General features: G+C 37.9%; 1 protein-coding gene across 1 annotated transcript; it reads right to left on the bottom strand.

Annotated features, from left to right (window-relative positions):
- Positions 1–15,105: 15,105 nt before the first annotated feature.
- On the bottom strand, positions 15,106–44,429 carry LOC150075330 (transcription termination factor, mitochondrial-like). The gene is made up of 3 exons (XM_090388449.1): positions 43,531–44,429; positions 30,078–30,310; positions 15,106–15,178 (listed from the first exon to the last, which is right to left on the bottom strand). The coding sequence occupies exons 1-2, from the start codon at positions 44,233–44,235 to the stop codon at positions 30,098–30,100; spliced, it is 918 nt and encodes a 305-aa protein (XP_090244575.1). The 5' UTR covers positions 44,236–44,429; the 3' UTR covers positions 15,106–15,178; positions 30,078–30,097.
- Positions 44,430–59,514: the final 15,085 nt, after the last annotated feature.

The raw sequence follows: 59,514 nt of genomic DNA, 5'->3' as shown, positions 1-59,514 counted from the left end.
AAGATGAAAAGTTGGTTCTGTGGGTTTGAAGTTGGACAGTAAATGGATGTTGCCTGGTGGCGCAACGTGTTCGGACTGTTTTAAAAGAGAGGGCGGGAATTATAGAAGCCAATTCAGAAGAACAGTGCCAATGGAAGTATCTGTAGAAGAGGCATGAAGCAGAAACAGTACGTCTACGAGAAAGCGAGTGGAGAGACTCCGTTAGAGATGAATCATTAATTAACCTAACTGCCCTCTTCTGAATGGAATCAAGAAGCCTGAGAGAGGTTTTGGGGGCACCACCCCAGATGTGGGAACAATATTCCATGGCAGGGCGGATTTGCGATTTATACAGAGTGAGCAGTTGTTTGGAAGAAAAGTAACGCCGAGAGCGAAAGAGAAAACCAAGTTTTTTAGATGCAGAGGAAGCAATATTTGTAATGTGCTTGTGCCAAGAGAGATTAGAAGTCAGGGTGATCCCCAAAAGAGATATATCATTTTGCCTAGAAATCGGAGTGTCACTAAATATAAGCATAAGAGCAGAAAAATCCTTTTTGCAAGATATAAGACAAGACTGAGTTTTAGAAGGGGTGAAATCAACTAAATTGTCTTTGCCCCACTGGAGAATTACCTGAAGATCGGCATTTAAGGAATTGGTAGCAGATTTTCCAGAAGTTGAAGCTGATTGAGCAGGACAAGGTTTCTCAAAATGGAAAGTGGAATGCAATGTGCTATCATCGGCAAAACTATGGATTGGATTTCCAGTCAATGGAAGGTCATTAATATACAAAAGGAAAAGACTGGGGGAAAGAATTGAACCTTGGGGGACACTGGCATTATTGGAGAAGTCAGAAGGCAGAGAGCCATCTACCATCACCCTCAGTGAGCGATCAGAGAGAAAACTGGATATCCAGTTACTAAAAACAGTTGGCAAACCATGAGATGGAAGCTTGTTTAGAAGACCTTTATGCAAAACACGATCGAAAGCCTTTGAGATGTCAAGAGCAACTACTTGCGTTTCACTAAACTTTTCCATTGAATTAGTCCATAAATGAGTAACATAAGCCAGAATATCACCAGTAGATCGACACTGACGGAATCCATACTGGCAATCGTTGATCAGACAGAAGGTTTCTAGGTAATTTAAGAATTGGCGGTTAATTGATTTCTCCATTACTTTAGAAAGAGTTGAAGTAATTGCAATGGGACGATAATTGGATGGGAGGGATTTGTCACCCTTTTTAGGAACTGGCTGGATATGAGCAAATTTCCAAGAAGGAAAAACACCTTTGGAATAAGAAAGGGAAAAAAGGCGGCAAAGAATAGGAGTAAGTTCAGGAGCACAGGTTTTGAGAAATACCATCCTCCAAGTGGAGAAATACCATCAGAACCTGGAGCTTTCTTAACATCAAGATTCATCAAAATCCTTCTGATATTCCTTTGACGGAAGACCACAGGAGGCATTGAATGGAGCGTGTTGGGAATAGTGGGAGGTGTTTTACCAAGATCATTAATACATGAGCTGGTAGAAAAATGGGATGCTAGCAGGTCAGCTTTATCCTTGGCTGAAGTGACAACAGAACCATCTGGTTTGGACAGAGGTGGGAACAGAGATGGGCAAAAGTTGCGGCCAATAGCTTTGGCAAGAGACCAGAATGATTGGCTACCATTAGGGCAAGAAGCAAGTTTTCTACTCTTAGCCTGTTCAAACTCTAGTTTGAACTGATTAATAACTGTTTTACAATTGTTGCAAGCTTTGGTGTAGGCAGAAAATGAAACTGAAGAATTAGAAACAAGCCAATTACGATATGCAACATTCTTCTCTTGAACAGCCTTAGCACATTTATTGGAAAACCACGGTTTAGATAAAGGACGAGATTTTAAAGTGGAGTGTGGGATAAAGGATTCCATTCCTGCAAGAATAATTTCACTGACACGATCTGAGCAAACGTTGATATCAGAAGTTTTGAAACAGTAATCCGACCAAGGAAAAGAAGAAAAGAAGTCTCGCAGGTCATCCCATTTTGCATTCTTGTAATGCCAAACAACACGCGGTTGGGAATAGCCATGAGATAAAGGTTCCATTGGAGAAGAGACAATAACTAAGTTGTGATCTGAAGTGCTAAAAGGACCTCTAACTTCGACCGTGTACTTAGAAGGGTTGTTTGTGAGAAAACGATCAAGCGTATTGGCTATATGATTAGGATTGTCTGGTATTCTTGTAGGTAAATGAACAATCTGTGCTAGGTCATTAGTAATTGCAAAAGCCTCAGCCAACTGGGTCGGTGTAACTAGAAAACGGAAGCCAGCTGGAGTTATGAATATTAAAATCACCAAGGAAAATTTCCTCACTGTTAAGAAAGTTGGACTAGAGAAAGTCTAGTTGCAAAGAGAGGAAGTCAAAGAGCTCCAAATGATTATTGGAGTTGGGAGAACGGTAGAGACAACAGATGAATTTGACACAATGAGGTAGAGAGATTTTAAGCCGGGAAGATCAAAGAGAGGAGATTCCAAATTGCCAAGTCAGAGAATAGGGAATATCAGAACGGACATATGCACAAGTACCACCTTTGAGGCGAAAAGAATCATACAGGGAATAATTTGGGCATTTGAGATGAGCAGTAGTTCAATCAACTGATAACTGAGATTCTGTCAGAAAAAGTACATGGGGTATGGTAGACTGCAAGTGGAAATGGACATCGTTGAGATTAGAATTGAGACCACGTATATTTGTGAAATGAATTAGGAAGTGCTTGGGAGGTTTAGATCTATTCCCAGATATGCTTTATTAGTTTGACAATTCATGGTGTATTCAATAGTAAGAAAAAGCGGGTGGGACATGCTGTATGAAGTAATGAAATTTTTGGATACGGCGTACACATAGTAAGAATATACCCAGATCCTTGACATAACGTGGCCTCGACAATGCTCCCCGCAAACACACTACTCGGACTCCCTCCAGTCACTATCTGGCAGAGTAGAGGTAGCAAGATTATACACTAGCTGATCTGGAAGCCTCCTAGAGAGTTACCAATAGGTTCAGTCCGGTGTACTAACTAGCGGCCGGCCTGCGAACACCGTTTTAGAGCTGTACCTTCGATATGTAAGGAATATTGGATCTCGCCACGACGTTCATCATAACCTCAAAAGTCATCAATCACTCTGCATGATGGAAGAGATAGGGAAGGGTTGACCGGAACTTAGCTCTAGATACTAAACATGGGTTCCACCACTTCAAGCCTCCAATAAGCAAAGTGGTGGTATTTCACCGGTTGATGAGAATCATCTACCACCTAGTACTGCCTGGTAACATAGAGGGGCGGCATTCCTCCATGTGGTGTGGGCACCAACACCTCGACCCCTGCTTATGTTGGTTCACACCTGTGTGGTCACCCACCATGTACTTGTGCATGGAGGTTATACCCAGGATTACTAACAGTCCCACCAACGTGAAGGTGCAGGCAGAGGATTTGGCTGTCACAGACCGTCCGGACTTCGCCGAAATTGGGTCCGCATGACTTGAGTGTCACCCGAATATCAGTTTCATCAGCGTTTTAGACTCCTAGGTAGCATTAGCATTAGTAGAGGCATTTGATGCAAGAAAGCAAGCTTATGCAGCATCAGCCAAAAAAAAAAAAAAAAAACCCACTTCCACTTCACCCCTCTGTTCGTTCAAAATACCTGTCCAGCTGAGCCTTAAACTTATTTAGGCTATCAACTTCCACCAACCAACCACCCCCTGGCTGAAGGCAAATTTCCGCACGTCTATCCTACATCTGTCTTTCCTCAATTTGAATTTATGCCCTCTCAGGTGATTTTTCTGAGCTAGAGGAAGAATCCCATCAGCATTGAGCATGCTTAAACCATTCAATGGACCCAGGGTCCATTTCCCTTAGCAAGTACAGCTTGTCTGGCATATCTGAGAGAATGTCTGTGACAACTTCAAAGACCAATTAAGGAGTATTTAAACGAATTATATTAACCATATTAAATTAGCCAAAATACGTACACTGAAAAAAAAAGGCAGAATTCATCGGGGTACCTCGGCAACACGACACTGTCACCCCTCTCGCTAGTGTGCGAACCCATCACTTGGCACAGAGCCGTGCCGAGAGTAAGGTGAACAACTTAACCCCGGGGGCTCACATCTGGTGAGTATGGGCTTGGCACACCCAGGGTCCTGAGCTGGATATCATCATTCTTCTCTTTCTTGGTGATTCCCTTCTACTTTTGACTGAGTCTCTCTCTCTCTCTCTCTCTCTCTCAGGAACTTTTTTTTTCCTGGTGCAGCATAAACCTCAGGCTTCCTTGCATCATATGGATATTATTAATAATAATGACTCAGGTTAAATAGCTTAAAGGGGTGCCAAAAGAAAGATTAAATAATTGCCAATGTCGCCATCATTAACAGTATTAATATTTTTCATTCTTGCCTCAGGTACTAAAATGGTTCAGCACGGCCCTGTCTTGACAGGTATATAGGTACACTGCATTCACGTAGACGGTAATTCGATGTCAGTATGGATAAGTGAATTAACCGATAATAAAAGAGGGATGATAATGGGTGCCCAGGGCCTCTGTAGCCAAGTGGTCAGGAGCGGGAGTGCAGCAGCACACGCTCTTTGAGTAGACCGGGGTTCAAACCCCTGACTGCTGAATACAGTCAATCTGCCAACCCGCACTGGACCAGCGTGGCAGATTATGGTCCATTTCCCTCAGCATGAATTGTTGAGGAGGCTTCCATCCTGCAGTGGGTTGACTTTACCTTTTTTAATGGGTGCCCTACGCATGGGTCACTCTATCGTGGACGAATTTCCTTTTATTTTGTTAATCTAACACACACAATAACAAAATAAAAGGAAAATCATAATGTTAAAAAATTATACAAATTTATGTTTCCTTGCTTTAAGAAATGCGAATTTATTAATTATTACATTTATGTTTTTTTTTTTCCAAAAGGTTATTTTCTATTAAAATTATTGCCAAATTAGAAAGTTCTTGTTGACACATTGTCGATCGTAATTAATTTTTGATTAATTTTAAAAAACTCCGTTAATCTGAGGCAGTTGAAACTGGTAAAGTTAGAAAAATTCTTAGTGCGACTGCTACACTTGGAAAAGTATCTGTAAAATTGTTTTTAAAAATATATTGTAACGATTCAAATAGAGTAATATTATCTAGCGAAGAAGAATTTCTTCATACAGCTTAAGGGTAGTGAAGAATTTAAGATGCATTAAATAGGATATATCTGCCCTGCACAGACCTGTAGGTCTGTGTAGGGCAGATATCCGTCGCTCAAATTTACCTGCACAGACCGGGCAAGGCAGCCATTCAGGTGGCCTGCACTATATACACGCTCCAGATTGACTGCACAAACTTGGCCTGTGCAAACAAGCAGGAGCGTTTGTAGGTACCCTAATGCATACGGCTTTAGTAGTATTACCGCCAAATTTGAATCCAATAAAACTGTAAATAACTAATTATTCAGCCACAGAATTCAGTCAACATTCGCATTCACATATTTATAACACTCAAACAGATTCTACAGTAATATTAACAAAACTGAATACCAGTTTCTAGCAGGGATAAGGTGATTATTCCCTTGTAAAAGGCAATCGTCAGGACACACCTTGAGTACTGTATACAGGTCTGGAGGTCTCAGCGCCTCCGTAGCCAGGTGGGAAGGAGCAGCAGTGCATAGCACATGCTTCTTGATTAGACCGGGGTTCGAGCCCGTCACCACCAAATACGGAGGATGTGGAAAGGTCAGAGAATGACCACCGCATATCCCGGAGCAATATGGCCTTAGTTGCTAATACTCCTAAAAACCAAAAATAACTAACTAACTAACTAACTGGAGGTCTCATTTCAAGAAGGATGTAGAACTGCTGGAACGGGTACAGAGAAGGGCAACATGATTAGTGAATGGAACAAAGGGTTGCTCTTACGAAGAAAGGTTTAAGTTTTGCAAATTACAGTATTTGGAGACTAGGCACTGGCGAGGTGATCTGATAGAGGTGTATAAAGCCTTGAATGGTTTGAGCATGCTCAATGCCGATGGGATTCTTCCTCTTGCTCAGAATAATCACCTGAGAGAGCATAAATTCAAATTGAGGAAAGACAGATGTAGAATAGATGTGTGGAAATTTGCCTTTAGCCAGCGGGTAGTTGGTTGATGGAACAGACTTCCATCCCTTATTGTGGAAGTTGATAGCCTAAATAAATTAAGGCTCAGCTGGACAGGTATTTGGAACGAACAGAGGGGTGAAGTGGGAGCGTTTTTTTTTTTTTTTTTTTGGCTGATGCTGCGGAAGCTTGCTTTTTTGCATCATATGCCTCTACTTATGCTAATGTTAATTTGATGTTCCATTGCAATGTCAGCTAATGAATAGACCCAATATAGTTTGTATATTTGTAAACAGTTTAGTATTCTGTAAATATTAGTATAGTTTGTAAATATTTTAATCTTGCTCTTTTGGATGCAGGGGCTCACATCTGATGAATATGGGCTTGGCACCTCCAGGGTCCTGAGATGGATATCATCATTGTTCTCTTTTTGGTGACTTCCTCCTACTTCTCTCTCTCTCCCTCTCAGGGTACTCAAATTTTTTTTGGTTGGTGCAGCATAAGCCTCAGGCTTCCTTACACCATGTTGCTAATAATAATGATTATGGAACCCAAACGAAAAGGCCTTTTCCTAAGTGACCTATGTAAATGAAGGTTTTGCCAATTACACAGGAATATTTAGTCTAATTTCATTTTCTATATTCAACTTGAGAATGCCATGTGGTGGGATAACCAATGGGAGAAGAGAGATACGTAAATATTGATCAGTGCATTTCGACAGGTGTCTTTTACATAGAAAAGATTTGATTTACTCTGCCATACCTCTACATTTTACGTAGAAAAGTGTGCATGGGAATTGGTAAACAAAATGAACAGGGAGTGAGACCCCCTGGTTAAACATTATTTTATGTTTTTATTTTAATATACCATTAAAGTTTAGTTAAATGGTATATTAAAATGTGTTTAAAATGTGTTGCATTTGACAGGCAGCAGACAAGCGATAATATCCATTTCTGTGATATCTGTCTAATCTTGTAATTTAGTTTTTATGGGCTTTGCAGAAACTAAATGGAAACAGGCAACTAAAACAAAAGGCATTCATGTGGAATGGGCACGTGTTTCAACTCACCCAGGGGCTCACATCTGGAGTATGGGCTTGGCACACCCAGGGTCCTGAGCTGGATATCATCATTCTTCTCTTTCTTAGTGATTCCCTTCGACTTTTGACTCTCTCTCTCTCAGGGTAACTCGAGAATTTTTTTTTTGGCTGGTGCAGCATAAGCCTCAGGCTTCCTTGCGCCATGTAGCCAATAATAATAATAATAATAATTTGGAGGTTGAATGATCTTCAAAATTCTAATAATTAAAATGTGTTCGTTATTTTTGTTCGATATTTTGTAATGAGTTCAGCAAATCATAAATAATACTGGACAGGTAAAATATTACAAAAAAGAAATTACCCAATCTGGACTAATTTTATGCTGCTGAACACGAAAATAACATTAAAATTTGTTGATTAGATCTTGTTTTAAAATTACCTTTGGGGTCTCATATTAGCAAGTTACTCTACATTATCAACTATGGCTCTCAGAAAAATGGTTAACGGTTGTTCTCTGTGATTCCTTTTTTGCACAGTATTTGTTGTGTAAGATTAATATGCCCCATAATTGTGTGAATAGTCTGGATGACTTCTGTTACGTGTGTGGAGAAGCCACGTTAGCTTCAAGAAAGTGTCCCTTAATTCGAGCCATAGAAAAGGCCTACTTCTTGTACTTTGGGTGTAAAGTAAGTGACCAGGACAAGAACTGGATTCCACACATATGGTGCACTTCCTGTTCATCAAAACTCAGCATGTGGATGAATTGAAAGGGTCATTTTATGCCTTTTGCAGTGCCAATGATATGGAGGGGGCCAACAAATCATGTCACAGACTGTTACTTCTGTATGGTGCCTCCTATTAGAAAAGGGTTGACAATGAAGAAAAAGCGGACAGTGATATACCCAAATATACCATCTACAATTTGTCTTGTGCCTTATGGTGAAGTACTACCTATTCCTGAACCACCTGACCATTTTCTGTGCACTCTCATGAATATGAAGATACTAATGAACATAAACTTGATATACACAAAGAAGTACAGCAGCCATCTATGTCAAGCGATCTGCCATTTTGTCCAAACCTTTACCTTCCAAACCACATGAGATCATAGAAAGAGAGCTTAATGACCTCATCAGTGATCTCAAACTGCCAAAGAAAAGGCAGAACTTTTGGCCTTGAGGCTAGAACAGTGGAATCTTTTAGATCATTCTGTGAAAGTGAAAACATTTCGTACTTGAAATAAAGACATGATAAATTCTATCAAACAGAAGGTGAACTCACCATTTGGAAGGATGTTGATGTGACGGTCTAATGACAGCAATGAACATGAAGCATGTTCCTGAACAATGTTGACTATTTATAGACACTTCTAAGGTTAGCCTTATGGCTGTTATTACACAATGGAAATATGTTGCCTTCAATACCTCTTGTATATGCCACCCTCAAAGAAGAAACATACGCAAACACGGAAAAAATCGTCTTAGGTGTACACTATCAGAAGTATGAATGGCAGATATGTGGTGACTTAAAGGTAATCGTCATTTTATTAGGACTACAAAAGAGTTACACTAAGTATTGTTGCTTTCTCTGCTGGTGGGATAGTTTTGCCATAGATATGCACTACGAGAAGAGGAGTTGGCCTCGACGAAAATCATTAACACCTGGGATGAAGAACACAGCATTTGAACTGTTGGTATATCCAAATAAAATTTTGCTTTCACCACTCCATTGTCTTTGAACCACACTCTATGAAATCAAAGCTAATAAAGCCAGGAAATAACACAGAAGTGGAAAATTGATCTCGATAAAATTGAAGAAAGAACAAATATGTTTACCTCCATGGGATAGAGATGATACAGACATCGATCTATACTTCACTCAGTGGTCAAAAAACACCATTCCATCATTTAACATCCAACAGCTACATGCCAACCATATACTTTGGAACACACTGGAAAACACAATCTATACAGATGGCTCTAAATGATTCACATGTAGGTGCTGCAGCTGTATTCCCTTTGCATGTAGTTTCAAAGTCTCTGCCACTGGGTACTTTCTACAGAATTATATGCCATCCAGCTTGCATTAAGTGAAATATGTCAGCAATCATCACTTTCTGTCCTAATATATTCTGATTTGCTCAGTACTATCTCAGTCATACAGGGTAAATATCATTCTTGTCATCCCATCCTACAAGAAATTGGCTTTCTAATCAAACTCAGTCAAAAAAAAAAAAAAACACACCCTGAAATAACTCTTTGCTGGATTCCAGGACACTCTGGAACAGAAGGCAATGAAAAAGCAGATAATAAATAGTGCTACTGCAACAGGATCTAGAAAATTTGGGTAGATGGGCTGAGAAGTCGCAACTGAATTTAACATTGACAAATGCAAAGTACTGCATATGGGTAGAAATAACCCCAGAGGAACCTACCAACCATGTAGTACTACACTTAAGGTGGTAGAAAATAAAAATGATTGTGCAGTCAGATATGAAGTTTTCTGAGCAATGCAGACAGGCTGCCAGAGCAGGTCATGGGGTATTGTCAATGATATACAGGAATTTTGCTAGAAGGGAAAAGGAGGTAATTATCTCTTTGTATAAGGCATTGGTCAGGCCACCCTTTGAGACTGTGTACAAGTCTGGAGGCCTCATTTTAGGAAGGATGCAAAGTTGCTTTAGCATGTACAGAGAAGGGAAACAAGATTGGTGAGAGGAATGAAGGGTCCTCTTATCAAGAAAGGCTTAAGTTCTGCAAATTGCAGCATCTGGAGACTAGGCACCTGTGAGGTTATCTGATTGAGGTGTATAAGGCCTCGAATGGGTTGAGCAGGCTCAATGCTGATGGGATTCTTCCTCTTGCTCGGATTACAAACCTGAGGAGTCATAAATTCAAATTGAGGAGAGACAGTTGTAGAATAGATGTACGGAAATTTGTCTTTAGTCAGTGGGTGGTTAATTGCAGGAAAAAACTTCCATCTGTCATTGTAGAAGTTGATAGCTTCAATAAATTCAAGGAGGAACTGGACAAACTTTGAGAGGGAATGCTTGTGTGAAATTTTTATTTCTTTATTTTTTTTTGGGCTGATGCTACATACACTTGCTTTCTTGCATCACATGCCTCTATTACTACTACTATAATGCAGCAAAGTCAGCTACAGAAAAAGGCCCAACAAAACAATGATAGTACCATACACTGATTTCAGACCAATTATTATTAGAACTAGTGAGGACGAATGGGCCCAGATATGGAGAAGTCAAACCAATAATAAACTGCAGGAAATAAAACCGAATCCTCAAATATGGAAATCAAGCATCAGAAAAAGTCACAGAGAAGTAGTCATGCTTGCCAGACTACGAATTGGCCATACTAACCTCACGCATTATCATCTATTGGCTAATGAAAATCCCCCTCTCTGTTTTCAATCTCAAGTTCAGCTTAGAGTAAAACACATACTTTTGGTATGCCCACGCTTCAGAATTCCAGATTCCTTTGCTTCCAGAGTTTATGCAATAATCAGAATCCACTTACCCTTCAACAGATATTAGACAACTCTGCAAATCTTGATGAACTGTTTAATTTTATTTGGCAAATCCAATTTGACAAACAAATCTGAAAAAAAACTTGATTTACATTAAAAAAAACCTGGAAAGACACATCTTGGCCTTTGATGCCCTTGTGTCTTAAAACCCTTAAACAACAACCACCACCACTCCACATCAAACTGGGGCTCATTAAAAATTTCATGAAGGCTTTAAAGGTGAACAGTCTTGCAGTCACATATTTGCAAGAAGAAATTCCCAAGACTTAGTACAGAGAAGATTAAGGCAGGTATTTTCATTGGTCCACAAATAAGGCAACTTTTCAAAGACGAACAGTTCAAATGTGTCATTAGTGATAGCGATAAATCAGTGAGGAAAGCCTTTTGAAATGTTTCAACTGGTTTTCTAGGAAATGTTAAAGCCAGCAACTACAGGCAGCTTGTGGAAGTTCTCATTACTTCTTACAAAAAACTGGGGTACAACGTGTCATTGAAGAAGCATTTCTTGCACTCACATCTGAATTTCTTCCCGCCAAATTGTGATGCCATCAGCAATGAACATGGTGAGTGCTTCCATCAAGACATGGCAGCGATGGAACAGAGATATAAAAGCCAATGGAGTGCCACTATTTTAGCAGATTATTGTTGGATGGTGATAAGGGATGCTCCCAAAGCTGAATAACAACCAAAAGGCGAAAAGGTCCCATGTTTAATACAGGTATGTTCGTAGCTACATCTTACTGCTATATAAATAAAAAATACCTTGTATAAATATAAAAAAACCTTTTTCAAAAACAAGAGCCAATCTGCCATTTTAAAAACTATTTAGTGTTTAGTTTCCCAAAATCTATATAGTAAACTTACTTTCATGCCCATAACAAGATATGACCCAAAATTTGTTGTTCAGTGTAATAGGACACCATTTTCAATTTAGTAAAAAAGATGAAATTTAATGTTCTTTTTATGAAAATCCCAAGCACAGAGGGCATCAGAACCTAGTATGTAGTACCGTCATCGGTTGAAGGTTGAGGAGTTGAAAGAAGAACCTTGTTTACACTGGACTTTAAAAGGATGCTGATTGGTTGTGCCACATGTGTAAACTGGTTTGGAAGAGAGAGCAGTGATTACAGAAGCCAATTCAAAAGAACAGTGTCCTTGGAAGTATCTACAGAAAAGGCATACAGCCACACCTCAACCCCTGCACAGGTTTGCACTTGGATGGTCACCTCCAGTATACTAGTGCCAGATTTGAGGATTTCCACACGGAAGTTATACCCAGGGTTACTAACAGTCCCAGCATCGTGATGCTGCAAGCAGAGGATTAGGTTGTCATAGAATGACCGGACTTTGGCAAAATTTGGACGGACCACTCGGCTGAAGTGCCACCCGAATATCAGTTCCATCAGCATTTTAGACTTCCAGGTAGCTACCCCAGCTTGTCATACCTGAGAGAATGTCTGTGACAACCTCAAGTATCAAATAATCAATTTTAATAATAAAAACAAAAAAAAATATACCTCAGATGCCACACGAGCATATTTTTTCATTTAGGGATTGAGAAACAGAGGATTAAATCACCCTTGTACAATCTGTTCTGAGTGAAATGACTCGGTCATCTCGGAAGATGACCGAGTCATTATTGCCGAGGTACAAAAAAAAATCATATTAGGGACACCTAATATGATTTTTTTTGATGAGAGCACCTCATCTACTTGTGTACTATACTAGCATTAGTAAAGGCATATTATGCAAGAAAGCAAGCTTAAATAGCATCAGCCAAAAAGAAAAAAAAAAAAAAAACCTCATTTCACCCATCCACTTCACCAAATGTTTGTCTAGTTCTGCCTTGAATCTATTTAAGCTATCAACTTCTACAACAACAGATGGAAGTTTGTTCCAGCAATCAACCACCTGCTGGCAACATATACCTAGTATGGATAAACAATTAAGGTATGTGTCTGTTTATTGTTTTTTACCATTTTCAAGACACCACAGCTATTTTTTTTAAAATGACTGCCATTGAGAACTGGACATATGTTTATACACCGATAAGCCAAAACATTACGACCAGCAAGTTGTTATGCAAATCAAAGCAACTGCTGGTGAACTATAGCGCGTGCGTGGGTCGAGACACGACATAAAAAACACCTGATACTGAGCTCCGTTAATCAGTGTTACTCTTGCTCTTCAGATGGGAAAGGCAGCGGACTTAAGCTAGTTTGACAAAGGCCAAATTGTAATGGCCAGATAACTGGGTCTGAAACGGCACGGCTGGTGGGATGCTCACGGTCAGCAGTGGTTAGTACCTACTGAAATTGGTCCGAGAAGGGAAACCCACGAACTGCCGGCAGGGTGTTGGATGACCACTGCTCATCGATGCTCGAGGTGAGAAAGGCTCTCCTGGATGATATGTGGCAACAGAAGGGTGACTGTGGCACAACTTACTGGTAATTGGAATGCTGGTGATGGAAGTAATGTGTCACAACACAGTACATCGAACCCTGTGAAAATGGGGCTGTGTAGCCGCAGGCCACTCCGAGTGCCTATGCTAATCGCGGTTCAACAGCAACAGCGTCTTGCCTACAATGGGCACACAAGCATCGAAACTGGACCTTGAGTGATTGGAAGGTTGTCTGGTCCGATGAATCACGTTTCATGTTGCACCATGTGGACGGCCAGGTATGTGTGCTTCATTTACCTGGGGAAGTGATGGTGCCTGGATGCACTGTGGGACGAAAACAAGCCGGTGGCAGCAGTGTCATGCTTTGGGCAATGTTCCGCTGGGATACCCTGGGTCCAGTCATCCATGTGCCGGGCACTCTGACGTCTACCACATACCTAAACATCATTGCTGACCAGGTACATCCTTTCATGGCAACGATCTTCCCCTCTGACGGTGCAGTCTTTCAGCAGAATAATGCACCATGCCACACCGCCCAGATTGTTCGAGACTGGTTTGCAAAACATGAGGAAGACTTCCAAGTATTGCCCTGGCCTCCAAATTCTTCAGACATCAATCCTATCGAGCATCTGTGGTTTGTTTTGGAACAGCAACTCCGATCTGCTGTGTCTCAACCACGGACCTTACAGGAGTTAAAGGATCTTCTGGTTATGTGTTGGTACCAGATACCACAATGCACATTTAGAAATATTGTAACATCCATGCCTCGCCGGGTACAAGATGTTTTGGCTGCACGTGGACGACCAACATCATATTAGGTAGGTGATCATAATGTTTTGGCTCATTGGTGTATAAACTTTTTTTGCTATTTTTTCAGGTCCTGAATCGATCATGAAAATATGGATTGCATGTTATGGAACACCTTTTATGTATATCTGACACGAGCTAGGACTTACTAGTTGTTAAACAAAAATTTTAGTTGAAGCAGGGAAGATATATAGATTCTTAAGAGATAAATACATAATAAATTATGCATATATAGCTTAAGAATTTTATTTTCACTTAAAATATATACATGTACATTCATGTACATGTAACTGAATGTACACGTTTTGCAACAAATCAATGATAATTTGTTGGAAAACGTTGTTGAATCATTTATTGCATGTCTTCTTGCGGTAAATCTTCAGATCATTCATTTTGCCTCATAGTTTATTAACTCATTTCATTTCATTTTGAAATGAAATTATGCATATATATTATGCATATATAGCTTAAGAATTTTATTTTCACTTAAAATATATACATGTACATTCATGTACATGTAACTGAATGTACACGTTTTGCAACAAATCAATGATAATTTGTTGGAAAACGTTGTTGAATCATTTATTGCATGTCTTCTTGCGGTAAATCTTCAGATCATTCATTTTGCCTCATAGTTTATTAACTCATTTCATTTCATTTTGAAATAAGTTAATAAACTGCTCTTTGTCTGATAAAACCAGTGCTTTTTTTGGGACGGTATGCAAGGGTATAGCATAAAAAAAAAAAAAAAAAAAAAACATACTGGCACCTTTATTAACAGTGACGTGTGACATTTGGATGCAATGCACTTCAAAATTTGTAATATTCCATAAATTTTTTTCACATGTTTACCTAATATTCAAATAAGTTTAAAATTATTTAACTAAATTTGCATTTTTCACTGCCTATTATTAAGATATTTTCTATATAAAACTGTATAACCATTTTTATAATTGTAAATTACTCAGTCAGAGCTTTGTTTAATTATTTTGAATTCCCCTTGGAAGTTACATTTAAAATAGTTTACATTGAGTGAAGAAAATTTTCATATAGCGAACGGATTAGGAGAAAATTAACTTGGTACGCCCTGTTCGCATTTCTGGCCTTCAGGCAATTAGTGCTGCTGCACAAATTAAGAGAGCTAAAGGGATTACATTCTACAACTCAGTGGTACCTGGTAAAACCTATCCCACATATGGAGAAGTCGCGCTGGTCAACAGTGAGCAGATCAAGAGGTATTCCCAATGGGCTCTGGTCCACCTTCTACTGTAGTGGTGTCCAAACTTTTCCCGTACAGGGGCCATATTCAAAAAAAAAAATTCAAAGTTAGATTTCTTTATTGTGTTACATTTTCCCTATCTTGTTGCTTCTAAAAGTAAAATTAAAAATATTCGAAAATTTTACTAAGTACAATACACAATCACATTTACTAAACAAAACATTTAATGAAAAATTTTTTGATAATTAACAAAATTTAAAATGCTGATTTAGTTCACTTTCTGGGCAGGCCGTAGGTTGGACACCACTGTGAATCAACTGTAAGCACCCCGTTCGAGAATTAGAAGGGAGTGATTTTCTTTTACCCCGACGAATAATAATCATCTGTTGTTTTGCGGAAGTGCATTATCCACATTTTTCTGTATGGTCACAGTACCTGAATATCCCAATGACACTGACATTTTGGACAGTTTCAAAAAAAAAAAAAAAAAGAAAGAAAAATATCAAATTTAAGAACAAGCAACAATACCAATTACGAGAGAAGGAAAACGAGGACAACGAAGGTATTAAACCTTCTAAACACGAAATGTTGGCATTTGGTGAGAATAAAGTTAGAAAATTGTCAATCAGGTTACATGAAAGAGATACAATTCGTGGATTTCAGGAATACCTAATTGAAAAGATGGTTTCGGAAGAATTGAAGCATTTGAGTACGATACCAATTTCATCGAGTGAATGTGAATGAGGATTTTCGTAAATGAATCTGATCGCCAGCTCAACCAGAGCTTCATTAATGACAAAAACAGTTTCTTCATACTGTTTCTTAAAATTGTAGGCCCACCGCTGACCTGCTTCGATTCAGCAAAATGTCGATTCGTATCTGCTTCGGAAACGTCATTCAGCAAGAGATACACAAAGAGGAAGAAAAGAAGACGGCATAGGGTGTCAGATGAAAACTTAATAAAAATTTGGAATATTCTACAAAAACTTTATTATAAAATTATTTTTACTTATTATTTTTAGGGTCCATAGTCTAACAAAGGGCCCTTATAATTTGTCTGAGAAATGGGGGGGGAGTAAATGTGGGGGAACATAAAATGTTGACAACCTATAGCTTATTATACACTTGAATAATAAATTATATACTTGAATAATAAATTTATGCTCAATAAACCGTGTTAATATATTAAATCTGTTGTTCTTATTCCAAAAACATTATTACTAAAGTAACAATATCAGGAAAACAAAATTTTAGAGTACTTTTCATATCCTTTTGATTTTAAACTTTTCCTGATAGCAAAGAATGAGTACTGGCACCTATTTTTTCACAAAAAAAAAGCACTGGATATAAAACTTTGGCCCTTAGTTGATGATAACCAATGTCGAGCCATAGTTTTATAATAGTGCTGTATTGTAAACACATCTTTGATGTCAATAACTTTTAACGATTCTATAAGACCTATATTCATGTCTTCTCTTTTTTCCAAAATTGGACTCGTAAACTTTCCCTCTATTCATTTCTTTAGACATTCTAGACTGCCTTGATCCATAGGCTGGATCAAAGGTGTTGTGTTTGTTAGTAAAAATCTGGCCTTTGTTTCCTTCTTTAAGTTAACAAAAGATATAAATTTGTGGGGGGGGAACATTCTTTGAATAATGCAGAGTCCATCCATGCTGATTTTTGAAAGTGGTAGTAAACAGGGTAAAGATGGGCAATTTATATTTTTAAAAGTTTTAGAATTAGTTGATTCACCAACAAAAAAAGCAGATTTAGGAGTTCCAGTTGCATTGCTTGCTTTAGGCAGCTACTGGGATTCTCTCTCTCTCTCTCTCTCTCTCTCTCTCTCTCTCTCTCTCTCTCTCTCTCTCTCTCTCTCTCTCTCTCTCTCTCGACTTCTTGCATTTTTTGATGGCAAAATGTTGCTACAGGCTCTGCTATTTTGCAAATCAATTTTGTTGATGGCAAAATCGCAGATATATACAACTCTATAATACAGACAAAACAGATCTAATATATAATTGTATCTGTTTTGTCTGCATTACAGAGTTGTTCTGTTGATGATGGCTAAATCATCTGCAAATTTTTGAGCAGCTGGGTGAATAATCTATCCCTTCCAGTACATATCATGGGATTTTTTTCTAATGTCCAAGCCATATGTCACTTGTTGTGAACTTTTCTGCACCATAAATCTCTTGATATAAATCCAAGGTCTTCCTTTTAATGCAGCTTTTAGGGTTTGATGACTGAAGTTCTATGTTATCTTTCTGATGTATTACCCTTTGACATGACTGTGCAATCTTTGTGTAACAGTATTATTACATACAATATTAAATATTGTATGTAATGCAGTAATGCAACTGTTATCTTTTATAATGTTACATTTTTTGTATTTTTTTTTTTTTTGGAATTGTAAATAGAATGATCAGTTGACATGTGTAAATACTGTCATTGTGGTTTATGGAACACAATAATAAGAATGTACCTTTTCATAATTAAATAAATATGCAAAATAAAAAAATAAGTTGAGGTAACTTAAACTTAAATTACGTGGCACCCCTGGAATGTTGTTGCGCCACCTCGTTGAAAACCCCTGGGTTACCCTAACCACACAAAATGATATGTGAACTCAGACCTACTTTTTGTAAGGTCTTGTTTTCAGGTGGATTTTGCAGCTTGTTTCTGCACAGTTTGTTTGGCATAGAAGGAATATAAACTTTTATTATTGATCTTTGACCAAGTCCAGAGGTGTCAGATTTGGCAATCTGGGAGGCCATGCATGTTGACTCCATAACCAATCCATCATTCAGCAGTTTCTTGTTCAGGAATCCTGCTGCTGCAGTCTAGCTGTCTCATCCATATCCATAAATTGTGAGTATTCCTGTCTTCTCAATTTTTCTGTTTTCTGTTCTCATAAAAGTTCCCTGTTTTGCTGGACAAAAAAAACCTAAATTTCTCGGAGAGAGAACCTTGCTGTCCTCACCTGAGACTGACTAACTCAACCATGGATTAAAAAAAGCTCATAAAAGTTCCCTGCATCACTGACAAGACTCATAATGTGGAAGGCACAGATTATAACTACAATGCTACCTGTGAAGACATTGTCTGGGTAAATAATGTTGTGCGCACATGGTTTACAGTAATATCCAGTCATTCTCTATGAGAGGACTTATGGGTGGTTAATGACAGTAATCAGGGTAAGCTACTGCAACAAGATCTAGAAAAATTAGGCAGATAGGCTGAGAAATGGCATATGAAGTTTAACAGTGACAAGTGCAAAGTACTGTATATGGGTGGCAGTTATCCCAAATTAATGTACCAGCTGTGTGGTATTACATGCAGGGTAGAGGAAAATGAAAAAGACCTTGGGATATTTGTGCAGTCAGATAAGAAGTTCTCACAGCAGTGTAGACAGGCTGCCAGGACAGCTCACGGGGTTGTCAAAGATATACAGGAACTTTGCTATAGGGATAAGGAAATGATTATCCCATTGTACAAAATAATGGTTAGGCCACATCTTGAGTACTGCATATAGGAGGCTTAATTTTAGGAATGATGTAGATCTGCTGGAATGGGTGCAGAGAAGGGCAAAAGGGATTAATGAAGGGAAAAAAAGGGGTGGTCTTACCAAGAAAGACTTCAGCACTTCTGCAAATTGCAGTGTCTGGAGACTAGGCACCTAAGAGCAAAGTGTTTAAGGCTTTGGATTGAGCAAGCTTAATGCCTGCCGATGACATTGTTGCTCAGACTACACATTTGAAAGGTCATAAATCCAAATTGAGGAAGGACAGATGCACAGAAGTTTGTCTTCAGTGGTGGGTGGGTGGTGAATTGTTGGAACAAACTTCCATCTCAGAAAACTGCCACTATAACCTAGATGAAGGGTACAATACATGACTTTACCAACCTTGATTATATTCCAGGATGACCACATAAGATTAGACAAGGTAGACAACAACAGCAGTACTCCATTTCCTGGGTTACACTCAGTGACCATCTGGGTAGAGATTCATTTCATTTAGGTAATGAATGTGTACAGTCAAAAAGAGGGAGGAAAACTTTTTGCACAATGTTTGCTAAATGTTTTATCAATAATAATAAATAATTAATATTATCATATTATCATGATCTCATAAATGTGAATACTGACATTAATATCTAATGAGGATATAGTTTGTCTATATCCCCATTAGATCTATTTTGGTGCATAAGTGCTAAATACCAAAGCAACAAAAAATACCAAGGCATCAACCAGTATAGTGTTTAAATTTCATGTATTCTGTGGTCAATTTGCGTGTTTTCTGAAAGAAAAACTAGAGAAAATTCCTTATTCACGGAATTTAAACATAAGGGTTTTGTATAGGGAAACATAAAATTTTGAAGATATTAGGAGTCTTATTGACTCTGTCAAAAGTTGGTTGTTGTTGTTGTTATTTTGGTTTTAGGAGCATTAGCAACTAAGGCCATATTTCTCCGGGGATATGCGGTGGTCATTCCCTGACCTTTCTGCATCCTCCGTATTTGATGGTGACGGGCTCGAACCTTAAATCTAATCAAGAAGCGGTCTAATCAAGAAGCATGCGCTATGCACTGCTCCTTCCCACCTGGCTACGGAGGCGCCTCAAAAGTTGGGAGACAATACCTACTATGTCATCATTAAAGAATAATTAAGGAAACAATACACTAATACTGATTTCTGGATTAAGGTATACAATTAGGTAAAGACAACATATACTGGTTTTTTTCCAAGATATTGAAAAATCTTTTGCCATATTTCAACCTTCAGCCAATAGTGGAAACCAAAACATCTATTAAACCTGTAACTTGAGCATTCATTATGTCATTATGCAATGTTATCTAAATGATTTTCTCATAATGTTCAGAATATATATTCCAAAATTGGAATATAACCTTGACAGAAATGCATAAGCAGGCCACTTATGCACTCCTGCCAAGAAAATATGTGAACTCCTTGCAAATAAATACACTTACACTTGTAATTTAGAAGCATTATTTGCAAATTTCTCTACACTATCTCTCTGGAATACAAAAATTTTTATTTAAAAGACTGCCAGTTAAAATTGGTCAACTGACAAGCAGTAGTAATGTTGTCAGTAATGCTTCACATGACCGTGAAAATTCATAAAAAATATGATTAACTTTTATTATTATTAATTTCTCTCATTTATTTTCATTCGATTTTTTTAAGTTTGGCAGATAATTAACGAATCATTTTTAATTCAGTAAAAAAGCTAAAAAAAATTTTATAAAAATTAAAAAAGTGCCTCACAGATGTCATGTGAGAATATTTTTAAAATTGAAGTCATGAGTGATGCAAGTTAATTTAAGGCAAATTAATTTATTAAAGTATAAATGACTGTCTTTCATGATATCTTGTAATACTAGTAGTGTCCATAATGGTCATTTCAGTCAGCTACCTTGTCAACCAATTGTTGTATAGACCAGTTGTCCTGTCAACCACCATTGTGTGGACAGGGAAATTGGTCTGTCATAAATCATTAAGGATTATACTCTAAATACATTAAGAAATTATATTTCACCGCTACCATTAATATCTGGACACCCTTCCATCAATAGCTGATCACATCGTACCCAAACACCATGTGTCAGACACTACTATAAATATGCTCATAGGCCTTCACAAAAACAGTAGCACAACTGTGAATGCATGATGACATGACCAACAGGTATGACTTCCAGAAGAGAATGATACTAGGGTGCTACATAAGAAATCAGCCTGTACATTTCAGTGGCACTGAAGAGCTCTAGGTCAACAACTGGCATGTGATCTACAAGTGGAAGCAGACTGGTGCTGAAACCATCATGAAATGACCCAGAAAACCTCTGAAGCTGAGCATATGATAGGAAAGCCCTGCCAAGAATCATCCACTTGAAATGCAGGTTGAAGCTGTCGCAGCACACACACACACACACACACACACACACACACACACACACACACACACACACACACACACACACACACACACACACACACACACACACAGGCCCTCAGTGAGACAATTGGAACACATGTCAGCACTAATGCAGTGTGCTGCTTAATATGAGGTTATGCAGCTACTATTCACTCTGACGATGCCAGACAATCTAGCTTGGTGTAAGACCAGTCATTTTTGGACTGTAAAACAATGGAAAGCTCTGCTTTGGAGTGATGAGTCACAGTACATGGTTAATCAGTTCAACTGTTGTGCCTGGGTATTGCAGGTGCCCAGAAAACTGCCAGACTGCATCATCCCAACAATGAAGTTTAGCAGAGGCAGAATGATGGTCTGGGGCCATTTTTCATGGTTTGGCCTGTGACCATTGGTTGTTATTGGACTACATTGTGGCAGCATGTCAGGGAAGGTCCAAAACTATATCAGCAGGACAACCCTCCATGTCATACTGCTTGCATTGTGATGGACTGGTCAGTCAGCCTTGATCCAATCCTATAGAGAACATCTGGGATGGACTGGATCATCAGGTGTGTGAGGAGAGACTGCCCAAAAAACAAAGCTAAAGCAGTCACTATTTTGCAGGCCGAATAGTGGAAGATACTGGACATTTACAAAAAAAAAAACTGATGAAGTGTTCCATGAAGTTTAAGGCTACTGTTTCCTGTAAATAAAGGTTATTTGTAGATATGCAGGTGTCTAAATAATAATGGCGTTGCAGTGCAGGTGTTTTTGAAAGATATCAAATTTGGGGAGCATATTCTATTGAGCATAGAGATAAAAAAAAGTTCACATGGACAGAGGTCCAGGAATGCTTCTCTTCAGAATATATAATCCATTTTCTGGTTTTCACAGTGGACACTTGTCAATAAAGCGATAGGTAAATTTGATCACCTGCATATTATTTGATAGTCTCTGTACATGCATGCAAATTTTGGAATGAATCCATCTACTCCTGCTGAGACGATTGTTCTTAAAATAAGTCATCAGTTATTCTTTTTATCAGTTGTCCTGAAGTTACTTGCAAGCGAATCAGTATTCCTGTTGTTATTTTCGGTTCACATGTTGTTTTTGTTATTTGACTCTAATGTTGAAATGGCATTCATTTTATTTATGGATGAGCAAAAGGGAACAGCAGTGAAAATCCGTGTTGCTACATAGAAACTTTTCCCCAACAATGATGTCCAGTTAAGAATACTGCAAATATTGCAGTAGAATATTGCAAAAAATGGCAGCTATGCTTTAATCCAACAAAGTGTAAGGTATTACACCTGGGAAACAGATCCCAAAATAACTTATTCACTTGGCGGAGTTCAACTAAACCCAGTACTGGAGGAAAGGGACTTGGGTGTTACGATACAATCAGACATGAAATTCTCTGAGCATTGTAAACAGGTTGCAAGGAAGGCCCATGGTGTCCTATCAATGATCTATCCAACTTTTGCAAGTAGAGATAGGGTGGTGATAATCCCATTATATAAGGCTTCTGTTAGACCACACTTGGAATACTGTGTTCAAGTATGGAGACTGCACCTAAAGAAAGACATCGAGCTTCTTGAACGGGTGCAAAGACAGGTAACTTGCCTGGTGAGATCAGCAAAAGGGCATCCTTATGAAGAAAGACTTTGAATATGTGGGTTGCAGAGTTTGGAAACTAGACACCTTAGAGGAGATTTGATTGAGGTGTTTAAGGCTCTGAGAGGCATCAGTAAAATGAATGAGGATGAAATTTTCAAGATTATAAATGATGCTAGAACTAGGAGACATAAATTCAAGTTACGGGGGGAGGTGTTTAGATTGGACTGCAGGAAGTTTTATTTTAGCCAGGAAGTTAAAATTACTGGAATAAGTTGCCTACATGGGTGGTAGAAGCTAACAGTTTGGGGAAATTCAAAGGTCATCTGAACAGTACCTTCAGGTGAGGGAAATGCATAGGATAATAGGTTTAATTCCCTTTTCTTTTATTAATTATTAGGTTTTTTTTTTTTTTTTTTTTTTGCTGGTGCAGCATACGCCATAGGCTTTGTTGCACCATGTGGCCATTACTAATACTAATCAGTGTTTTCAAGAGGCAGGACCTTTTTTTTTTTTTTTTTTTTTGATTGTTTCTATTGAATTTCAGGAAAAAACCAAACTGTCCAAACACCTTTAGAGGAACAGCTGGAATACAGGCCCTCTCACAAGATGATTTTCATCCATGAGGCTTCTGCAGCAGTATATCGAACCTACTTTCCTCCAATGTTTGCTTTTCATGGATGAAATCACAGTTCACAAAAGATGCCACTATGAATTTTCACAACAGTCGCCAATGGGCTTGATAAAACCATGTTATCAACCAGTCTCAGCATCAGAAGTAGTTTCCCTGAAACACTTGGGAGTATCACTGGTGGCTACCTGTCCTTTTTCCTGCCACCTATGTTCAATGGAGAAAATTACAAACATTTCTTAGAGGTATTCTCTGCATTACCGGAAAAAATTCTACTGGAAACACAACATCAGATGTAATTCATGCATGAAGGGACTCCAGCACAATTTGGTCTCGCTGCTCGAGAATTTCTCACTAATACGTATCCTGGTCATGGGATTAGTACCAGTGGACCAACTACACGGCACACTCTTCCAATTTAAATTCCCTGGGTTTGTTCTTATGGAAACCTCTTGAGGCTACTGTTTACACTGGTGATCTTGTACATAGTAATGTAAAAGATCACCAAGAATGTATCATGGATAATTATCAAACAATTTACAACACTGGGGATTTTAAAACGAGTTTGACAAGATATGAGAAGATGCACTGAGGCATGTACTGCTGTTCAAGGAAGTTACTTCAAATGCTTGCTCTGATGTAGACATAAGTAATATTTATTTTTATGATCCTTCTTCAACATTGATGGACATATCTGGAAACTGTCTTGTACCCATAGTAAAGCTGTAGTGGCATCACTCATGGTGTCTTCCAATTTATTTTCTATATTCTTGCATTTCATAAAACTTCCTAATATCAGCTTCTGACATGTAAGAACTTGCTAAAGTGATTGGCTCACTACTCCTTTCTACTGTTTTTGGTTGCTACATTAAGAAAATCTGTAAAACATAAGCCTATATCAAATTAAATGAAAACATTTTACACTTTCTCTCACCAACAGACATGAATAATAGCACTATTGTAAATAAAAAGAAAGTTTTCACACATTACCTTTAACCTGACCCACTGAAAGACCAGAGGTCTTTCAATGGGTCGAGGTTTTTCAATGGGTCAACAACCTGACTCATTGAAAGACAAAGTCTTTCAATGAGTCAAGTTGTTGATTTTTTTTTATCAGAAATTTGATATACCCTAGAAATGATATTCTCATTTTTTCTTGGGAAACCTTTCTTTGACAACTTTTATCCATCTTAAAAAAAGCAAGTGATTTTTACCAATTTCATGCATGCAATATAAAACTGAATAAGATAGCTATTACATAGGCATATATCTCTATTTGAAGCATATATCTGTGCTTTTCTTCAGCATATATCTATTTAAACCATATATCTCTATGCATTTCTTCAGCATATATCTTTATGCTGAAGAAATTCTGCAAGTTAGGTCAGAATGTCTGTGTCTGCAATTCTGTCCAGGCATGACAGGAGGGATTATATGCTGAAAGCCTTGTGAATTAACTCAAGACTTGAAGGACTCTGCAAGGTTTTGGGGGGGAAATTTCTATCAACTTGGCAGGCACTTGTAGGTAGAAGGAATCTGTTTTGTAGAGACGGGATACATTTAAACAAAGGTAGTGCAAGAGTTTTTGCCAATACAGAAATTATTGAGTATCCTCAATAATACTGGCAAAATACTTTAATCCTCAATATTATTGAGGATTAAAGGTTCAGGGAAACTGCTAGTTTGAGGGGACAAGGGTAATATAGATATGCATTTAGCTGATAATACTGATCAAAGTAATGCTTGCACATACCTCAAGAGTTCTTGTTTGTTACTGCAACAGAACACATTAGCAAGATGTTCTGAGGGCAGAAATGTTTCAAATGAGTTAGCGAGTCAATTATAAATCTGCAGCTGCTGTAAGCCATTTGTTGTTCTTCATTCTTTCCAAATGAGGACCTCAAATAGCCAAAAACTACTTTGGGCGCTAAAACTATTACCCTAAAATCTGCCTCAATCTCTAGTTGGTGTAAAGCATGGTATAATTAACAGCTCAGCCTGGAACTTTAGAATAGGCAACATCAACAAACACAGTGGAAAGCAACTTGAGACTAGAAGACAGAATCACAGAACTCGTGATGATGGAATGGTGGGACAGTACAAAACAGCTCAAATCAAAAAAGATACTTTTTTGATTTGAATTTCAGTAGAGTATAATTTTCAAGAAATACATGTGAAGGAAGGTTGTTACAGAAAGCTGTAGTTGAAGGAATAAATGAGTAAGAAGAGAAGTTGGTTCTGTGAGTTCGAAGTTGGAAGCAAATTAATGCTGACCGGTTGTGGCACATGTTTGAATTGGTATGGAATAAAGAGGGAGAATTATAGATTCCAACTCATGGAAGTATCTATAGAAAAGGCATGCAGCAGAAAGAGAACTTCTATGAGCCAGAGTGGAGAGAATTTGTTAGAGATGGGTCATTAATTAAACTAACTGCCCTCTTTTTAATTGAGTCTAGAACTCTTGAGAGAGGTTTTGGCTGTACTGGGAACAATATTCAATTGTAGGGCGGATTTGAGATTTGTATAGAATGAGCAGCTGTTTAGAAGAAAAGTAACGTCAAGAGTGAAAGAGAAAACCCAGTTTTTTAGAAGCAGAGTAAGCAATATTTGTGATGAGCTTATGCTAAGAGTGGCGATCATTGATCAGATGGAAAGCTTCTAGATATATTAGGAGTTGGCAGTTAACAGATTTCTACATTACTTTAGAAAGAGTATAAGTGAGTACAATGGGACAATAATTGGATTGGAGGGATTTGTAACCCTTTTTAGGAACTGGCTGTATATGAGCAAATTTCCAAGCAGAAGGGAAAACACCAGTAGAATAAGAAAGTAAAAATGTGACACAGAACAAGAGCAAGCTCAGAAGCACAGGTTTTAAGAACAAATGGAGAAATGCCATCAGGACCTGGAGTTTTCTTTTCATAGTGTTCAAAATTCTTCTGACATCACTTTTACAAATGATCACGGGAGGCATTAAGTTGAGTTTAACAACACATAGGCTGCTAGGGTCATATTGTGTCTTTCTTATGGTGGCATTAAGTGGAGGTACTAGGAATGATAGGAGATGGCTTACCAAAATCAATACAAAAGTTTCTGGTAAGTTGGTATTATCTATAGATGAGAAGGCAACAGGACCATCGGGTTTCAAAAGTCGTAGAATAATGGGCAAAAGTTTTGGCCAATAGTTTTGGTAAGAGATGAGAATGTTTGACAACCATTTGGACAAGAAGCAAGTTTTCTACTCTTAGTCTGTTCAAAGTGTAGTGTGGATTTCTACCAAGTGTTTTCTACTCGTAGCCTGTTCAAAGTGTAGTGATTAATAACTGCTTTACAGTTGTTGTAAGGAGAAAATTAATGTTGAGATTTGGATGCAAGCGAACTGCAATATGTGACATTCTTATCTTGAACAGCCTAATCACATTTATTGGGAAACCAAGGTTCACATAAAGGTAGAGATTTTAAGGTGGAGTGTGGAATAGAAGGTGCAATTCCTAAAAGAATAATTTCACTGACACAATCTGAGTAAATATTACCAACAGAAGATTTAAAACAGTACTCCAACCATGAAAAAGAACAGAAATCTTGCAGATCATTTCATTTCAGATTCTTTGAACCCAAGACAATATGAGGCTGGAAATAGCCAAGAGCATAAGGCACCATTGGAGAATTGACCTTCACCAAGTTGTGAGCTGAGGTACTTAGAGGACCATTCACTTCAACCATGACTTTGAAGGTCGTTCGTGAGAAAAAGGTCGAAAGTGTTGGGTGTGTAGTATTATGGTAGATAAATGAATAATCTGTGTAATGTCATTAGTAATTGCATAAGCCTCAGAATCCCACCACTTGTTCCAAGTGACTAGAATATCAAAGCCAAATGGAGTAGTGAATGTTAAAATCACCAAGGAAACCTAACTGTTAGGAAAAGTGAACTGCAGAAAACAGTTTCAGAGAAAGAAAGTCAGAGGTCCAAGTGACTGGAGGTGTTAGGAGAATGATAGAAGCAGCAACTGAATTTTACAGAATGGAGCAGAGAGATTTTAAGCTGAAAAAGATTGAAGATGAGATTTCAAATTACTAAGTCTTTGACAGGAAAAATCAGAGCAGACATATGCACAACTACAACCTTTGAAGCAAAAGGAATCATATAGTGAATAATTAGAACAACTGAAATGAGCAGTGGTTGAGGCAACTGATAGTTGGGATTCTATTAGAAAACGAAAGTGGGGCTTGGTAGACTGTACGTCTAAATGGACATCACTGATACTGGATGGAACTGACACCAAGTATATTTGTGAAATGAATGAAGTGTTTGGGAGGTTTGCAGCTTTTCCCAGATAAGTTTGTTCTATTAATTTGACTATTTGTGATGCATTCAGTATATAAAGTAAATGTGTGTTGGGGGGAGGCATGTATGAAGTAATGAAATTCGTGGATATGGAGTACACACACGGCAAGAATATACCCAACTCCCTGACAACGTGCCTCAATTCTCCCCCAGCATACACACTACTCGGACTCCCTCCACTCTCTATCTGGCAAAGCAGAAGTAGCGAGAATATACTAGCTGATCCAGATGCATCCTAGAGAATTACCAATAGGTTCAGTCTGGTAGACTATTTTGCAGTCAGCCTGCGAACACCATTTTAAAGTTATAACGTCTAAATGTAAGGAAGATTGGATCTCACCACAATGCCCATAATAACTTCAAAAGACATCAATCATACTGCACAATGGAAGAAATGAAGGTTGCTGGAACTTTTCTCTGGAGACTAAACATGAGTTTCACCATTTTGAGCTTCCACTAAATAAAATGATGGTATTAGTCTAGCCAATGTGCATCATCTACTACTCAGTATTGCCTGGTGATACAGAAGGTTGGCATTCCTCTGAGTGATGTGAACACCACACCTTGACCCCTGCTTATGTTGGTTCACACCCAGGCAGTCCCCTCCAGTATACTAGGTGCAGTGTTTCAGAACTTGCACATGGGAGGGTATACCCAGAATTACTAACAGTTCCACTATCTGAAGGTGCAAGCAGAGGATTTGTTTGTTGCAGAATGACCTGACTTCATCAAAATTTGGTCCACTTGACTCATAATATTCTCCTGAATATTGGTTCCATCAGCATTTTAGACTATCCAGATGCAAGTCCTAGCTAGTCATACCTGATAGAATGTCTCTGACAAGCCTCAAGTAGCACTGGGCTATAACTAATTACAGTAAACCCCCGCTATTCGCGGGGGTTACGTTCCTGAGAAATGCCGCGACTACCGAAAACATGAATACTGAGTTATGGCTCCCATAGTAATAAAGGGGTTCTGTTCCAAAGTATTAAATATATAAGAAAAACTAGTCTAAAATTTTGTCTATGTATGTATTATATGTACCTTCATAATATGACTATGTACATAGACAGTACATAGTGAAATGCAAGCATATGGCATCGAAATGAAAATAAGAAACAATTTAATATTAAATGTAATATTTATTAGAAATTTCAAACAAATCTTTCAAACCAGCGTCTTTGCTAGCTAAAAAACTTATCCTGCCAGTACTATCACCAGTTTTGCTAAAGTGTTGATAAAGGTGTTTTGCCTTTTCACGAATGATGAGTGAATTTAATGGAATTTTATTTTGAGTTCAGTCTTCTATCCACAGATTTAAAGCTTTTTCTATTTTTTCTAATTTAACATCACGAGTTACAGAGCAAATTTTTGAAGCAATTAGCGTGTTTTCACGGACACTACGGCGGATTTTTTCTTCTGATTTCTTGATTGATCGTACCGTTGACTCATTGATTTTATAATGTTTTGCCACTGAGAACCATTAGAAATTTTGTCTAATAACTCAATTTTATTCACTAATGTCATCACCTTTGATCTTTTCACATTTCCCTTGTTATTCGTAGCCATATTTTTGTACGGGTTAGAAATAACTTGTCCACAATAAAGGCACTTTCTTCCGTTAACACAAAGCTGTTTTACACTGCAAAACGGTATATTTATCACTTTTCTCAGCATATCAATTTATAAGCATATAAATTAAAAGCAAACGACGAAACCTTCCATGACAAGCGCATAACACATACTGAACAAGGATTAGCAAGAAACATCCACGCTCGCGATCTTGTCACCCCTCTTCCCCCACCCGCTGAGCGCTGTTTTGACTGGGAAAGAATTTTAGACATGCCCATTTTTTTTTTATGGCGGAAAATGTTCATGGCACTTTAAAATTCACATTTTTTCAGGTTTCATTTTATATTAAATCAGCGACCGTGGATATGCGAAACCGCGAATACAGATACAGCGAATAGCGGGGGTTTACTGTATATATTTTTACTTTGTGATTGTCACATGAAGTCAGTATACATAAACTTTTATTATTTAAACTAATCTCTGTAACAAAAATCCACTGCACAAAACCAAAACAGAGTGTGAAAAATTTGGTAACTCCATTAAAATTAATGTTAATTTATGTTCAGTAAAAAACTCATTCTGACTAACACAACTGATTTGTTACTGTACAGACTAATAATAAGCTATGTTTAAAAGCATGCTTTACTTTGAGCACACAGTTAACGGTATCTGATTTTTTTTTGTAAACAAAAATAGCTAAACACAATACATTTAACAATTATTTAGAAATCGCTGAACCCTAAATGATTGATATAAAAATAAAATTTATATTGCATAATGTTCCTCAACATAACATATTCAGAAACATCAAATTCATATTTATAAAAGTTTAATAAAATCAAGGTCTACTATGGAAAGTATACATAACTATTTCTCTGTGATGTTCACTCACTCTTTCTCTCTCTTTTTTTCATTTAGACTTTTTATTACCCTTTTGATTCTCTCTTCACTGCAATGGAGTTTAGAAATACGTGGAGTATATCCAAATGGTGTAAAGTCTTTAAGACGCTGTTGTATGGTTTCTGGTCTATAACTCAAGATCCGAGGACATTTACTGATATCTGTTGCTGTGTATCCATGTTTAAATAACAAATCAAGCATCTGTTAAAAGAAAACAAGGGTTAAACAGGTGAGAAGATCAACAGAATAAATGGGGGGGGGGGGAATAATAAGAATAGAGTATAATATACTGTATATATATATATATATATATACACAGGGTGTCTCAAAAATACATGGCATAACTTCAGGAATGAGTTCCTCATATATAGACAATAAAAATATTTTATATCAACATAGTTCCAGAAATGCTTGGTTCCCGAGTTATTAACTGGAATGTCTTATCTCCCGCAGGTGATTTCCTTCATCACAAGGTACGGACAGAATCTGGTGGTTTTCCATTCCGACCATGTACTCAAATCAGGAGCAAGCGGATATGCACTTTATGTACGGTTTGGCAGACAGCAATGCTCTGGAGGCTCGTCTTTTGTACCACGAAAGGTTCCCAGAACAAAGATGTCTACACAGGAAAACGTTTGAAGGTATCCATCGCCACCTTTATGAACATGGGACTTTTACACCTCATGCTGCCAACAGAGGATGACCAAGATCTACGACTCCTGAAGCAGGGGAGGAGATTTTGGATGTTGTGCATGCCACTCCTGGAATCAGCACATGCAGAATAGCAATGCAACTGGCTGTTCATTTGGAGAGTGTTGCGAGAACACCAACTGTATCCTTATAATCTGCAATGGGTACAGGCCTTGTCACCAGCAGATTACCCTGCACGAGTAATGTTCTTGCAGCAGTGTGGTACAACTCCTCACTTTCCTGCCTTAGTGATATTCACAGATGAAGCACAGTTCACACGAGACGAAATCTAAAACTTTCACAATCAGCATGTATGGGCTGAGGAAAACCCACATGCAATTCTTCCATCACATCACCAACAGCAGTTCAGCCTCAACATCTGGGCAGGTGTTTTTAGTGATAAGTTATTTGGGCTCCATGTACTTCCAAACAAACTCACAGGGCAGGCATACAGAAACTTTCTAGAAAACAACATGCCTTATTTCTTGGACAACATGCCACTGATCATTCGTCAACAAGCACACTTCATGCACGATGGCGCTCCCGCACATTTCAGCCACCTAGCCCACAATTACCTGAATAAAAGGTTTCCTGGTAAGTGGATAGGTAGAGGTGGACCAACTGCCTGGCTTCCACACTCACCTGATTTAAACCCACTAGATTTCTTCTTGTGGGGCCATTTAAAGTCATTGGTGTATCTGACTCCGGTAGCTGATGTGGAGACTCTCCGCAATCGAATTGCGGCAGGGTGTGAGACAATACAAAACATGCCAGGAATTTGGCATTGTCTTCACGAGTCCATGAGATGTCGATGTGAGTCGAAATGTCCACCTTCTGCCTGAATACAGGCAGAAGGTGGACATTTTGAACAATTACTATAAGGTAATGTGAACAGTTAAGTGTCATAGACAGACCTTCAAAACTCGGGAACCAAGCATTTCCGGAACTATACTCCACACAGTTTTCTGTGAAATCCCTGTATGTAAAAATTATGTTAACACTTTATGGAAAAAGCATTTATTGTAATCAACATTTATTGTATTATATATGTGGAATATTATGTATGTAAGGTCTCAAACCTGTTGGTCCATTGTTATCAACACACAATAGGAAACGACTGAACGTAACATTTAATGCCCTGATGCTAATTCTCTGGAAATAGATGTTACCACATTCATAATTCTTTCCTTGAATTTATTGATATTCCAAACTTTTGTGCTGTACACTCTCTCTTTCACCATACCCCCACAACCAGAAGTTGCAGGGCGTCAGATCAGAGGAGTGAGGAGAACATTGCAAAGGCCCACATCTTCCTATCCATCATCATGGAAATGTGTTATCACGAAATGTGTTATCTAGGAAATCACGAACAATATGACCAAAATGCACAGGTGCACCGTCCTGTTGAAAATACCTCGCTGAGCGTATTATCAGTGGAAGTTCATTGATGGCATAGGACTGCAACATATGTAAGTAGGATTCGGAATTCACTGTTGGGGGCGTCAAAAAAGTAAGGTCCAATTACACTAGCAGTGGTAACAGCACACCAGACATTCACCTTTGAGGAGGCACGTTTGTGCTCGAGAAGTACTCATGGATTTTTGGTACCCCAAAAGATTGTGTTGTGTCGGTTCACATGACTGCTAATGTGAAAAATAGCTTCATCACTGAACAGCATCTGATACACAATGTCCAGTTAGATATTTGACATTTCTGCTAAAATCTGGCAGCATTCCACACGAACACGTTTTTGACCTTCTGTCAATGCTTGGACGAGTTGGATATGCCAATGGTGCATTCCGAGGTCCTGCATTAAAATTCTCCACACAGTTTTTCTGTGAAATCCCTGTTTCCAAACTGCATTGTTTGGTTGACTTTCCTGGATTATTCAGAATTGATAACTGAACAACAGCAATGTTCATTTCACTTCTACCTGTTCTGGGATGTCCGGCATTACCTTTGTAGTTGTCCGCAACCAAGTCAGTTCAAACAAAGTTTTCATATATACGATAAATCGTTAAATGGCTTTAAATTGTTCTTGGAACTTGTTGCGGACTATGGTTGGAGAATGAAACACTTCCATCAAGCTTGCCACCACTCTTCTTTCTTCTAGCGTTAACCTATCTGCCATTATATATGAAAAAAAATAAAATAATAAAATAAAATTCAAAATGTTCATTCCACATAATACATAATTAACATAATTTTGACAATGTTTTTTCCATATAAGTGTTAACATAATTAAACATACATAAAAATGTGGAATGCAATGTTATATTTAACTTAACACGTGTTCAATAGCACACAGAACATGTCAGAAACAGAAGCAAGAGCACTGCCATCTTTCTCATAATTTCGGTGGATGACCTCTAAGGAAGACATTGAAATTGTGAGTAACACCACAATGTGATCTTATTTTATCTCCATATTATTTTATTCACCTATCTATATTATTTTAGTCATCCTATCTTATTTTGTCACTTTATGCTATCATATATCACTACATTTATTTCTTCTAGTTCGCTTCTCGTGTATACCATAGATTCAATAGCAATGAACTTCTACTTCACACTTTATATTTGTTATAACAAGGTTTATATTTTGAAAAATTAAAATGCAACACTTTTTAATAAAAAATATCTGGTGAGAAACTGTAGATGGATAGTACTGAGTGGGTGGTATCCCACGTGTTATGCACAGATTCACCATTACAGCCCTTGAAATTACTGTCCATACATACATAAAAGGCTCGATTTCCAAGGTGGAGTGGTGTCACAAGATTGCAGTAACACGAATGCTGTTAATCTGTGGCACCCATGGCCTAATTTTATAATCTCAAAAATATGTACACTAGGCCATCAAAACTACTTAAATACAGAACTGTATATATAATTTAATTGTTAAAGCATTACCAATGGTCACAATAGACAAAACATGCGGGACTGGTAGAAAAATTTCTAAATAATGAAGTCACCTGATCTTCTATGAAGGGCTTCTAGCAGTGGCCGTACCCAATATACATGATTTCCCTCGTTTTGAAGATGAGCTATCTGATGCAAAATGAAGACAGCCACATGGCAACTGTAACAAGGATCCAGTGACGCAGTGTGTTGTTATTTGGTTTTTAGGAGCATTAGCAACTAAGACCATATTGCTCCGGGAATATGCAGTGGACATTCCCTGACCTTTCTGCATACTCCGTATTTGGTGGTGACAGGCTCAAACCCTGGTCTAATCAAGAAGCGTGTGCTACGCACTGCTGCTCCTTCCCACCTGGTTACGGAGGCACCGACGCACTGTGGATGATATAGAGGAGTTGTTAACCCTTTCCCCCAAGGTGAGCCCTAACCAATGATGAACTGCAGTAGTTAAATATCCATACTGCTTTTAAAAAAACACAAACCCTGCTCCTCTGAGGGTATGCCTATCTAAGGCATTAAAGAGCAGAGACGGCAGAACATAGTAAGCCTGGTAAGCAGGGCATAGGGGCGCCAACATCTGGGGGTGCCGAAATTCAAAATTTTTATTATATTTAATAAAAGTATCTCAAAGGATGCCAAATACATTTCTGCCTAAGGGTGCCAAAACCCTAGCGGCACACCTGCTAAAGAGGCACTTTCAAAACAAAATCCATATAATGAAATCTACTGGAAGAGCATGGCAATGACTTTACAGAAGTGAGTTCTGCAAAGCAAGGATGTCACTTTTTTGAGTGCTACAGACAAATTTTGCATAATAAGCAAAAATACATCCCTGACAAATATGGATTTTCACTTACCACATCCCACAATTGGTGGAAATTGCATGAAAAGTTAGTTTATACTCTAGGATGGCAATAACAAAGCAATGACTTGTGTGCCACACACAACAATATACTGGCACATGACCACTCATTTTATACTATTAAAAAAAGTGTTTACTCAAACAAATTTGTTTCATGAACTGTCAACCATATCTAGCAGTGAAAACCAGTGTAACTGTTTGCAAAATTATGTACACAAGTTCTCATTACAAACCATTCAAGTATTATTATCATCTTCTTAATACAGGAAAGGCCATTTATTAATTTTAGTCTGTTTTATTTTATAATTTTTTTTCTATGGCACATTAAAATTGTTATATTTTTGGCACACAGGACAAAAAAGGTTCACCATAACAGTTCCAGGACACACATACAGTAAGAGGAATGTTAGAATTTCATTATTATGGCAGTCATATCAAGCGCTCAGTTAACAATGGGCTGCATATTTCTTTTTGTTATCAACTTCCATTTTTGTCTAAACTTTGAACAATATCTTAGTTTGTATAAAAAGCTTAACAGTTTGTATGATTACTTGCATTTGATATTTGTATTTTTAACAGGAGTTGTTTTTCCCACTGAAAAGAATATTAAAATTTTCTAATATTGTAATCACCTTTGCAAAAACAAAATCCTTTCCCTTTACCCTTGAAAATAGTTATTCCTTTAAATAAATCTGACATCAATACACAAACTCAGGGTCCTGAGCTGGATATCATCATTCTTCTCTTTCTTGGTGATTCCTTTCTACTCTCTCTCTCTCTCTCTCTCTCTCTCTCTCTCTCTCTCAGGGTAACTCGGGAATTTTTTTTTTTGGCTGGTGCAGCATAAGCCTCAGGCTTCCTTGTACCATATGGCTGATAATAATAATACTGCCTAGTAGGTAATTTACTAATGAATGGTTTGAGCAGGCTCAATGCTGATGGGATTCTTCCGCTTGCTCAGATTAAGAACTCAAGGGGGCATAGATTCAAATTGAGGAAAGACGGTTGTAGAATAAATGTGCAGAAGTTTGCCTTTAGCCAGTATATAGTTGATTGCTGGAACAGACTTCCATCTGTTGCTGTGGAAGTTGATAGCTCAAATAAATTTAAGGCTGAACTAGACAAATATTTGGAGTGACCAGATGGGTGAAATGGGAAGGTTTTTTTTATTTTTGATTGATGCTCTATAAGCTTGCTTTCTTGCATCATGCTAATGCTAAAACTTGAAGATACATGATTCATGAAAAATTCCTGTTGATAATTAATATCAAGACTACTGCTCTCTTGTTGCCCCTTCATATTGTTGGTGTAAAACACAGTCACTGGGAAAATCCAGAAATATTCTACTACTAACCCATGGGTACCAATCGATAATGGGTAAGTAAAATTCCCCATGATAAGACATTCTGATTTGACAGTCCTACACTCATTTGATTTCATTAGTAGTGGCAAATAATGTAAGAAAGCAAGCTTACAGAGCATCAAAAATGAAAAAAAAAAGAAAAAAATAAACTATCCACCTCATCCATCAATTGCCTCTAAGAATTTGACTAATTCTTTTTGAATCTATTCAAACTACCCACTTCCACAGCAGGTGAAAGTTTGTTCTAACAATCAACCACCTGCTGACTGAAAACAAACGTCCACACATCTATCCTCCTGCAACAATCCATTCTCAATTTGAATTTATGCCCCCATGTGTTTTGTCTCAGCAAGAGGAAGAATACCATCAATATTGACTCACTCAATCCATTCAAGGCCTTAAACACCTCAACTAGATCTGCTCATAGGTGCCTAGTCTCCAGATGCTGCAATTTGCAGAACTGAAGCATTTCTTAGTGACTGCACTTTTTCCTTTTTTTCCTAAAATAATCTTGTTCCCCTTCTCTAGCAGATCTATATCCTTCCTAAAATGATGGCAGCAGAGCTGTAAACAGTACTCAAGATGCGGCCTAACCATGGAATTGTACAAAAGGATAATCACTTCCTTATCCCTACTAGCAAAGTTCCTGTATATCATTGACAAAACCCCATGAGCTGTCCTGGCAACCTATCTGCACTGCTCAGAGAACTGATATCTGACTGCACAATTACCTCCATATCTTTTTCATTTTCTGCTACTTGAGTGTAATACCACAAAGTTGGTATGTTAAAAGGTAATTACTGATACCCATATGCAATACTTTGCATTTGTCAATGTTAACTTCAACTGCCATTTCTCAGAGCATCAGCCTAATTTTTTTAGATCTTGTTGCGGTAACTTACCTTGATTACTTCACTAAAATATTGACTTACATATATGGGCTGTTAGAGAATTAGACGAAACATTAGATGGAAACATTGTACTACAAAAAAGAGGGGGGGAGGAATTTATATACAGTTGCGGTATGACCTATGAAATTGTCAAATGTGTATATAGATATGTATCTACATTGCAATTATTCATTAGTGTGTATTAAAATTGTTTTTTACCAAATTTATTGCTATAGTTATTCATAGATACTGACACTTGCTTGCTGCAGATTGTATTAAATCTGAGGGGGGGGAATCCTCCTTGAGCCAGGAATCTCTGAACTATCTCAGAATCCTGCAGTCAGATAGTGCAGTGGGGGATAGGAGAAAGGAGGGGAATTTTTATAGCTTAAGTCAGTAGAGCTCCAATTAACGCCTCTATAATATTGATAAGAGAAAAAATAATAAACCCTCCCCCACAATTGCCAATAGCCAACCAGGACTTTTCCCCATAAATTATATACGGTAAGATAAATTATATAAAACCATGAGTTGCTGGACTTACAACTAGCTGGTGAGCCAGAACCCTAGTATAGTAAAATATTGCAAAACGAATGTCTATACAAGTGGAATTGGTGAATGAATTAATTAATATTGTATTATGAAAACAAAGTGATATAATAGAAGCGTAATCAATCTTCAATCGACTAATGTAAGTGTAAGTCAACGTAAATTATCTGGTATCTTGTTGATAATAGATTACTAATGATTAGGTAGTACACTAAGAGATCTAAGAATCTATAACAAAAAGGGATGTATAAAAAAAAAAAAAAATTCTTTTCGATTGAAATAACACAAAATAGGGGAGAGAAATCATGATGACACTCATATAACAAAGTGGTAGAGAGAATAGCAATGAAAGGGAGGGATCCTTAGAAACAAATTCCAGCGCTTTAATGAACCCCTGAAACTGAGTAAATTTCTGAAAGTTTTTAAAGGTGAGCCATCAGAAAGCATAGACTACTTTCTACGCAAACTAAAGATGATCAAGGAAAAAGAAGGGTTGTCGGACCTAGAAGTAGTCATAATGGCTGAATTTAAGCTCGAGGGCACAGCCCACCAAATGAAATTCCTGGAAGCCACTCAGTCACTAGAAGTGGAAACTCTAGAGCAATTCAGTAATGTAATGAGGAAATTGTTCTCGCCAAAAAATACCTTTCTTGAAGGAATCGATTTGCTAAGCAATTACGTACAAACAAACCGCGAAAGTATAGAAGACTACCATAAAAGATTCATCCAAGTTAAATTATCCACCAAGACATCTGAGGGAGAGAGAGAAGTATTTGGCAGAATGCTGATAGGGCAGTTCTTGGCAGGAATCAAGGACAAGTATCGAAAGGAAATATTGAGCAGGAATCCAAGAACACTTAATGAAGCCTTGGAATTGGCCAAGGAAGAAGAAAGGTTGGAGAACCATCACCGAGGAGGCATTAGGAGAGAAATAAACACAGTAACGACAGAAAAAAACTCAGAAGATAAAAGCAAGAGGAGATAAAAGGATAGAGAATTTGGAAAGGCAATTAATAAAGATTGAGAACAAACTTGAGAAAGTATTAGGGGAAATTAGGAGCAGGGAAGACATATTAAATGATAATGGAAGACAGAGTGATGATTCACAACAGCGAGAAGTCGTCAGAGGAGAATGGGGTAATACAAGGAAGGAAGGATGTAGATTTGCTTGAGTGTGTACAGAGAAGGGCAACAAGATTGGTGAGGGGAATGAAGGGATCCTCTTACCAAGAAAGGTTTAAGTTCTGCAAATTGCAGTGGCTGGAGACTAGGCACCTGCGTGGTGATCTGATTGAGGTGTATAAGGCCTTGAATGGATTGAGCACACTGAATTCTGATGGGATCCTTTCCACTTGTTCAGATTACGAACCTAAGGGAGCATAAATTCAAATTAAGAAAAGACAGATGTAGAATAGATGTGCGGAAATTTGCTTTTAGCCAGCGGGTGGTTAATTGCTGGAACAAACTTCCATCTGTCGTTGTGGAAGTTGATAGGTTAAATAAATTTAAGGAGGAACTGGACAGGCATTTGGAGGGAATGGTGTGATTTTTTTTTGGCTGATGCTGCAGAAGCTCATACACTTGCTTTCTTGCATCACATGCCACTACTACTACTACAAGAAGATGGAGAAATTATGTCGAAACTGATGTACCCGACTGGAAAGAAATAAAGTGCTATGCATGTGGATGAGGAGGACAAGTAGCCAGGGAAGGTAAATATCAGAACGTATGGACCAAGAGGGATAGCTATCTCACCCACAAAAAAGGGAGGATGCTATCTCACCCACAAAAAAGGGAGGATGCGAGGCAACAGGGAATATTACACCGGTGGTGGAAGCAGTAACAGAACTCTCCCTAAGAGAGTGGGTACCCGAAGGAGACCGAGGCGAAAATCAGTCAACACATAAGTGTTAACTCTATAGATTTTAGGCAGGTTAAGAATAAGCCATTTTATGTAGATAGAGATAGATCAGGCTGGAATTGGGGAAAACACAGCAATCAGGGAGGTACTGTTAAGGACAGTCAGCAAGCATTTCGGGTCACACGGAATAATAGCAGAAATTATCATTGTCAGGTAAGGTGCTACAGATGTTATAACTACGGGCATATAGCAAGATTTTGTCGTGCAGGCAGAGTAGAGCAGAAGCCCGAGTACGAGATTGGCAACCTAGTAAGCTATGGAAGCTGAAGAGAGGTCAGTTTTATCCATGCCGCTCGAAAAGAAGGAATTCCCGGTCAAGAGTAAGCAATAATAGTTCCAATAGGATCGAGGTTGGTTATCTGAGGGTTGTACAAGATGCCAAATATAAGAGATCAGATTCAGTAGTGGAAGAGCCCCAGAGCATAAAGAAAGACAAAGAGAAACCAAAGCAAAGAACAAGTCAACAGTTACTGCAAAAGAAAAAGATTGTTGATAAAGTTCTGATTGCGCAAGAGAAATTAAGGGACATGAAAAGAAGGAACAAAATTAAAGAGGACAATGAGAGAAGACGCCATGAAAACAGAAACATCCCGTACGTGGGAGTTTTAGAAATAAGAGAGAAAGTTAAGGTAAATAATTCTGGACAGAAAATGTCCCTAAGGAAAGAGAGACATGAAGACAGCAAACCTTTAAACGAAGTGGCAGAACAGTATAGCATCCAAGGATGGTGAAAAGGAAGAACTGTGGTTTCTGAAGGGGAAGCAGCCAATAAACTGAGGTCAGAAAACAGATGTACCTGGAGGAAGGCTTAATTGATCACACTGAAAGGGAATAAGTTTAGTGGGGCTTTAGGTATATAAAATGGGTATATGTATAAATAATGTTAAAAGAGGCAAAATAAAAGTATATACATAAGCATAGTGAATAGGGTTTATAAAGGTTAATAAAAATAATTGTGAATAAGATTGGTAGGTATCATGTGAAGAAAAAATTTTAATATATATATATATATATATTAAAATTTTTTTGGGGGAGTGGTGATGTATGTAAGATATTGACTTACATGTATGGGCTGTTAGAGAATTAGATAGAAACATTGGACTACGAAAAAGAGGGGAGGAGAAATTTATATACAGTTGCAGTACGACCTATGAAATTGTCAAATGTGTATATAGATATGTATCTACATTGTAATTATTCATTAGTGTGTATTAAAATTGTTTTTTACCAAATTTATTGCTATAGTTATTCATAGATACTGACACTTTCTTGCTGCTATAAACAAATTGCATTAAATCTGAGGGGGAATACTTAACCCTCCTCGAGCCTGCAATCTCTGAACTATCTCAGAATCCTGCAGTCAGATAGCGCAGTGAGGGATAGGAGAAAGGAGGGGAACCCCAGAGAAACGTACCAACTGTGTGGTACTACACTTAAGGTGGTAGAAAATGAAAGAGACCTGGGAGTAATTGTGCAATCAGATATGAAGTTTTCTGAGCAATGCAGACAGGCTGCCAGGGCAGGTCAATGATATATAGGAATTTTGCTAGCAGGGAAAAGGAGGTGATTATCCCTCTGTATAAGGCAATGGTCAGGCCATGCCTTGAGTACTGCATACAGGTCTGGAGGCCTCATTTTAGGAAGGATGTAGATTTGCTTGAGTGTGTACAGAGAAGGGCAACAAGATTGGTGAGGGGAATGAAGGGATCCTCTTACCAAGAGAGGCTTAAGTTCTGCAAATTGCAGTGGCTGGAGACTAGGCACCTGTGCGGTGATCTGATTGAGGTGTATAAGACCTTGAAAGGGTTGAGCACGCTGAATTCTGATGGGATCCTTCCACTTGTTTAGATTACAAACCACAGGGGGCATAAATTCAAATTAAGAAAAGACAGATGTAGAATAGATGTGCAGAAATTTGCCTTTAGCCAGTAGGTGGTTAATTGCTGGAACAAACTTCCATCTGTCATTGTGGAAGTTGATAGGTTGAATAAATTTAAGGAGGAACTGGACAGGCATTTGGAGGGAATGGTGTGATTTTTTTTTTTTTTTTTTTGGCTGATGCTGCATAAGCTCATATACATGCTTTCTTGCATCACATGCCACTACTACTACTACTTTTATAGCTTAAGTCAGCAGAGCTCCAATTAATGCCTCTATAATATTGATAAGAGAAAAAATAATAAACCCTCCCCCACAACTTCATTAACCATCCTGCCAACCTTTGTATCACTGCAACTTAGACATTAAGCCTGATATACCTTCATAAATATTTTTTTTATGAAAACCCCAAGCACGAGAGGAATTAGAACCTACAATACTTAGCATTGTGCATGGGTTGAAGGTCAAGAAGATGAATGAAGATAATAATAGAAAATAATATTATTAATAAATAATGAAAACAAAAATGGGTCCAGCAATGGACACTGGGGAACTCCATTAATAACATTTGTCCATTGATTTGACCTCTTTTATGTCAAAAGTACACAATATCAAAATTATTTTTCACATCCAGTTGCTTTGTTACTTCATGATAGTATCCAATCAGAGTGGTCAGACAAGACTGCCCCTTAACAAATCCATGCTCTGGCTCTCAATGCAGTATAAGGGTATTCCTGTCTAGATGGTCCTACATTACTTCTTTAATCAGTGATGCCATTATTTTCCCTGGAACATAAGTTACGCTAACAGGTCTGTAATTACTCATGTCACCTTCTGATCCCCCCTTTGTGAACTGGGGATACATTCCTACATCTCATCCATAGGAATCTTCCTTGAATCCAAGGATGCTCTCATAATTTAATTGGTTAGATCCCAGGCACCTTTCTTATGTTTAGCTTCAACAATTTCTCTTCCACATTCCTTTCACTTATCACAAAATCATTTAGCTCCCTGTTAAGAGTTTGATAAACTTCTGGCATCCCCTTCCCTGAAGAATTCTATTCCTAAACAACCTGAGCAGGGTCATCAACAGTTAAACCATTGACATCAAGTGACCCAATGTGATTCAACCCTTCCTTCTACTATTAATATAAGCATAGAAGTCTTTGCTGCTAGTATTCTATAAGGAGGAAAGATAGTTGTATAATAGATGTGCGGAAATTTGCCTTTAGCCAGCAGGTAGTTGATTGGTGGAACAGGCTTCCATCTTTTGTTGTGGAAGCTAATAGCCTAAATAAATTTAAGGCTAAGCTGAACAGGCATTTGGAATGAATGGAGGGGTGAAATGGGAGGGGGTTTTTTGGCTGATGCTGCATAAGCTTGCTTTCTTGCATCATATGCCTCTACTAATGCTCTCTCTCTCTCAGGGTAATGTGGAAATTTTTTTTTTTTTGCCGGTGCAGCATAAGCCTCAGGCTTCCTTGCACCAGATGGCTAATAATAATAAAAATTTACATTCTTTGCCAGAAAAATCTTGTAATCTGCCTTAGCTTGCCTAACCTCATTTTTAACTTGATTACAATCTAGTTTATATCTACCATAGGCTTCTGTATCACTTGGTAATTTATATGCATCCCATTCATTTTTTCTCTGCCGCAAGTCTCATCAGTTCTCCATATCATACCAATTCATTATGTCACACCACACTCATTATTGTACAGGCTGATGTTTATTGGTTGTACTGTTTTAGAATCTATGTACTTCTTAAATAAAAACATAACTCCCCTGCTGTCAATGAATAATGTGCGATATTCATCGATACTTTATTTAAAACTACTGAATTTCCATATCAGAGCAATATGCATATTCACGTGCTCATCTGCATCAGCTACTTGATCTACATGAAGAATATTTGCTCAATTTACGAACAGCAAGTGTGCAAACTCTACTATATCTTAATTATTGTCCATCAGTGTAGATATTAATGACTGAAGATACTAGTGAATATGTTTGAATTTGAATAAAAACTAACTGGATATAAATGTTTGCATAGTGGAAAATACTACCATTAATTGGTAGGATTTTCTCATATTGGCAGAATATTCTTCCGAATTGTCATCACAAAATTATATAATATAACTGAATTCTGCAATTTCAATTAAACTATTGCATTTTTCAGGGAGAATGGCTTTTATCAATGCCTTTATTCATTCTAATTATGGATATTATTATATACAAACTGTTTTTCATATTTTTATTAATCAGGAGATGATTATAAACAGTACTGCAATTTATAATCTTGTAGATATAATGAAAAGCAACTTCAACTCCAAGAAAGCTACTATACCTTTTTCAATTTTGGGGGCGAAATTGTAAATAGTCCTGGCCAGTTTTCGTTATGGCGAGAAATTTCCTCATTATTCCAATTAAGCCGTTCTGCTAAATATGCAGCAGTACTGAGGTGACCCTCTAATGCTTCTGAATATGCTTTCCACCTGCGAACAGTTACTGAAAATACTTCTTCTGGGCATCGAAGCATCCATGTTTTTAAAGGCATTTTAATCATTTTTGCCATGGAAATACGGCGAGCCATAACATTTTCATTACTTGTAACGCACTTTGGGTCATTTAATATTGATTCCGGTGTTACCCCTGCATTTTTAATTACTTCCATCCGCCTTTTTAGATTAGAAAAATTCATATTCTTCAAATGTTGACAACGAAGAAGCAACTGATACGATTCTTTAACGTTTATTTCCATGTGATCAGCCAAGTACAAAATACGTATTAAAAAATTACTTGGATCATTACAGTGGATATTCACAGTTTTCAAAATTTTCATTGAAAGTAGTAGTAACGGCAAATCAATTTTTGAAACGCCAAGTTTCTCAATTAAACTGAACTTATATTTCAGTGTGCTTGGTGAAAAGGTCAGAAGCCACGGGTGTTCCTTTATATCTTTTACGGCATAGCCACGAGTCAAAAGCAACTGTATTACTTCATCTGTTTTATAACGAGTCATTTTCAGTAATTTTGGGTTTTCATTTATCATTTCCTCTATTTCAGGGGGACTGCACTTAAACAAATTTAGTAAATAAGTAGGAAGCCAATCATTATTAGCAAAGGAAAACTGACAGCATTTTCGAGATGAAAGTCGTAAAGGCTGTATGTGCAAAACAAGTGATTTGAAATTCTCACCGACTGTAAACCTCCATGTACACTTTAATATCAACAGGAAATCGCACATAATTTACTAGTATTTTTACATGAAATAAACTACACACTTCAAAGCATCAGTACAAAAATGCACATAGTAAAATAGAGTTAAGCTACGTATGTTATCACACCAGAAACTCGGACTGTAACTGACTGTTACCGATTTGAAGTAACGGATACTTTTGGAAGAGTACAGTAGAGCAGGGATGGCCAACAAGTCGATCGCCGCTTTAATTTCGGTAGATCACGACGAATTTAAAATATGTATAAAAATAGATTAGTCAAAATCTAAATGTTATTATTATGGTAATCCTGCACTTTAGTATCGTGAGTCACGTCAACGCCAGCTTCGACCTAGCGTGAATCGTATTCTGACGGGCAGTTCCGACTTGACTGAGCATGCGCGACACTGACTATATACGTACAGTATACTGTACCGGCAATGTATACGTACGTGCAGTAATTTTTTTCCCCGTTTTCTGAAGAATAAAAAACAATTTCCTGATACATAAGAATTTGATTATAAAAATAAAAGTAGATAGTTATAAAAACGATAATGGAAACTGGTAATTATTATTAATTTTTAATTATTATTTTCAGATAATATATTTTTTGTATTGCCTGAAAAAAATAATGAGTATATTTTTTAATTTTAATTTTAGTATAATGAGTATATTTTGTGATTATTTGTATATATTTATGAATTATTACATTTGTGAGAAGGTTAAATAAAATACATATACTGTAGTACTTAATTAATTATATCCAGTGATTGTAACTTTCTATCTATATATATTTATATACACGTGTATCTTCGCCAATTGATTCAGGAGTATTGTGTTATCGAAACTTATCCAAATTTTTCTTACCCTGCCTGTAATTTGATTAAACTCAACTTGATTAAAAAACACCTTAGATAAACTTAATCTGGATAAGAACGACTAACCAATATATGATTTGAATCCATTGAAACTCACGTCGCGTCGGCAAAAGGGAGAAAAATTCAATTAAAATAATGCATCTTCATGGCACATGTTCAGTTTATTGTCACTTGAAATGGTTTTTAACAAATACCATACTTTTTGGAAAGTTTAATTTATATATACATGTGAATATATAGATAGAAATTTAAAATCATTGGATCTATAGCATAAGTACTACAGTATATGTATTTTTAATTTAATTCACCTTTTCACAAGTGTAATAATTCACAAATAATCACAAAATATACTGATATTATTATTTTCAGGCAAAAAAATATATTACCTGAAAATAATAATTAAAAATTAATAATACTGTAATTACCTATTTCCATTATTGTTTTTATAACTATCTATTTTTATTTTTATAAATTCTTATGTAGTCAGGAAATTGTTTTTTATTCTTTGTGAAAACGAAAAAAATATATAGGTTTGTCCATTATTGTTTTTTAACTATTTTTTTTTTTTATTATCAAATTCTTATGTAGTCAGGAAATTGTTTTTATTCTTTCTGAAAACGAAAAAAGACTGGCAGATAAAGTGAGTGTCGCGCATGCTCCGTGACAATTCCCAACACAGACCGGCAGATATAGTGAGTGTCGCGCATGCTCAGTCAAGTCGGAATTGTCCCGTCAGAATATGTAGACTGGTTGATACGCAGGGTGTCGCGCGTGCTCCGTGACAACCGGAAGATAGAGTGAGTGTCGCGCATGCTCAGCAAGTGGGAACTGCTCGTCAGAATAGCGGTGACTTGCGGGCTGACAGTGACTCACGACACTAAAGTGCAGGATTACCATTTAATACCCTTTGATTTAAAATGAATAAATACTACGAAAAAGAGTAAAACGTATCATTTTCAACAAGAGTGGGAACTAGAATACTTTTTTGTAATGAAAAAATAAAAATGTTTGATTTGCAATGCTTCCGTGACTAGACCCAAAAAAGGAAATTTAGAAAGGCACTTCAACGCACTCCATGGTAAATACCAATCGGATTTTCCGCCTAGTAGTGACCTTATAAAAAATAAATTAAAAGATTTTAAATCCAGATTATTCGCAGAACAAAATTTCTACGTGACACCTAACTTACAATCTAAATCAGAAACTGTAGCATCATTTAAAGTGAGTCATCATCTTCTTGCAAAAAAATGCAAACCATTTTCTGATGGTCAATTCATCAAAGACGCATTTTTACAAATAACAGATTCTCTTTTTGAAAATTTTAAGAACAAAAATGAAATTAAAAGTGCTCTTCAAGATCTGAAATTATCTCGAAATACTGTGATGCGACGCATCGAAAAAATGAGTAAAAATGTGAGCGAACAATTGCGTGCGCATATTGCTAATTGTGTGTCATTTTCTTTACAACTGAATGAATCTACAGACGACGTCAGTGATGCAGCTGAATTGCTCGTTTTTGTTCGTATGGTTTTCGATGATTCTGCCACTAGAGAAGAACTGCTGGTTTCGTTAAAAGAAGGAACTAGAGGTCTTGATATCTTTAACTCATTCAAACATTTTATTGAAAAAATTAAACTACCACTATTTAAGCTCGTATCAATAACAACAGATGGAGCTAAAGCAATGACGGGGCATCTTAACGGATTCATCGCATTGTGCAAAAAGGATGATGACTTCCCAGATTTTTTTGAGTTACCACTGTATCATCCACCAACAAGTGTTAGCCAGAAAAATGTTAAATACTAAAAGTGAAAATTCGGCAGTTACGTTGTGGAGGGCATGTGTATGCGTCGAATTCTCATTTAGCTTACTTAATATTAATAACTTAATTATGGACATAGCTTTCAAAATCGTGAATTCCATCAGAGGACAATCTCTTCAAAGGAGACTTTCAAAATACAACTCGGTCAAAATTAACCAGATCTCATATTACACACAGATGTGAGGTGGCTAAATCGGAGTAAGTTTCTACACAGATTTCGAAATTTTCTGAAGGAATTTAAAAATTTTGTTGATCAAAGGGGAGATGATTATCATCAGCTACAAGATGCGAAGTGGTTGTGTGATCTGGCTTTTTTGGCAGATTTTACCCGTAAATTAAGTGATCTGAATTTGGAATTACAAGGAAAAAATAAAAATGAGGGTGACATGATTAGTAGTATTTCTGCATATAAATATCAATTTTTGGCAAAGGCTAAGGATCTCAAAGAAAAAAATTTTGATCACTTTGCAAATATGCAAGATCATTCGAAAAATATCCTGATTTTGAATTTAATAGTGAGAAAGTTGTGGATGATTTTGAAACCAGATTCCGTGATTTTAAAACAAATGAATACATTGTTCAATATATTTCTTATCCATTTAATGTCGACTAAGATACGAAACAAATTACAGAAAAAATCGGATATTTTTCACATGGAGAAAATTACTGGAAAATGAAATATTACATTATTAAACGATGGAAACAATATCTCCCTAAAAGCCAGATCATCAGAAAAAGACTTGGAAATATATTTGCCGAGAAAAGTACCCAACTGTAAAAAAAAATGCAGTAAACTTTTAAGTTCCTTTTTTTGGTTCCACATATCTATGTGAATCGGCCTTTTCGTATTTGAAACAAACAAAGACGAAGAATCGCTCTACTCTTACGCACAGAGTATCTTACTTCTCAGTGCTCTTACGGACTTGCATACAGAAGACTATACAGTTGGCCTTATCACAATATATCCCCTATTTTGAAAGCTTCGCAGTTGACACGAAGACACAAACTTCATATAAATTAAAATTTTAAATACGTATGAGTTTAAAATAAGAATTCTGAGTTGTATTTAATTTAAAAAATTATAACTAACATTTTTCAATATGTGTTGATTAGCATTAGCATTAGCAAGGGCACATGATGCAAGAAAGTAAGCTTATATAGCATCAGCCAAAAAAAAAAAAAAAAAACCCTTATTTCACACATCTCCTCGCTCCAAATGTTTGTCAAGTTCTGTCTTGAATCTATTTAAGCTATCAACTTCTACAACGACAGATGGAAGTTTCTTCCAGCAATCAACCACCCTCTGGCTAAAGGCAAACTTCCACACATCTATCCTACAACTGTCTTTCCTCAATTTGAATTTATGCCCTTTCAGGTGATTATTCTGAGCAAGAGGAAGAATCTCATCAGCATTGAGCATGCTCAAACCATTCACTGCTTAATACACCTCAATCAGATCACCTCGCAGGTGCCTAGTCTCCAGACACTGTACTTTGCAAAATTTAAGCCTTTCTTCGTAAGAGCAACCCTTTGTTCTGTTCACTAATCTTGTTGCCCTTCTCTTAACTCGTTCCAACATCCTTCCTAACATCTACATCATTAGCTCTACATCCTTCTTAAAATGAGGCCTCCAGACCTGTATACAGTACTCAAGGTGTGGCCTGACCATTGCCTTATACAAGGGGATAATCACCTCATTATTCCTGCTAGAAAAATTCCAGTATATTATTGACAACACACCATGAGCTACTCTTGCGAACCGTCTGCACTGCTCAGAAAACTTAATATCTGCCTGGACAATTACCCCCAGGTCCTTTCATTTTCTACCACTGTCAGTATGGGACCACAAAGTTGATACGTTACTCTGGGATTACTGCTTCCCATATGTAGCACTTTATATTTGTCAAAGTTAAACTTCATTTGCCACTTCTCAGCCCATCTGCTCAACTTTTCTAGATCCAGAATAGTCATTAGTGTCATTAACCACCCTGCCAACCTTCGTATCGTCTGCACACTTGGACATTAAGCCTGATATACCATCATCAATATCATTTATAAATAGAGAAAACACTGAACTCTGAGGAACTCCACTAATAACATTAGTCCACGAAGAACAGTGTCCATTGATTACAACTCTCTGTCTTCTCCCACTCAACCATCCCTTTATCCACAGCAGCAATTTACTCCAATTTGTGCAACAGTAACAAAGGCCATTAGTGTCATTAACAACCCTGCCAATCTTCGTATCGTCTGCACACTTGGACATTAAGCCTGATATACCATCATCAATATCATTTATAAATACAGAAAACCCTGAACCCTGAGGAACTCCACTAATAACATTAGTCCATGAAGAACAGTGTCCATTGATTACCACTCTCTGTCTTCTCCCACTCAACTATCCCTTTATCCACAGCAGCAATTTGCTTCCAATGCCACACTGCTCCAATTTGTGCAGCAGTCTTTCATGTGCAACACTATCAAAGGCCTTTCTAAGATCCAAATACAGTCGATTCCGGTTATTTGGGACACATCGGGACTAGTGCATTTTGGCCCGATTAAGCGGCTGCCCCAATTATCCGAAGTTTCACGTAAATAGTTAAAAATACAATTTACCCCCCCCCCCCTTACAATTAGTTCACTGTACAATCAAATCACGTTACGACGAACTCAAAATAGTAAAGTACCGTTCACTATACGATGTGCAGTAAGCGCCGGTCATTATGATCACGTTTGTGAATTGAATTTTAATTCTATTAAACAGCGATTCTAATTAGCGAAAATAGGAGGAATATTATCCACAGGCTATAAAAGTAAAGATATATTAAGCACAAATTTACCCTTTATTACCTTACCAATTAAAAAATTAAATGATACGTGAAAATTGGAAGAATATACGTGATAACCGGAATAATTAATACGTACTATGATAGATATAAGTTGGTCTGTAACCAAGTCACAAAGGAGATTAGGCAGGCAAAGGCAGACTACGAAAAATCCTTGGCAAAGGATGCAAAGAAAAACAGAAAAGAGTTCTTTACATACTTGAACTCGAGAAGGAAAGGGATGAATCAGATTGGTCCACTGGATATTGATGGTTCAACAGTTGAGGATCCTGCTCAGGTGGCTAACAATCTAAACGAGTATTTTGCATCTACATTCACGCATGAGGAGTTATTCAGGAAGGAGAATGATGTAGGTAAAGTAAACATTGGCAGTGAGCTGGATGATTTTGTAATAACTGAGAGGAAAGTGGAGGAGAGATTGTTGAGGATAAACATAAAAAAGGCACCTGGGGTGGATGGGATCTATCCAGTTATATTAAAGGAGGCAGCAAAGGAAGTATGCAAACCCCTAGCCATAATTATGAGAGCTTCTTTGGACTCAGGGGAGGTACCCATAGACTGGAGATGTGCAAATGTAACCCCAATTCACAAAGGAGGATCAAAGGCTGACACAAGTAATTATAGACCTGTTAGTTTAACTTCTGTTCCAGGTAAATTAATGGAGGCACTGGTTAAAGAAGCACTGCAGGATCATCTAGACAAGAATTCAGTTATAGCTCAGACGCAGCATGGTTTTGTTAAGGGCAGGTCTTGCCTGACCAATTTGATTGGATACTATGATGTAGTCACAAAAGAACTGGATGCAGGGAATAACTTTGATATTATATATTTGGATCTTAGAAAGGCTTTTGATACTGTTGCACATGGAAGACTGCTGCACAAATTGGAGCAGTGTGGCATTGGAGGCAAATTGCTGCTATGGATAAGGGGATGGTTGAGTGGCAGAAGACAGAGAGTGGTAATCAATGGACACTGCTCAACGTGGACTAATGTTATTAGTGGAGTTCCTCAAGGTTCAGTGTTGGGTCCGTTGTTGTTTTCGGTGTTTATGAATGATATTGATGATGGGATATCAAGTTTAATGTCCAAGTTTGCAGATGATACAAAGGTTGGCAGGGTCGTCAAGGACACTACTGACGCTATGCTGCTGCAACAGGATCTGGAAAGGTTGAACAGATGGGCTGAGAGGTGGCAAATGAAGTTTAACATTGACAAATGTAAAGTACTGCATATGGGAAACAGTAACCCCAGAGCAACGTATCAACTCTGCGGTACCACACTGACAGTGGTGGAGAATGAAAAGGACCTGGGGGTAATTGTGCAGGGAGATATGAAGTTCTCTGAGCAGTGCAGACGAGCTGCAAGAGTAGCTCATGGTGTCTTGTCAATGATATACAGGAATTTTTCTAGCAGGGATAAGGAGGTGATTATTTCCTTGTATAAGGCAATGGTTAGGCCACATCTTGAGTACTGTATACAGGTCTGGAGGCCTCATTTCAAGAAGGATGTAGAGCTGCTGGAACGGGTACAGAGAAGGGCAACAAGATTAGTAAATGGAACAAAGGGTTGCTCTTACGAAGAAAGGCTTAAGTTTTGCAAATTACAGAGTCTGGAGACTAGGCACCGGCGAGGTGATCTGATAGAGGTGTATAAGGCCTTGAATGGTTTGAGCATGCTCAATGCCAATGGGATTCTTCATCTTTCTCAGAATAATCACCTCAGAGGGCATAAATTCAAATTGAGGAAGGACGGATGTCGGATAGATGTGCGGAAATTTGCCTTTGGCCAGCGGGTGGTTGGTTGGTGGAACCGACTTCCATCACTGGTTGTTGAAGTTGATAGCCTAAACAAATTTAAAGCTCAACTGGACAGGTATTTCGAACGAACGGAGGGGTGAAATGGGAGAGGGTGTTTTTTTTTTTTTTTTTTTTTTTTTTTGGGCTGATGCTGAATAAGCTTGCTTTCTTGCATCGTATGCCTCTACTAATGCTAATGCTAATGCTAATACTGTAATATGTACATACTAACTAAACTAGTTGACATTTCTGTTCACTGAACATTTGTTGGTGGGGGCTGAAATTTAAAACAGTAAAAAGATAAGCAATCAATAACAAAGAAGAGGGCACACACAAATTGCAAGTAACACAACACGCGCAAGTGAGAACGGAGTAACAAATTAGGAAGCTTTAAAAATAGGAACGAAGAGAAGATTCTGAAAATTATTTTTTTTATATGATTGAAGATTCCATGGAAGTGTAAACACATTTTACCATAATAATCCACAGAATTCAGCTGCCGGTATTATCGCAAATTCAATAAGATCGAGTTTACTGTCCGTTTATGATAGATTGCACTAACAGAAAAGCCCAATAAACAGGTGACTGCTAATTGTTTTTATTGTTTTATGGTTGTGACCTCCAAAAATCCGACCGAACTATGTGGTACGGTCGGAGACAATCGTAGGGTAATCTCCAGTGCTGAGGTCTCCTGCCCCGATTAAACGGCATTTTGTCCCAATTAAGCGAAGTAAACCCTGGCTATTTTCTCGATTGGTTTTTGTTTTTTAAGATTTGCCCCAAATAAACGGCTGCCCCGTTTAACCGGTGGCCCAAATAACCGGAATCCACTGTATATGATATCAAAGTTATTCTTTGCATCCAGTTCCTTTGTGACTACATCATAGTATCCAATCAGACAAGACATCCCCTTAACTAACCCATGCTGTGTCCGAGCTATAACTGAAGTCTTGTCTAGATGATCCTGTAATGCTTCTTTAACCAGTGCCTCCATTAATATCCCTTCAACAGAAGTTAAACAAACAGTTCTGTAATTACCTGCATTTCACCTTTGATCCTCTTTTGTGGATTGGGGTCACATCTGCACATCTCCAGTCCATGGGTACCTCCCTTGAGTTCAGGGATGCTCTCATAATTGTGGCTAATGGTTTGCTTACTTCTTTTGCCACCTTCTTTAATATAACTGGATAGATTCCATCCACCCCAGGTGCCTTTCTTATGTTTATCTTCAACAATTTCTCTTCCACTTTACTCTCAGTTATTACAAGATTATCTAGCTTACTTCCAGAGTTGAATACACCTCTGGCATTCCCCTCCCTGAATAACTCCTCATGTGTGAATGTAGATGCAAAATGTTCATTTAGTTTGTTAGCTACCTGAGCAGGATCATCAACAGTTGAACCTTCGATATAAAGTGACAAGTCTTCAGTTATAGCTCAGACACAGCATGGTTTTGTTAGGGGGAAGTCTTGCCTGACCAATTTTATTGGATACTATGATGCAGTCACAAAAGAACTGGATGCAGGGAATAACTTTGATATTATATACTTGGATCTTAGAAAGGCTTTTGATACTGTTGCACATGGAAGACTGCTGCACAAATTGGAGCAGTGTGGCATTGGAGGCAAATTGCTGCTATGGATAAAGGGGTGTTTGAGGGGGAGAAGACAGAGAGTGGTAATCAATGGACACTGCTCATCGTGGACTAATGTTATTAGTGGAGTCCCTGAGGGTTCAGTATTGGGTCCATTATTGTTTTCTGTATTTATAAATGATATTGATGATGGTATATCAAGCTTAATGTCCAAGTTTGCAGACGATACGAAGGTTGGCAGGGTTGTGAACGACACTATTGACACTATGCTACTGCAACAGGATCTGGAAAGGTTGAGCAGATGGGCTGAGAGGTGGCAAATGAAGTTTAACATTGACAAATGTAAAGTACTACATATGGGAAACAGCAACCCCAGAGCAACGTATCAACTCTGTGGTACTACACTGACAGTGGTAGAGAATGAAAGGGAGCTGGGGGTGGTTGTGCAGGCAGATATGAAGTTTTCTGAGCAGTGCAGACGGGCTGCAAGAGTAGCTCATGGTGTATTGTCGATGATATATAGGAATTTTTCTAGCAGGGATAAGGAGGTGATTATTCCATTGTACAAAGTTTGTATAAGACAATAGTCAGACCGCACCTAGAGTACTGTATACAGGTCTGGAGGCCTCATTTCAAGAAGGATGTAGAGATGCTGGAACGAGTACAGAGAAGGGCAACAAGATTAGTGAATGGAACAAAGGGGTGCTCTTATGAAGAAAGGCTTACGTTTTGCAAATTACAGTGTCTGGAGACTAGGCACCGGCGAGGTGATCTGATAGAGGTGTATAAAGCCTTAAATGGTTTGAGCATGCTCAATGCTGATGGGATTCTTCCTCTTGCTCAGTATAATCACCTGAGAAGGCATAAATTCAAATTGAGGAAAGACAGATGTAGGATAGACGTGAGGAAATTTGCCTTTAGGCAGCGGGTGGTTTGGTTGCTGGAATAGACTTCCATCCCTTGTCGTGTAAGTTGATAGCCTAAATAAGTTTAATGCTCAGCTGGACAGGTATTTCGAACGAACAGAGGGGTGAAGTGGAAGTGGTTATTTTTTATTTATTTATTTATTATTATTTTTTTTTTTGTCTGATGCTGCATAAGCTTGCTTTCTTGCATCAAATGCCTCTACTAATGCTAAAGTGGACCAATCTGATTCGTCCTCTCCCTTCTAGAGTTTACATAAGTAAAGAACTCTTTGCTGTTTTTCTTTGCATCCTTTGCCAAAGATTTCTCGTAATTTGACTTCGCCTGCCTAACTTTTTTAACCATGTGCAATGGTAGATCGAGGCGCATTTTGAAGAAAAAAAGTAGATCGCATCACAAATTAAATTGGCCACTCCTGCAACAGAGTATTTCCGGTAACCGTTACTAAGTTCGAGCAGAATTAGAAATAACTGTTATTTTGTAACGGTTACTTTAGAAACAGTAATTACAAATATAACAGATATTTCTATCTTTCTTACTCACAGAATAGTAGATACTACTTTGCGTTTCTTACTGATACAATCAAAGACGGAAAATTATTTAATTTATCCGGTAACATTAACAATTAGTTCCTCTTCAAAAATAATAAATAATAATAATAAAACTCTATTATTGTGGAACAAGTTTCTATTAAAAGATTTCTAACCTAGCATAACAGCATTCAAATAATAAATATAGGGTCGCAACACAAAATTTCTACATTATTTGCCTTATTGCCTAGGGCTGCTATCCATCTTTCATTTTCCCGGATATATCCTCATTTTTTACGTCTTATGGACTGTCCATGTTTCAAAAATTTGAAAATATCCAGTTCTTAAAAATTTGAAAATCTTCTGATCCTTATCATTGGTCAATTTTTTTTAAGGCGTACACCAATCAGCTTTTCCACTTCCGGCTGTAAACAACGCAGATCAGACATTGAGGAGTTTATCGAGCGTTCGGAGTTATTAACATTTTATTCGTGCAGTTTGACTTTTTCACTCCTTTTTTTTTTTAAATTCTCTTTTACATTCTTGGTGAGTAGACAATTCAAAATAAATTTTCGGTAAACTCCATATCTTGGGTACAAGTCCACATTTCGACTAACGGTCAGAAACAAAGCAGTGATTGGCAGGCGCCACTCATTGCTTTCACTGCCCACATGTAACACGCCAAAAACATCGTAATATATCAAAGTCTAAATAAAGAGAAACGGCAATACGGAATTAAAATAAACGAAAATAATTACAAATTTTCAAAAATAACTATGTTTTTTTGCTTAAATCCCTCCCGAAGTCGCGTAAAAAACTAATCTTTGTTAATCAGGAATTACCAGGGGGGAAAATTAAAAGCATTACGGGAAACTTAAAATTGGTTGTTATTGACTTTTAAAAATAAATAAATCAGAAAATTTGAAACAGATTTTTTTTCCAGAGATGTCACCTTCTGTCTTTTTTGTTGCTAGCACCCCGCACTTGCATACCTTTAGGCCCCAAACTCGCGCGCATCGACAAAATGCTCAAGTACTTGTTGACCTGTCATGTCTGGCGACTTTAGAATTCTCATATCTGCTTTTTTGACTTCTGCCAGGACACAAACGAGTGATTACACGTCCACTCACACGTATTAATGAAGGGGACACAATCATATACACTGTGCTGCCACTTTATTAGGTACACCCCTGCTGTGCACAGGAATGGTTTGTCCCACAACGTTGCAAGTCACATGACCACAGTTGTGGATATAAATGCAGCAGAACAACCTTTCAGTATCAGTTAAGTGTACAACCGGTAGCAAGACTGGAGAAAAGAAATGATCTAACGGACTTCGAACGTGGCATGGTAGTAGGTGCAAGACATGCTGGACAAAGCATCTCTGAACTGGCAGTTCTCCTGAACTTTTCACGCACCACAGTTTCAAGGGTGTATCGAGAATGGTGCAACGAACAGAAAACATCCTCTCAATGGCACTCCTTTGGAAGAAAATCGCTTGTTGATGAGAGAGGTCAGAGGAGGAGGATGCCGAGAACTGTGCAACGAACACAAAACATCCTCTCAACGGCATTCCTGTGGAAGAAAATCGCTTGTTGATGAGAGAGGTCAGAGGAGGATGCCTAGAATTGTGCAAGCAAACAGACGGGCCACATTGTCGCACATCACGTCAGAATACAACCTTGGTGCGCAGAACAAAATATCGCAACGGACCACTAGTCGCACTTTGTCGCGAATGGACTACAACTACAACAGCTGTCGGCCACATCGCGTACCTTTGTTATCAATGAAGAACAAGAGAGAGAGAGCACGCCTCCTGTGGGCACAGCAATACCAGCACTGGACTATCGAGGATTGGAAAACAGTTGCTTGGTCTGACGAATCGAAGTTCCTGGTGCATCATGTTGATGGAAGGCTCAGAATTTGACGAACGCAACATGAATCCATGGTCCTTTCATGTCTGACGACTACTGTGCAAGGCTGTGGGGGCAGTGTATGGTGTGAGGAATGTTTTCTTGGCACACGTTGGGTCCCTTGATACCTACAGATTCACGTGCGAATGTCAGATCGTACTTAAACACCTTTGCTGACCAAGTGCATTCGTTCATGGTGACAGTTTATCCTCAGTCAGATGGTTACTTCCAGCAGGATAATACGCGGGTGCACAAAGTCCGAATCACTATGGAATGGTTCCAGAAACATGACAATGACTTTTCTTTGCTGCAGTGACCCGTTCAATCAATGGATCTCAATCCTATTGCACATCTTTGGGATGAGCTGGAAAGGGCTGTTCGCTGCAGGCCTACACCTCAGTCGAATTTCAAGAAACTGAGTGACGCACTCATGTCTGTGTGGTACTCCATTCCTGCAAAACGTTTATTCAGCAGCTTGTTCAATCCATGCCTAGACGAATTCAGGCAGTTTTGAAGGCTAAAGGAGGCGCAACCAAAAAAAAAAAAAACCTGTTATATTTAGGCCACCCGAATAGACTATGTGTATTTTAGTGCAACTGCATCATTTATACACAGCTACATATTTGTAAATTAGCATAAATAAATTTGCAATAGCGGCATCATTTAAGTTACATCTCATATTGTGAATACCTTCACGACGAGTTGCCATGACATTGCACTACTTCGAATAAGTAATGCTCCACCCGAAGGAGAAGACTGTTATTACTTATTCTCAGTGGATACCATCACCCAAACGGGACCGTTTCAGGGCAATGTCATGGCACTCGTTGTGAAGGTATTCACAATATGAGATGTATCTTAAACGATGCCGCTATTTCAAATTTGCTAATTTATATTTAGCTGTGTATAAATGATGCAATTGCACTAAAATACACATAGTCTAATCTCTTTCGCAGCTTGAGGCTTTAAGCCCTCATGTATTAGAGCCACTCGAATAATTAAATTCATCTGCCGTGCTGTGTCTTATGTCTGTTAATTGAGTGTGTTCTATGGTCGATTTGTCTGTTTGCTGGACGAAAAACCCCAGTTTCTGGGGGGAAAATCTTGCCATCTACGCCTGAGACCGACTAACTCAGCCACGGAGTGAAAAATGTGTCATGCTAATTTTATCAAATATTGTATCTATCGCAATCTCACCCCAAACATGCCACTGAACTTTTAAAGTATTCAACTCCAGCGCAAAATTACTTTGCTTTTGTGCTAGAAAGTACGCAGTGCCTCGCTGCCTTGAGAAGCCAGTACAACTGAGTTAGAAATGTAAGTATGATTTTCAGTAAAGAGACTTTTTTTTTTTTTAATTTATTTACGAAGTACTGAATTACATCTAAAGTGGCGATTACATCATTCGCCCAAAAAATTAACTCGCAGTGGTCTGTATCGCGCATAAGTCGACTAACGTTTTCACAATACGTCTGGGTAGAATGACTAATATGTAGGTTAGTGCAAATGCACCATTTTAACATAGCTATCTACCAAAGTAGTTAAATTAATTAATTAAATTGGCTTCGTTTTGGTTATATCTCATATTGTGACTGCCTTCACAACGAGTTGCACTGGTATTGTACTATCTCGAATAAATAACACTTCACCAGTGGAGAAGACTATGTTATTTATTATACTGTACTTCATAACTGGGTTGTCACTATTGCAACACCAGGATACCTACCCACCCACCGAAGAGAAGCCAACAAGCTTTGAAACGGTGCCATCTGGGTGGTGGTATCCACTGAGAATAAATAACAATAGTCCTCTCCACTGGTGAAGTGTTATTATTTATTCGAGGTAGTACAATACCATGGCAACTCGTTGTGAAGGCAGTCATAATATGAAATATAACCAAAGCGATGCCAATTTAATTAATTAATTTAACTACTTTGGTAGATAGCTATGTTAAAGTGATGCATTTGCACTAACCTACATATTAGTCATTCTACCTCGTAGCATTGAGGCCTTTGCCCTTAAATACTTCATAGTGAATGCAAATGAATAAGAAGCAGCTAAACTGATTCCACTTCAATTAATATTATATGTTGAAAATTTGGTAGCATTCTATATTTTTCTTGTCCGTTAATGTAAAAACATATTTTCATTTATGCCTATTTTTGTACGGGGAGGAAACGATGGCTGTGAAATCAAAACTGGAACTGAAATTTTCTCAAGGACCAACAGAACATAAGTTGAAAATTTGGCCTTGATTAAGGTCGCCGTAGCATAGTGGTCAGACGCACGGGTGCATAAGTACACGTGCCCCGAGTGACCGCGGTTCAAGCCCCTGAGTGTTGAATACGGTGCTGTTTCTTGTATCCTGTCTATATTGTGAACTCCTCTGACCGTTTGGTCGTCCCAGAGTATAAACAGAAAATTTATATTTATTTTAATATTCAATGGCATGGTTAATATTGTTAGCGTTGTGGAGTATCGTTGTTCGAAAATAATTGAAGTTTATAATCCAGTGGACAGGCGGAATTTTTATGTGGTTTGGGTTAGTCGGGCGATTAACGTCTCAGGCGAGGGCAGCATTTCATTTCTCTCTCCCGGAAACTCGGGTTTTCGCCCAGAAAACAAAAAAAAAACAACTGTAGCCGCCTTAGTCCATTTCGTCCATTCTTATTCAGGTTTTTCTCACAGGCTCTCGAATGAATTAAAATCCAGAGACAAGGAACAAGGATAACTTGAAGATCACTTCGATTATATATTGCTTCCTTTTCCTCTGATTTGAACCGAATCAAGACTTGTGGCAAAAAGCTGAA

Source organism: Mastigoproctus giganteus, chromosome 14, assembly GCF_048544385.1.
Source record: "Mastigoproctus giganteus isolate SK-2022 chromosome 14, ASM4854438v1, whole genome shotgun sequence".
Lineage (NCBI taxonomy): Eukaryota > Metazoa > Arthropoda > Arachnida > Uropygi > Thelyphonidae > Mastigoproctus > Mastigoproctus giganteus.
This window is presented reverse-complemented; position numbering and strand designations above follow the sequence as displayed.

Bases quoted from the DNA above. Each gene is read 5' to 3' on its own strand.
- LOC150075330 (XM_090388449.1), bottom strand. From the start codon at position 44,235: ATGATAAATGAAAACCCAAAATTACTGAAAATGACTCGTTATAAAACA. The intron at 30,311-43,530 runs GTATAGTAGCTT...TTCTTTTAACAG, and splicing joins CGCCCCCAAAATTGAAAAAG to ATGCTTGATTTGTTATTTAA.